Here is a 72,089-nt window from a genome sequence, read left to right on the forward strand (position 1 = left end):
GACATTTTTTTCTTCCACTAAAAGCGAGATCTTTGTTTAAAACCACACATTTATGGTTGTCTTTAGGTAAAATGTGACAAATCAGAATAAAACGTGTTGAAATAGTTCGATCTGTAATGTTATTATATTTGTATTGGTGAAGTAACTTCAGAAAGGATGGGTCATTTATTACAACTTGACTAAATCTTAGTTATAACAGCAATAATAACCATAGTCACCATAATGTTCACATAAACACATCTGGTATCGGCAAATATTGGTATCGGCAGATATTTAAGTTTCAGATATCGGTATCGGATCAGAACTCGCAAAAAGTGGATCGGTGCATCCATTGTCCTGTGTTGAACATGGACGGCTTTAACTTTTATTGGCAGGACAGAAATTTCCACGGAGGAGTAGCAGCTTCATCAGAACAAAATTCCAGTTAAAGTTAGAAGAGATCTTGCTACACTCTGGGTTGAAGTAATATGGCTACAGCTACAATGACGTACTTACAGCCTGTCCTTGCTGGATGCTGTTACAGACCACCAAACGCTACTGTAATGTCTTTGGACTAAATATGTGAAATGTTGGATAAAGCAGGTGAAATGGGAGATGAGATTTACTTCCTAGGAGATTTTAATAAAAGTTGGAGATCCACTGATTGTATATTGAAGAGTAAGTTAATTTCTTTTGCTAATATTTGTAATTTGTCCCAAATAGTTCAGGATTATACAAGAGTAAATTTAAAAGCAGATGGAACATATTCAGAAACTCTTATTGGTTTAATTTTTTACCAATGCAACAGACTTATTCTCAGAGGAAGTCTTTATTCCAGTCGGCTGCAGTGATCATAAGTTAGTAGCAGCTAAAAGAATAACTACAGCACCCAAACTGGGTCAGGAATGTATTTATAAAAGGATACTTAAAATATATATATATATATATATATATATATATATATATATATATATATATATGTATATGTAAAATATATTTTAAGTATCCTTTTACCCCTCCCTGAGCCGTCACCTTATCGTGGTGGAGGGGTTTGTGAGTCCCGAAGATCCTAGCAGCTATGTTGTCGGGGGCTTTATGCCCCTGGTAGGATCACTCATGGCAAACAGGTGTCTAGGGGAGGGACCAGACCAAGTACGGCTCACAGACCCCTATGATGAACACAAACCCGGGCATAAATGTTCCCTTGCCCTGACGCGGGTTACCGGGACCCCCCCCCCCTCTGGAGCCAGGCCTGGAGGTGGGGTACATGAGAGAGCGTCTGGTGGCCGGGCCTTCGCCCATGGGGCCTGGTCGGGCTCAGCCCGAAAGGGTTACATGGGCCCCACCTCCCGTGGGCTCACCATCTGCGGGAGGAGCCGTAGGGGTCGGGTGCAGTGTGAGCTGGGCGGCAGCAAGGGGCGGGGACCCTGGCGGTCCGATCCCCGGCTGCAGAAGCTGGCTCTGGGGACGTGGAACGTCACCTCTCTGGTGGGGAAGGAGCCTGAGCTTGTGCGCGAGGTTGAGCGGTTCCGGCTAGATATAGTTGGACTCACCTCGACGCATGGCTTGGGCTCTGGAACCAGTACCCTCGAGAGGGGCTGGACCTTCTTCCACTCTGGAGTTGCTCATGGTGGGAGGCGCCGAGCAGGTGTGGGCATTCTCATCAGCCCCCAGCTTGGTGCCTGCACGTTGGGGTTTACCCCAGTGGATGAAAGGGTAGTTTCCCTCCGCCTTCGGGTGGGGGGACGGGTCCTGACTGTTGTCTGTGCTTATGCACCGAACAGCAGTTCAGAGTACCCACCCTTTCTGGAGTCCTTGGAGGGAGTGTTGGAGGGTGCTCCTTCTGGGGACTCCATTGTTCTGCTGGGGGACTTCAATGATCACGTGGGCAACGACAGTGAGACCTGGAGGGGAGTGATTGGGAGGCATGGTCCCCTCCATCTGAACCCAAATGGTGTTTTGTTATTGGACTTCTGTGCTCGTCATGGATTGTCCATAACGAACACCATGTTCCAACATAAGAGTGTCCATATGTACACCTGGCATCAGGATTCCCTGGGCCGCAGTTCCATGATCGATTTTGTAGTCGTATCGTCGGACCTGCGGCCACATGCCTTGGACACTCGGGTGAAGAGGGGGGCGGAGCTGTCAACTGATCACCACCTGGTGGTGAGTTGGCTCAGATGGCGGGGCAGGAAGCCTCGGGGGTCGGTGAAAGGAATACTTCGAAGACCTCCTCAATCCTACCAACACGTCTTCCCATGAGGGAGCAGAGCTGGTGGACTCAGGGGTGGACTCTCCTATCTCTGGGGCTGAAGTCGCTGAGGTGGTCAAAAAGCTCCTTGGCGGCAAGGCCCCGGGGGTGGATGAGATCCGCCCGGAGTTCCTTAAGGCTCTGGATGCTATGGGGCTGTCCTGGCTGACACGCCTCTGCAGCATCGCGTGGACATCGGGGGCAGTACCGCTGGATTGGCAGACTGGGGTGGTGGTCCCCCTTTTTAAGAAGGGGGACCGGAGGGTGTGTTCCAATTACAGGGGAATCACACTCCTCAGCCTCCCTGGTAAGGTCTATTCAGGGGTCCTGGAGAGGAGGGTCCGATAGTCGAATCTCGGATTGAGGAGGAGCAGTGTGGTTTTCGTCCTGGTCGTGGAACAGTGGACCAGCTCTATACCCTCTTTGGGGTCCTGGAGGGGGCATGGGAGTTTGCCCAACCAGTCTACATGTGCTTTGTGGACCTGGAGAAGGCGTTCGATCATGTCCCCTAGGGGTTCCTGTGGGGGGTACTCCGGGAGTATGGGGTACCGGACCCCCTTGTGCGAGCTGTCCGGTCCCTGTATGACAGGTGTCAGAGCTTGGTTCGCATTGCCGGTAGTAAGTCGGATTCGTTTCCGGTGAGGGTTGGACTCCACCAAGGCTGCCCTTTATCACCGATTCTGTTCATAACTTATATGGACAGAATTTCTAGGTGCAGCCGAGGTGTTGAGGGGATCCGGCTCGGTGGCCTCAGGATTGGGTCCCTGCTTTTTGCAGATGATGTGGTCCTGTTGGCTTCATCTGGTCATGATCTCCAGCTCTCACTTGAGCGATTCGCTGCCGAGTGTGAAGCGGCTGGGATGAGAATCAGCACCTCCAAATCTGAGACCATGGTCCTCAGCCGGAATAGGGTGGATTGCCCTCTCCGGGTCGGGAGTCAGGTCCTGCCTCAAGTGGAGGAGTTTAAATATCTCGGGGTCTTGTTCACGAGTGAGGGAAGGATGGAGCGTGAGATTGACAGACGGATCGGTGCGGCGTCTGCAGTAATGCGGACTCTGCACCGGTCTGTCGTTGTGAAGAAGGAACTGAGCCAGAAGGCGAAGCTCTCGATTTACCAGTCGATCTACGTTCCTACCCTCACCTATGGTCATGAGCTGTGGGTCGTGACCGAAAGAACCAGATCTCGTATACAAGCGGCTGAAATGGGTTTCCTCCGCAGGGTGGCCGGGCTCTCCCTTAGAGATAGGGTGAGAAGCTTGGTCATCCGGGAGGAGATCAGAGTAGAGCCGCTGCTCCTCCGCATCGAGAGGAACCAGTTGAGGTGGCTCGGGCATCTGGTCAGGATGCCTCCTGGACCTCCCTGGTGAGGTGTTCCAGGCACGTCCCTCTGAGAGGAGACCCCGGGGAAGACCCAGGACACGCTGGAGGGATTATATCTCTCGGCTGGCCTGGGAACGCCTCGGGATCCCCCCCGCAGAGTTGGCAAATGTGGCTGGGGAGAGGGAAGTCTGGGCTTCCCTGCTTAGGCTGCTGCCCCCGCGACCCGACCCGACCGCGGCATGAAGACAAGACAAGACGAGACGAGACGATATATATTTTATAGAAGAGATAGGAAACGTTGACTGGTCGGAGGTTATGCAGCAACAGAATCTGGTGCTGTGGCCATTTTCAATAAATTGATCAGTAAGGCAATAGATAAATATGCTCCTATAAGAAAACAAACTGTTAGAAGTGGCTCTACTCCATGGCTGACCAAGAGCTCAAAGGCAAAAAAACGAGGCAAAAAAATCAAAACTATGTGACAAAAATGATTACACGTAAAAAAAACAAATGCACTATCAAAATTAAATGAAAGATGCTGGAATGAAAAGTGTAACGATATGGAGAATATTAAAATGAAGTCATGGGAAGAAGAAGAAAAGGAAATTTAACATCATTAGAAGCTGATGGAAATGACTTCACTACATCTGTAACTACAGATGAAAATAGCCTTCTGGCTAATTCTGGCATATTCACACTAATGTTTATTAATATGCATTGTCCCGTATTAAATAAATAAAAAATAAATAAATAAACCTAAAGAGATGTCCGACTATCTGAGCAAATGTTTTAAAAATAAAATATTAAAAATCAGACCAGTTATGGAGTTGGACCAAGATAAACATATTTCATATGAATTGAAAAATAGAATGATGACATCAAAAGAAAGTACATTCAAAGTTAAAACTGTAACTAAGAACAGTGTGAGAAAAATAATACAAGAGAGTAAAAAATAAAACCTGTGGAAAAGATAATATTGAAGTTAAACTTTTAAAGATGGTGGCCAGTTTTATTTCTTTCCCCATTTCTCATATAATCAACTTAAGTTTAACAGCAGGTGTTTTTCCTTTGCAATGGAAAACATCAGAAATTATGCCTTTAATTAAGAATAACAAGGAAAAGTTTTTAGGCTGCAGTATAAGACCAATAAGCTTTTTTACCAGCAGTGAGTGAAACTATTGTAAAAGTTGTTTACAATCAGGTACAAGTACTTGGAAAATAATGGGTTAAACACAAAATATTAACATGCTTATTAGTTGGGTCACTCCACTACGACAGCACTCACTCAGATTACTGATCATTGGCTCCAGGAGATTGATGAGAAGAATCTGGTGGGAGCAGTTTTATTGGATTTAAGTGATCTAGAATTTAAGTTCTAGATCATCATATTCTATAGAAGTTACTGAGTTGAACCATCTGCTGGTAAATTGATTGAAAGCTATGTGAATAATTGTGACTACACAGTTTATTTTAATGGTAGCTATTTTGAGGTGGAAAAGATGTGGGGTGCCCCAGGGCAGCGGATTGGGACCACTTTTATTTTCTGTCTACACAAATGACTTTCCACTTGTACTGTAACATGCGACCACAGCAACGTACGCAGATCACACAACATTAGATTTATCAGCAAAACGTGTAAGTCAACTTAATACCACGTTAACAAGGAGTTGAAATTAGTAACACAATCGATTACTGAGAATAAATTCGTTATCAATGTAGGTAAAACAAAATGTATTGTCCAAATATTTTCTTAAGGATTTACCAACGTTGTGTTTAGCGAATATGATCCAGCAAGTAGAAGAAGTTCATTTATTGGGTGTAATGGTGGATAATACAATGTCTTGGAGCCCTGTGATGGACTGGCGAGCTGTCCAGGGTGTACCCTGCCATTACCCAAAGACTGCTGGGATAGGCTCCAGCTCCCCCGCCACCCTTCATCGGACTGAGTGGTTAGGATGATAAATGAATGAATGAAAATGTCTTGGAACAGCCAGATTAATAATTTACTAAAAAAAAAACGTTTGGTCACATACTGATGAAAATAATTCACATAAACTGCAAGTTGCACAGAATAAAGCAGCATGGATGGTTTTGGGTTCTACATATAGAACTAATATAATTAATATGCAGAAGAATTTGGCATGGTTAACTGTACAGAACAGATTGAAGTATTTTTTTTATTATCATTTAGACATATTAGTTACAAAAAGTCCTGAGGTGATTTACAGGAAATTGCCTTGAACACATTACATAGTTATTGTAGGAGACAGATGAGTGGGACCAATCCGTTTCAGCGAGCAGTATTTTATCGGCCGTGGTTCCATAAGATGGACTGCCAGGATTCTGTTACTGAAAATAATAGAAAATATGTTAAAAAAAACTTTTTTTGTCTACTATACAGACATGATAATTAAAAGAGTGTAGATGATCTTGATTAAATATTGTTTAGTCGGCTTAAAAGAGCTATGGCATTGTAAACTATGTTTTTTTTTCTTTTTTTCATTGAGCTGTTGTATTTTATGTATTTTATGTTCTGTTTGTGTGTTTATGTGCGATTGTGGGTGTGCATGGTGAATAAAATGGTTTACATTTGTAATGCAATATAGATGAAAGAAAGCAAGCAGAACAAACCTCATTTTGCCTTTATGTTTGTCAGGCATTTATTTTATTGTAAATATATTTCATCAGACCAGAACAGAACAGACCAAGCCAGCAGCTGCAGAGCTTCACGCTTTGGTTTCAACAGTTACCAGCAAGAAACGGACAAGTCTGGCTTCTGAAGGAAGAGCAGGCGGTTCCTGGTTGCTGGAACCTCCCGGAAACCACAAGCCGGATCCCAGAACAGGAGAATCCCACAGCAAGCCAGACGTCCATCGTCCTCCCACACTGAAGGACTTGAGATGACATGCAGCGGCAGCACGGGTTTGGGAGGAGGTATGCTTGCAAATCAGCTGGTGACGAATAAAAAAGACCCGGTGGCACAAAGTCCTCATGATTCCAGCCGCAGGTTTACAATCAAAGCTTTGATCAGGACACAAAATCACATGAAAATACATCATTTACAGACGGGAAGATCAATAAATCCTCTCAGATCATGTGTGGGGAAGCACAGCTCCCTCTCAGCACCTCTGGCAGGAAGTAAGGATGAAGCTGCAGAGGCTCCCGACACGGACCAGAAGGCCATCAGGATGGACCTCCATCAGCAAAGTGGAATGTTAAAGAGTCAAACCCAGACCCTGTTAGTGTCCTGAGGCCTGCAGAACCGCAGCAACAGATCACAAAACTCATTCATCTTCACTATTTTACATCTGATGAAGACAATAATGTCATTTGTTTTTAGTTTACATGGAAGAGGCATCATGGTGGGAGGAGCTGCATGGTGCAGATCTGGGATGGATCAGCTCTCTTTACTTCTTATTTACTTCTAATGACGTTAGCAGCTTCAGGCATTACATTTTTATTCCTCAGTAATGTGAGAACCTGTTGCTACAGACCTGCAGGCAGCAGAAGCAAAGCTGCTAATAAAGCTTGGAGTCAGTCAAACATCATCATCAGGCAGTTAAGAAGCTTTTCAGCGTTATCTGATCTGTTAAAGTGCACCTTTACTGCAGATAAAACACACACACACACACACACAGCATGTGGATATGCTGGACATGTAACAGGAAGTGGTGGTCAACCAGCTGATTGTGGACCAGTGTGGGGTGAGCTGGTTCTTAATGCTTGGTTTGGGTGTGAATGGATCATACCCTGAAACCGATGGAGGTTCCTTCAGGGTTCCTCATGAGGTCATAAAAATGGATTTAATGAAAAGATGGAGAGAAACGTGTCTCATGAAGATCTGGTTGGATTAAAGGGATCTGAGCGAACGTTTCATCTTCATCCGCCAGGATGTCCTAGTTATCCTGATGAAGACCACCGGGCTCCTACGGAGATCTAGTTGCCATAGCAACACCAAAATGGTTGTTATGGGAGCAGGATGAGTCACGAGGGTCCCAATCCAGACTGGTTCCACTGTCGATGCATCAAAGGAGATTCAATCTGCTGGTTTTCCTAAAGTTTTTATTTATTACAAACTGGTGTGAACCAGCAGAGGGTTCCAGATGCCAGGAACCAGTCCAGATACTGGTCTGAGACAGCAGATGGTTCCAGATGCCAGGAACCAGTCCAGATACTGGTCTGAGACAGCAGATGGTCCTCAATGCCAGGAACCAGTCCAGATACTGGTCTGAGACAGCAGATGGTCCTCGATGCCAGGAACCAGTCCAGATACTGGTCTGAGACAGCAGATGGTTCCACATGCCAGGAACCAGTCCAGATACTGGTCTGAGACAGCAGATGGTTCCACATGCCAGGAACCAGTCCAGATACTGGTCTGAGACAGCAGATGGTCCTCAATGCCAGGAACCAGTCCAGATACTGGTCTGAGACAGCAGATGGTCCTCGATGCCAGGAACCAGTCCAGATACTGGTCTGAGACAGCAGATGGTCCTCAATGCCAGGAACCAGTCCAGATACTGGTCTGAGACAGCAGATGGTCCTCGATGCCAGGAACCAGTCCAGATACTGGTCTGAGACAGCAGATGGTCCTCGATGCCAGGAACCAGTCCAGATACTGGTCTGAGACAGCAGATGGTTCCACATGCCAGGAACCAGTCCAGATACTGGTCTGAGACAGCAGATGGTTCCACATGCCAGGAACCAGTCCAGATACTGGTCTGAGACGGCAGATGGTCCTCGATGCCAGGAACCAGTCCAGATACTGGTCTGAGACAGCAGATGGTCCTCGATGCCAGGAACCAGTCCAGATACTGGTCTGAGACAGCAGATGGTTCCAGATAAACATGAACCAGTCCAGATACTGGTCTGAGACAGCAGATGGTTCTCGATGCCAGGAACCAGTCCAGATACTGGTCTGAGACAGCAGATGGTTCCAGATGCCAGGAACCAGTCCAGATGGTTCCAACTGCCAGGAACCAGTCCAGATACTGGTCTGAGACAGCAGATGGTTCCAGATAAACATGAACCAGTCCAGATACTGGTCTGAGACAGCAGATGGTTCTCGATGCCAGGAACCAGTCCAGATACTGGTCTGAGACAGCAGATGGTTCTCGATGCCAGGAACCAGTCCAGATACTGGTCTGAGACAGCAGATGGTTCCAGATGCCAGGAACCAGTCCAGATGGTTCCAGATGCCAGGAACCAGTCCAGATACTGGTCTGAGACAGCAGATGGTTCCAGATGCCAGGAACCAGGCCAGATGGTTTTGGACACCTGGACCTGATAACTTTAAAGGATCTATGATGTCATGGAGATGAACTTTTTATGACTTCTTCAGCTGAACAAACATCTTAACTATGGAAACACTGACACTGGTATTCTGGTTGACCACCACTTTGTCAAGTGGATGCATATGAACCTGCAGAGGTCATGTGACCCAACCTCTGAACCCAAGGTGCTTTTTACAATCTGTCAGTAGAACCTTTTTTATGTCGGTTCTGTTAAAGAATAGGAGTGAATCTGTTAGTTCCACTGTATTAATCCCTCAGAGGAAGCGGTACCACACAAACACATAACACACATGTAAAATGTCACACACAAACATAACTATAACTACAATTAAAAAAAAACTCATGCAGGAGATGTCACGAGGACCAAAAATCACCAAAAAGAGTAAAATATAAGAAAATGTAGAAAAGTTCTGGTTCTGGAGGAATTCAGTAATAAATACGTCCCCAGATGGGTCCTAGGGTGGGTCCTCATGGCAGAGTTCAGCAGAGTGAAGAGTCAGAGCTGGAAACCAGCCTCACCGACCACAGCACCACCCTGCTGAGGGTTTACAAGTGGGTGTCGGTGTGTGTAGGTGTGTGTCGCCGGTTACATCCCGTAGTTAACGGAGCTCAGTGCAGGTCTCTTCTTGCCTTTAATCTTCAGAGATCCATAACGGGCCTGAACACAGAACCAGGAAAAGAAACCGGGTCATAAACGGGTTGTAGAAGTCTTCAACAGATCTTCACCGATTACTTCATGCCTGACGTTTGGGCTAGTTCTTCCTATTTAACGTTCTAGTTACTTTCGTTGTGGATGTTCTTCTTATTTAACGTTCTAGTTACTTTCGTTGTGGATGTTCTTCTTATTTAACGTTCTAGTTACTTTCGTTGTGGATGTTCTTCTTATTTAACGTTCTAGTTACTTTCGTTGTGGATGTTCTTCTTATTTAACGTTCTAGTTACTTTCGTTGTGGATGTTCTTCTTATTTAACGTTTTAGTTACTTTCGTTGTGGATGTTCTTCTTATTTAACGTTCTAGTTACTTTCGTTGTGGATGTTCTTCTTATTTAACGTTCTAGTTACTTTCGTTGTGGATGTTCTTCTTATTTAACGTTCTAGTTACTTTCGTTGTGGATGTTCTTCTTATTTAACGTTCTAGTTACTTTCGTTGTGGATGTTCTTCTTATTTAACGTTCTACTTACTCTCGTATGGAGATGTTCTTCCTATTTAACGTTTTAGTTACTTTCGTTGTGGATGTTCTTCTTATTTAACGTTCTAGTTACTTTCGTTGTGGATGTTCTTCTTATTTAACGTTCTAGTTACTTTCGTTGTGGATGTTCTTCTTATTTAACGTTCTAGTTACTTTCGTTGTGGATGTTCTTCTTATTTAACGTTCTAGTTACTTTCGTTGTGGATGTTCTTCTTATTTAACGTTCTACTTACTCTCGTATGGAGATGTTCTTCCTATTTAACGTTTTAGTTACTTTCGTTGTGGATGTTCTTCTTATTTAACGTTCTAGTTACTTTCGTTGTGGATGTTCTTCTTATTTAACGTTCTAGTTACTTTCGTTGTGGATGTTCTTCTTATTTAACGTTCTAGTTACTTTCGTTGTGGATGTTCTTCTTATTTAACGTTCTAGTTACTTTCGTTGTGGATGTTCTTCTTATTTAACGTTCTACTTACTCTCGTATGGAGATGTTCTTCCTATTTAACGTTTTAGTTACTTTCGTTGTGGATGTTCTTCCTATTTAACGTTTTAGTTACTTTCGTTGTGGATGTTCTTATTTAACGTTCTAGTTACTTTCGTTGTGGATGTTCTTATTTAACGTTCTAGTTACTTTCGTTGTGGATGTTCTTCCTATTTAACGTTCTAGTTACTTTCGTTGTGGATGTTCTTCTTATTTAACGTTCTAGTTACTTTCGTTGTGGATATTCTTCTTATTTAACGTTCTAGTTACTTTCGTTGTGGATGTTTTTCCTATTTGACGTTCTAGTTACTCTCGTTGTGGATGTTCTTCCTATTTAATGTTCTAGTTACTCTCGTTGTGGATGTTTTTCCTATTTGACGTTCTAGTTACTCTCGTTGTGGATGTTCTTCCTATTTAATGTTCTAGTTACTCTCGTTGTGGATGTTCTTCCTATTTAACATTCTAGTTACTCTCGTTGTGGATGTTCTTCCTATTTAACATTCTGGTTACTCTCGTTGTGGATGTTCTTCCTATTTAACGTTCTAGTTACTCTCGTATGGAGATGTTCTTCCTATTTAATGTTCTAGTTACTCTCGTTGTGGATGTTCTTCCTATTTAACATTCTAGTTACTCTCGTTGTGGATGTTCTTCCTATTTAATATTCTGGTTACTCTCGTTGTGGATGTTCTTCCTATTTAACGTTCTAGTTACTCTCATGGATGTTCTTCCTATTTAACATTCTAGTTACTCTCGTTGTGGATGTTCTTCCTATTTAACATTCTAGTTACTCTCGTTGTGGATGTTCTTCCTATTTAACGTTCTAGTTACTTTCGTTGTGGATGTTCTTCTTATTTAACGTTCTAGTTACTTTCGTTGTGGATGTTCTTCTTATTTAACGTTTTAGTTACTTTCGTTGTGGATGTTCTTCTTATTTAACGTTCTAGTTACTTTCGTTGTGGATGTTCTTCTTATTTAACGTTCTAGTTACTTTCGTTGTGGATGTTCTTCTTATTTAACGTTCTAGTTACTTTCGTTGTGGATATTCTTCTTATTTAACGTTCTAGTTACTTTCGTTGTGGATGTTTTTCCTATTTGACGTTCTAGTTACTCTCGTTGTGGATGTTCTTCCTATTTAACATTCTAGTTACTCTCGTTGTGGATGTTTTTCCTATTTGACGTTCTAGTTACTCTCGTTGTGGATGTTCTTCCTATTTAATGTTCTAGTTACTCTCGTTGTGGATGTTCTTCCTATTTAACATTCTAGTTACTCTCGTTGTGGATGTTCTTCCTATTTAACATTCTGGTTACTCTCGTTGTGGATGTTCTTCCTATTTAACGTTCTAGTTACTCTCGTATGGAGATGTTCTTCCTATTTAATGTTCTAGTTACTCTCGTTGTGGATGTTCTTCCTATTTAACATTCTAGTTACTCTCGTTGTGGATGTTCTTCCTATTTAACGTTCTAGTTACTTTCGTTGTGGATGTTCTTCTTATTTAACGTTCTAGTTACTCTCGTTGTGGATGTTCTTCTTATTTAACGTTCTAGTTACTTTCGTTGTGGATGTTCTTCTTATTTAACGTTCTAGTTACTTTCGTTGTGGATGTTCTTCCTATTTAACATTCTGGTTACTCTCGTTGTGGATGTTCTTCCTATTTAACGTTCTAGTTACTTTCGTTGTGGATGTTCTTCTTATTTAACGTTCTAGTTACTTTCGTTGTGGATGTTCTTCTTATTTAACGTTCTAGTTACTTTCGTTGTGGATGTTCTTCTTATTTAACGTTCTAGTTACTTTCGTTGTGGATGTTCTTCTTTAACGTTCTAGTTACTTTCGTTGTGGATGTTCTTCTTATTTAACGTTCTACTTACTCTCGTATGGAGATGTTCTTCCTATTTAACGTTTTAGTTACTTTCGTTGTGGATGTTCTTCTTATTTAACGTTCTAGTTACTTTCGTTGTGGATGTTCTTCTTATTTAACGTTCTAGTTACTTTCGTTGTGGATGTTCTTCTTATTTAACGTTCTAGTTACTTTCGTTGTGGATGTTCTTCTTATTTAACGTTCTAGTTACTTTCGTTGTGGATGTTCTTCTTATTTAACGTTCTACTTACTCTCGTATGGAGATGTTCTTCCTATTTAACGTTTTAGTTACTTTCGTTGTGGATGTTCTTCCTATTTAACGTTTTAGTTACTTTCGTTGTGGATGTTCTTATTTAACGTTCTAGTTACTTTCGTTGTGGATGTTCTTCTTATTTAACGTTCTAGTTACTTTCGTTGTGGATGTTCTTCTTATTTAACGTTCTAGTTACTTTCGTTGTGGATGTTCTTCTTATTTAACGTTCTAGTTACTTTCGTTGTGGATATTCTTCTTATTTAACGTTCTAGTTACTTTCGTTGTGGATGTTTTTCCTATTTGACGTTCTAGTTACTCTCGTTGTGGATGTTTTTCCTATTTGACGTTCTAGTTACTCTCGTTGTGGATGTTCTTCCTATTTAATGTTCTAGTTACTCTCGTTGTGGATGTTCTTCCTATTTAACATTCTAGTTACTCTCGTTGTGGATGTTCTTCCTATTTAACATTCTGGTTACTGTCGTTGTGGATGTTCTTCCTATTTAACGTTCTAGTTACTCTCGTATGGAGATGTTCTTCCTATTTAATGTTCTAGTTACTCTCGTTGTGGATGTTCTTCCTATTTAATATTCTGGTTACTCTCGTTGTGGATGTTCTTCCTATTTAACGTTCTAGTTACTCTCATGGATGTTCTTCCTATTTAACATTCTAGTTACTCTCGTTGTGGATGTTCTTCCTATTTAACATTCTAGTTACTCTCGTTGTGGATGTTCTTCCTATTTAACGTTCTAGTTACTTTCGTTGTGGATGTTCTTCTTATTTAACGTTCTAGTTACTTTCGTTGTGGATGTTCTTCTTATTTAACGTTCTAGTTACTTTCGTTGTGGATGTTCTTCTTATTTAACGTTCTAGTTACTTTCGTTGTGGATGTTCTTCTTATTTAACGTTTTAGTTACTTTCGTTGTGGATGTTCTTCTTATTTAACGTTCTAGTTACTTTCGTTGTGGATGTTCTTATTTAACGTTCTAGTTACTTTCGTTGTGGATGTTCTTCTTATTTAACGTTCTAGTTACTTTCGTTGTGGATGTTCTTCTTATTTAACGTTCTAGTTACTTTCGTTGTGGATGTTCTTCTTATTTAACGTTCTAGTTACTTTCGTTGTGGATGTTCTTCTTATTTAACGTTCTAGTTACTTTCGTTGTGGATGTTCTTCTTATTTAACGTTCTACTTACTCTCGTATGGAGATGTTCTTCCTATTTAACGTTTTAGTTACTTTCGTTGTGGATGTTCTTCTTATTTAACGTTCTAGTTACTTAAGTTGTGGATGTTCTGCTTATTTAACGTTCTAGTTACTTTCGTTGTGGATGTTCTTCTTATTTAACGTTCTAGTTACTTTCGTTGTGGATGTTCTTCTTATTTAACGTTCTAGTTACTTTCGTTGTGGATGTTCTTCTTATTTAACGTTCTACTTACTCTCGTATGGAGATGTTCTTCCTATTTAACGTTTTAGTTACTTTCGTTGTGGATGTTCTTCCTATTTAACGTTTTAGTTACTTTCGTTGTGGATGTTCTTATTTAACGTTCTAGTTACTTTCGTTGTGGATGTTCTTCTTATTTAACGTTCTAGTTACTTTCGTTGTGGATGTTCTTCTTATTTAACGTTCTAGTTACTTTCGTTGTGGATGTTCTTCTTATTTAACGTTCTAGTTACTTTCGTTGTGGATGTTCTTCTTATTTAACGTTCTAGTTACTTTCGTTGTGGATATTCTTCTTATTTAACGTTCTAGTTACTTTCGTTGTGGATGTTTTTCTATTTGACGTTCTAGTTACTCTCGTTGTGGATGTTCTTCCTATTTAATGTTCTAGTTACTCTCGTTGTGGATGTTTTTCCTATTTGACGTTCTAGTTACTCTCGTTGTGGATGTTCTTCCTATTTAATGTTCTAGTTACTCTCGTTGTGGATGTTCTTCCTATTTAACATTCTAGTTACTCTCGTTGTGGATGTTCTTCCTATTTAACATTCTGGTTACTCTCGTTGTGGATGTTCTTCCTATTTAACGTTCTAGTTACTCTCGTATGGAGATGTTCTTCCTATTTAATGTTCTAGTTACTCTCGTTGTGGATGTTCTTCCTATTTAACATTCTAGTTACTCTCGTTGTGGATGTTCTTCCTATTTAATATTCTGGTTACTCTCGTTGTGGATGTTCTTCCTATTTAACGTTCTAGTTACTCTCATGGATGTTCTTCCTATTTAACATTCTAGTTACTCTCGTGGATGTTCCGATTGAAGGTTCTAGTCATTCTTGTGGCTGTTCTGCTCTGCGTATGGAGGCCACTTACATCTTTACGGACTCTGGATCTGGTGATCTTGACGCTCTGTGACCGTCTCAGTCCTTTCTGACTGACGGCCTCGTCTTCAGAGAAGGTCGGCTCCGCCTCTTCGTCGCTCCTCTCCTCCTGATCGTAGAAATATTCTGAAAACACAAACACAAACATTTGGAACCCAGCAGAACCAGAGAACTCCACTGAGAACCAGAAGTTTTATCTAGCTCACTGAGAGAAATATCCATTTCACACCCGAGTTCTGTTTCTTCTCTTTCACATAAAAATACATTTATTCCTACATCACATCCATCCATCCATCCATCCATCCATCCATCTTCTCAGTGAGTCAGAGTCCTAGATTAGTCCAGTCAGCCATGGGCCAGGTCCGGTCCGTCCTGGATCAGAACCCATGCTGGCTGCAGACCGCCTCAGAACCTGCAGGAGTTCTTCTATCTCGCTAACCGAGAGAGGTAAAGATCCGGTTCTGAGCCGATAAATCAGAAAGCTGCAGTTCTCCAAGTGAGTCAGGGTCCTTCAAAGTCCCACCTGCTGCTTAATGTGATCTCATCTTTCAGTCCAGATGGGACCAGATAGCTAGAAATCCTGAAGCCTCCCCACAAGCATGAAGACCTGCTCCAATCCGCAAAGACCAGCAAAGAAACTGGATCACTTATCCTGAATCTGGGGTCCAACGACTTGTCCAAACTGGTTTCAGCCATCTGAACCGGCCCGCCATGATCTCCACACCTTGGACCACCACCCAATCCAGTCCAGACCGGACCCTGAGGTTTCTGGATCATTTCTGTTTTTTTGGGGTTTTTTTTTTAAACTTTGAGGAAAAACTAAATTCTTTGCTCTGATTGGCTGACTGTCCTAAAAGTTGTTTACTGTTTACAGACATTTATATTCCAGAAGGAAGCGGCTGTTTTTAGTAAACATTCCGTGTTTCTGTCCAGGATTCTACATGATGTTCGGCTTATAAACACACCGGCAGTACAGTGAGAAAAAGCCTAAATAAACAACTCCTCTTCTGCACCTGCTGGTCCAGCAGAGGTCAGCAGAGACCAGCTGCTTTCTTCTTCATAGAATTACAACACCTAGAGAAGACATCTGCAAACATCGCGGGTCCACCAGTATGTGGAATTCAGACAGAAATATGAGCCCAATTCAGGATCCAGGAGAACTGATGCTGATCAGGAACTTCCTATCTGAGCCGCATCCTAACAGCTCCCAACAGTGCTGGTTCTGCTTCTCCTGGTTCTGGATCCAGCTGTTGTTACATCTGGATCATATAAGGGGCCCCTGAGTCCTGAGAGTTCTTCACCGGCCACAACCCAGTGGAAAAAGGGTGGAACCAGACCGAGTAAAACTTCACGCAAGATTTCAACATCCCACAAAAACAAAGAAACATCCTCTGCAGAGGACCAGTAAGAAAACACAGAACTGGGCCTCAGCAGAGCTCTGACAACGCTGCTGGATCCAGACTCTGATCATACACTCCAGGTCTGAACCAAAACCTGAACCGGTCTTTTCCCAGAAACTGATCCAGAGTCTGAGCTGCAGATTCCAGTCAGAGGATCCCAGTTCATTCGGTGGTATATCTCTAATTTCCCGCGATGTGGAACGCTGCTACCGTCCATCCGGCGGCGTCCAAAACCGTCCCACCGAGGACAGACACAGACCCGGAGCAGCTCGTCCAAGCAGGATCCGCGTAGTCCTGGTTCTGCTGCTGGAACCAGTTTGATGTTCTCCGTCTGAACCTTCCACTTACTGGCAGGTGAATGAAGTCAGGCTCACTGGTTTTACTGGCCTGAGATCAGGTGGTGTGTACATCTCAGGTGTGTCCACACATACACACACAGGTTGGTTAACTGATCTGGCCACCAGAGGGTGTGTGTGACATGATGATGATGATGATGATGATGAAAGAAAGCAGTCGGAGAGTGAAACCCCCCCCCCCCTCCCTCCGTCTGCCTGAGCTGAATGCAGAGTACACCCGGCACCCTCTCAGCATGCCAACGCCGTCTGCCAGGCTTCCCTCCCTCCATCCTCCTCCTCCAGCATCCACCTTCACATTCATCTTCGTCCTCTCCTCCTCCTCCTCCTCCCTCTCTCTGACTGAATGTGTGTTTTACATTCCACCAGCATCCCACTCCTCCTCATCTGGGAACTCATTTCTCCCAGCTCTCCCTGAAACCCGCCGCCGTTCTCATCCGACCCCGACCAGCAACCAGTTCACACGCAGGCATCAAGAGGAAAACCAGTATAAAAACATGTCAGCTGAGCTGCCATGGCAACGCTCGTTCAGATGGCATAGAGCAAGATGCTTCTGATGCTGGGACCGCGAGAGGGTGAGGGGGGAACAGGCCTGGACAGACTGGAGCTAGGACACACACACACGCACCTTTTACAACTTGCATTAGTAACACCACACAGGTCCAGATAAAATCTACGAGTAGGGATTCATTCATTTATTCATGCTGCCAATCTGAAAATGTGATTCTGTTCTACAGTCATTTAGCAGACGCTTTATCCAAAGCGAGCGCCGGTCAGACCCGTAAAAATGAAGCTGTGCTTGTCGATGTGATCCGTACCTGAACTGTTGTCGTTTCCAAACTGGATGATACAAGTTAAAAGGCTCGTCTTGCTCTCCTAGCTATCAGAACAGATTTAAGGATTGTTGAGCATCTCGACAGCTGAAAGGCTCAAAATGAAACCTTTCATGCAGGTATTTAATAAAAGGAAGGAAGCAACGTCTTTTCCTCTTCATTTTCATCATGTTAAATCTTTCCATCATCACACAACTGATCGATCACATCCAGCATCCATGCAGGATATTCTGGATCAACCTGAGCTGGTCTCAGGTCGCGCTGTAAGTGTTACAGGTAGGGTTTGTGGTACTGTAGGAGTTACTCTCAGTGTTTGTTGAGCTGAAACCTGAGTAAATGTTTCGTTCTATCGTTCCTTTCTGCTTTTGAGTCATGGTAAGGTGTACAGGCTCATCCACGTCTGCAGGTGCTGGATGGACAGGTGAATATTGCTTCCTACGTTGCAGGACCTGCGACGTGCCGCACACGTCATGGCAATGATGAGACTCAAACGTTGTGCAGATCTATGTCCGTGGAAACATCGGAGCCCATCTGATCAGCCTGATTTCCACTGACAGAGGAAATATTTATCCATGGAAACGTTTCTGGAGTTTCCAGCCGGTCAGAATCGTCCTGGTCTGACTGAGTGAGATGAGAAGTCTCCCAGTCTTCCTCCTCTCTCCTCCTGGAAGCAGCCTCATCCTTTCCACCGTCCATCCTGGTCTCCTCCTCCATGTTCTCTCCTCATCCAGCTGCATCACGACACGTTACTGAAATGACTGGATTCATTCATCACCCGCTGAACTGGGCAGGAGGTTTTAATGGGTTGGAACCAGTTCCTGCCAGGGTGCTGGGTGGACTTACCTCCAGCCGTCCTGTGAGGCTGTAATCCCGCTGCTACACATTAACATCACATCTTTTAGCTAAAGGCAGTGAGGTGAGGGAGTCCAGGTGAGGATTGTCCAACAGGACAAATAGGAAAGGAAGCAGCACTGCATGTGAACCGGTTCTTTTGGCTCCGACGCGAACAGAACCAAGACGATGCTGCAGATGATACACAGTCTACGTTTAATAAGCCGGCATCAGAAACGGAGATCCAATCACATGAACGGAAGCAGAGAATGTTCCAGATCAGCTGGAGAAGGAACAGGTGGAACCGTTCCCATTGCGGATCCTACAGGTGAAATGTGGAACTGGTGGAGTCAGCCGGTACCGACCCGGTCAGCAGGAAACGTGTCTGGAACCACTGATCACGTTCAACGATTAGATCGTTTTTTTATTCAAACGTCTGATTGATTGGGAAGAGAAGTCGACTTCCTGAATTAAAACGATTCAAGAGTTAAATTCCAGCTGGTATTTTCTCTCCATTCCATCCCCTGACTGGTTGCTTGTACTGGGAATAAAATCAGACATGATGGGATTCTGCTTGTAGTTTCATGTTACACAGTGGAACACATCTCTGGACTACATGCGTGTGTTTTCTGAGTGTTTCATGTGTGTACCATCTCTGTCGGTGCTCTGGGATCTCCTGACAGCAGGGTTGGCTGACTGGGAGCTGTACTGGTACAGCTGGTTTCCGCGGTCGTCCTGCTGGCCTATCTGTGTGAGGTCATGCATGCTCAGGCTCCGCAGCTTCTCCGTGATGGCCCCCTGACCCTGTGGATCACACAGCAGTCGGTATCACATGTCAGGATCAATATGACTCACACATCAGGAGCTGAACAGCTTCCATCAACATCTGCAGTCAGTCTTCCCCACAGACATCATAAGACCAGTTCCACCACTCCACGGACACCATACAACCAGTCCCACCACTCCACGGACACCATACAACCAGTCCCACCACTCCACGGACACCATACAACCAGTCCCACCACTCCACGGACACCATACAACCAGTCCCACCACTCCACGGACACCATACAACCAGTCCCACCACTCCACGGACGCCATACAACCAGTCCCACCACTCCACGGACACCATACAACCAGTCCCACCACTCCACGGACACCATACAACCAGTCCCACCACTCCACGGACACCATACAACCAGTCCCACCACTCCACGGACACCATACAACCAGTCCCACCACTCCACGGACACCATACAACCAGTCCCACCACTCCACGGACGCCATACAACCAGTCCCACCACTCCACGGACACCATACAACCAGTCCCACCACTCCACGGACACCATACAACCAGTCCCACCACTCCACGGACACCATACAACCAGTCCCACCACTCCACAGACACCATACAACCAGTCCCACCACTCCACAGACACCATACAACCAGTCCCACCACTCCACAGACACCATACAACCAGTCCCACCACTCCACAGACACCATACAACCAGTCCCATCACTCCACAGACACCATACAACCAGTCCCATCACTCCACAGACACCATACAACCAGTCCCACCACTCCACGGACACCATACAACCAGTCCCATCACTCCACAGACACCATACAACCAGTCCCACCACTCCACAGACACCATACAACCAGTCCCACCACTCCACAGACACCATACAACCAGTCCCATCACTCCACAGACACCATACAACCAGTCCCATCACTCCACAGACACCATACAACCAGTCCCACCACTCCACGGACACCATAAAACCAGTCCCACCACTCCACGGACACCATACAACCAGTCCCATCACTCCACAGACACCATACAACCAGTCCCACCACTCCACGGACACCATAAAACCAGTCCCACCACTCCACAGACACCATAAAACCAGTCCCACCACTCCACAGACACCATACAACCAGTCCCATCACTCCACAGACACCATACAACCAGTCCCATTACTCCACGGACACCATACAACCAGTCCCATCACTCCACGGACACCATACAACCAGTCCCATCACTCCACGGACACCATACAACCAGTCCCATCACTCCACAGACACCATACAACCAGTCCCACCACTCCACGGACACCATAAAACCAGTCCCACCACTCCACAGACATCATAAAACCAGCTCCACCACTCCACAGACACCATACAACCAGTCCCATTACTCCACAGACACCATACAACCAGTCCCATCACTCCACAGACACCATACAACCAGTCCCATCACTCCACGGACACCATACAACCAGTCCCACCACTCCACGGACATATACAACCAGTCCCACCACTCCACGGACACCATACAACCAGTCCCACCACTCCACGGACACCATACAACCAGTCCCACCACTCCACGGACACCATACAACCAGTCCCACCACTCCACGGACACCATACAACCAGTCCCACCACTCCACAGACACCATACAACCAGTCCCACCACTCCACAGACACCATACAACCAGTCCCACCACTCCACAGACACCATACAACCAGCTCCACCACTCCACAGACACCATACAACCAGTCCCACCACTCCACAGACACCATACAACCAGTCCCACCACTCCACAGACACCATACAACCAGTCCCATCACTCCACAGACACCATACAACCAGTCCCACCACTCCACAGACACCATACAACCAGTCCCACCACTCCACAGACACCATACAACCAGTCCCATCACTCCACAGACACCATACAACCAGTCCCATCACTCCACAGACACCATAAAACCAGTCCCACCACTCCACAGACACCATACAACCAGTCCCATCACTCCACAGACACCATACAACCAGTCCCATTACTCCACGGACACCATACAACCAGTCCCATCACTCCACGGACACCATACAACCAGTCCCACCACTCCACGGACACCATACAACCAGTCCCACCACTCCACGGACACCATACAACCAGTCCCACCACTCCACGGACACCATACAACCAGTCCCACCACTCCACGGACACCATACAACCAGTCCCACCACTCCACGGACACCATACAACCAGTCCCACCACTCCACGGACACCATACAACCAGTCCCACCACTCCACGGACACCATACAACCAGTCCCACCACTCCACAGACATCATAAAACCAGCTCCACCACTCCACAGACACCATACAACCAGTCCCACCACTCCACAGACACCATACAACCAGTCCCACCACTCCACAGACACCATACAACCAGTCCCACCACTCCACAGACACCATACAACCAGTCCCATCACTCCACAGACACCATACAACCAGTCCCACCACTCCACAGACACCATACAACCAGTCCCACCACTCCACAGACACCATACAACCAGTCCCATCACTCCACAGACACCATACAACCAGTCCCATCACTCCACGGACACCATACAACCAGTCCCACCACTCCACGGACACCATACAACCAGTCCCATCACTCCACAGACACCATACAACCAGTCCCACCACTCCACAGACACCATACAACCAGTCCCACCACTCCACAGACACCATACAACCAGTCCCATCACTCCACAGACACCATACAACCAGTCCCATCACTCCACAGACACCATACAACCAGTCCCACCACTCCACGGACACCATAAAACCAGTCCCACCACTCCACGGACACCATACAACCAGTCCCATCACTCCACAGACACCATACAACCAGTCCCACCACTCCACGGACACCATAAAACCAGTCCCACCACTCCACAGACACCATACAACCAGTCCCATCACTCCACAGACACCATACAACCAGTCCCATTACTCCACGGACACCATACAACCAGTCCCATCACTCCACGGACACCATACAACCAGTCCCATCACTCCACGGACACCATACAACCAGTCCCATCACTCCACAGACACCATACAACCAGTCCCACCACTCCACGGACACCATAAAACCAGTCCCACCACTCCACAGACATCATAAAACCAGCTCCACCACTCCACAGACACCATACAACCAGTCCCACCACTCCACAGACACCATACAACCAGTCCCACCACTCCACGGACACCATACAACCAGTCCCACCACTCCACAGACATCATAAAACCAGCTCCACCACTCCACAGACACCATACAACCAGTCCCACCACTCCACGGACACCATACAACCAGTCCCATTACTCCACAGACACCATACAACCAGTCCCACCACTCCACAGACACCATACAACCAGTCCCATCACTCCACAGACACCATACAACCAGTCCCATTACTCCACAGACACCATACAACCAGTCCCATCACTCCACAGACACCATACAACCAGTCCCATCACTCCACAGACACCATACAACCAGTCCTATCACTCCACAGACACCATACAACCAGTCCTATCACTCCACAGACACCATACAACCAGTCCCACCACTCCACAGACACCATACAACCAGTCCCACCACTCGACAGACACCATACAACCAGTCCCACCACTCGACAGACACCATACAACCAGTCCCACCACTCTACAGACACCATACAACCAGTCCCACCACTCCACAGACACCATACAACCATTCCCACCACTCCACAGACACCATACAACCAGTCCCACCACTCCACAGACACCATACAACCAGTCCCACCACTCTACAGACACACACTCCGTCATCATTAGACCATAGAGCTGGATGATAAACTGGACCACAGGGAAAGATCCAGATTAATGATAATGAAACTGCAACCAGACGAAGTGGAAGAGAACTGTGTGAACCCAGCAGCATGTTTGTCTCATCAACTTCATCTCATGGAGAAACACATGCGGTTCTGGATGTACAAGAGGAGGAGGAGATTCTCCAGTTGGTGAAAACCTTTGTCAAAAGACCGGTTCTGTGATGGTGCAGCATTGGATCAGGGTTCTGATGCCACGGGGACGGATCGGGGTTCTGATGCCACGGGGACGGATCGGGGTTCTGATGCCACGGGGACGGATCGGGGTTCTGATGGTACGGGCACGGATCGGGGTTCTGATGCCACGGGGACGGATCGGGGTTCTGATGCCACGGGGACGGATCGGGGTTCTGATGGTACGGGGACGGATCGGGGTTCTGATGGTACGAGGACGGATCGGGGTTCTGATGGTACGGGGACGGATCGGGGTTCTGATGGTACGGGGACGGATCGGGGTTCTGATGGTACGGGGACGGATCGGGGTTCTGATGGTACGGGGACGGATCGGGGTTCTGATGGTACGGGGACGGATCGGGGTTCTGATGGTACGGGGACGGATCGGGGTTCTGATGGTACGGGGACGGATCGGGGTTCTGATGGTACGGGGACGGATCGGGGTTCTGATGGTACGGGCATGGATCGGGGTTCTGATGGTACGGGCATGGATCGGGGTTCTGATGGTACGGGGACGGATCAGGGTTCTGATGGTACGGGGACGGATCAGGGTTCTGATGGTATGAGGATGGATCGGGGTTCTGATGGTACGGGGACAGATCGGGGTTCTGATGGTACGGGCATGGATCGGGGTTCTGATGGTACGGGGACAGATCGGGGTTCTGATGGTACGGGGACAGATTGGGGTTCTGATGGTACGGGGACGGATCGGGGTTCTGATGGTACGGGGACGGATCAGGGTTCTGATGGTACGGGGACGGATCGGGGTTCTGATGGTACGGGGACGGATCGGGGTTCTGATGGTACGGGGATGGATCGGGGTTCTGATGGTATGAGGATGGATCGGGGTTCTGATGGTACGGGGACGGATCGGGGTTCTGATGGTACGGGGATGGATCGGGGTTCTGATGGTATGGGGACAGATCGGGGTTCTGATGGTACGGGGACGGATCGGGGTTCTGATGGTACGGGGACGGATCGGGGTTCTGATGGTACGGGGACGGATCGGGGTTCTGATGGTACGGGGACGGATCGGGGTTCTGATGGTACGGGGATGGATCGGGGTTCTGATGGTACGGGGATGGATCAGGGTTCTGATGGTACGGGGATGGATCGGGGTTCTGATGGTACGGGGACGGATCAGGGTTCTGATGGTATGGGGACGGATCAGGGTTCTGATGGTACGGGGATGGATCGGGGTTCTGATGGTACGGGGATGGATCGGGGTTCTGATGGTATGAGGATGGATCGGGGTTCTGATGGTACGGGGACGGGTACGGGGACGGATCGGGGTTCTGATGGTACGGGGATGGATCAGGGTTCTGATGGTACGGGGACGGATCAGGGTTCTGATGGTACGGGGATGGATCAGGGTTCTGATGGTACGGGGACGGATCGGGGTTCTGATGGTACGGGGATGGATCAGGGTTCCTGTTGGCATGGTAACTGCAAAACGTTGCTGTTGGCATGGTAACGCATCATCACAGATATGCCAGTAGCACGAGAAGAAATCTGATCCTGGTCCGGTTTCACTGAGCTGGTGCTTCCCAGAACCTGTACATGCAGTAGCGGCTTGCTGCCACTAGGGGGCAGAGTGAGAAACACACGGTGCCGTGTGGGCGGTTCTCAGTTCTGTTCGGTGGAGCTTTGGCTTTGTTCTGTCATATGGAGCGGAGAACAAAGATAGTCTTGTGCTGGACGGAAACGGAGTTAAATGAAGACTGTCCGTCATGTTATATAACACCATTCCGACCCAAACTAACTTAGAACGTCTCAGTCGCCTCCAGCCTCTTCTCTGACAGGAACACACGGCCAGGTTACTGGAAAGCTGGACTGAAGTCTGCCTGCACTGATAAAACAGCCAAAAACCTTCAGTGTGAGCCGAGATGGACAGCACCGCTCAATGAAGCGGCGCAGCATCAAACCTGGATGGAAAACAGTTTCTCATTGAAGAAAGTTCAGCAAAACATCAAGAGGAAGCAACAAAATGTATTTATTAGGGGTGGAACTTTAATGCTTTAACTATGATTAATTAATTACAGAAATATTAAGGGTTGGGGTTTTTTTTTTCTTTTTAAAAAAAAACCAAACATTTAATTGCGGGTTCTTTGTCAGAGCACAATTTTCTGGTACAGCGATTACTCTGATGTACCTCTGCTAAATATGCTAACTGGCGCTACATTTAGCATATTTCAGAGCGTTCACTGAGTTTATTTACAGACAAAAGGAGTCTCAGTAAGTCTCCCGTCTGTTTCTGATGGTATCAGGGACTCTGGTGAGTAACGATAAAGGAAGGTGTGGTTTTCTCTTCTCTGTTAGCAACGCCTCCCCGTCCCATCCTGAAGAAGACACGTAGCTCGGTCCTCATGCAGCTCCGCGCGGCTGTCCGACCAGGAGGTGATCACTTCTCCTGCAACGTCAGACTGAAGGAGTTGCTGGTTAACATGTCCTGGTTTACTGTCAGATATTAATGTCTATTTATGAAGTTAAATTTCAACATTTATAAAGTTGAACTTACTGTAACATGTTGTAGACTCTTACAGAACAACTGGAGCTGTTAAAGTATTTAAAATGACACTTTAACTTTGGGTCTGTTCGGTTTTGGCCACAATGTTTTCTATTTTAATAGAGTTTGAGTTTATAGTATTAATGTTTTACTATTATATGATTTAATCATCCTTTTAAAATCATTCAAATGAAAAAATTTTGCTTTTTGGGGCAAATTTTGTTACGTGACTAACTGATATTATTTAATTACAAAGCCTGTACTTGTTATAGATAAATTAATGGAGTCTTACCCTAGTGTATATATAGTGTGTATATACAGAAGACGCTTGGAGCCGCTGCAAGAGTCTCTGATGCCTTTTCAGAAGTCAGGTTGCATGAGTTGATTCAACAAACCATCAGACTGAGCTGAGTCAGGAAATCCCCGTTTGGTGGAATATTTCTTTGTTTCCAACAGAATCATATTTATCACTGAGAAGCTTTGTTACAGTAAACATAAAATCCACCGAACACACACACACACACACACACACACACACACACACACACACACACACACACACACACACACACACACACACACACACACACACACACACACACACACACACACACACACACTGCTCTTTCCATCCAGTTTTCCACATATGGACCTGTTCAAAATGGGATTTCATCTGCTGGCTGGATGTTTCTGATTATATGAAATAAAAGACAAAAAAAAGCAAAAGCACAAATCTTCAAACAGCTGTCATGACTGGAAGATGAGGTGGGGGGGGGGGGGGGGGGGGGGGGGGGAAGACCAGTCAGTCACACTGAGGCTGACCAGTACAACAGAAGGTTCTCGGGTCAACAGAACAAGACAGTTGTTCATGCAGGTATTAGTCGCCACAATGCATGAAAACAACATGAATATAAAAAACGGTTTCATGAAACAAGAAGTGAATGAAAAGAGAAACTTTGTTAAAATGAAACTAAAATTTAACCACAAATGATAAAGGATCATCCTGAAATAGGCGCTGTGGGGTGTAAGTGGAGCGGGCTGAGAAAAGCTCTGAGGAAACACAATGAAGGTGTGATGAGTGTGGTGTCCACAGACGGGTTTTTACCTGCTGAAGAGCAGAAACCCTACAGAAGTTTGTCAGAGCAGGTAAAGAGAGAGAGAAACACAAGGTAGAGTTAAAGCTGGAAACCCAGTCAGACTCCAAAATGGTCCATTTTAACCACCAGCTGTTAAATAACTGACTTTATCCCACATCGTCCATTCATTTCTGATAATGGACACCTCGTTGGGCGTTAACCCATACTTATCCCATTCTGATTGGTTGCAGGGTTAAAAGGTCACATAAAACACCAGTTAAAAGTAGTTCCGTCAAACAGTCCAATAATTCTAAATCACTGCGCTGGCTCAAACGCCGGTTGGTAACCGTGGCAACAGAAATGTTAGCGACAAACAGGAAAGAATATCAGGAAGGAGTATGTCAAACAGCGGCCCGTGGTTACTGATGAACGTATCTGATCTGCCAGTTTCACATCGTTCTGTCGACACCTCCCTGAGCATCACTGGTGCTCCAGAACGGAGCTCAGGGTCGCATCGCGTTAATCGACTCTTTAGTCCAGCGTGCACGTTGGGAAGCTTGTGGTGGTGGGGTAAAAACTCCTGAACTACTAAACAAAGAGAAAAGGAGTGGACTGGCAGTTTTAATCCTCCACAGACAGCCGGGACTGTTTGCTCCGACTCCACAGTCCTGCAGCTGAAACGCTCTGCTGTCAGGTTTTACACAGACAGAGGAAAAGCAAAGCAAACTGGTCGTTAAATCTCCTCTGAGGTCCGACCAGGGGGGCGACGCAATCACAAACCTCTGTAAGAGCTTCATGAATCAGTCGCCTCAGACGCTTTCTGCTGCATCAGCCTGCATGGAACAAGGTCTTAACACAGACACAAGGAGCTTTTTAAGGATCTGGGACCATAAAGGGCAGAAAACACAAGCAGACTCGGATAAACCAGAGACCAGATAACGGGACATACAGAAAGCCAGACGCCATGATTAACGGTGCTTTTAATGTCAGCTGATGCTGTAAAGGACAAAGACTAACACAACTTCCACTTGGGACAGGAGCAACAAAAGGCTGGAAAAATAACAAGTGGAATATTGACAACTAACTGGTTTAACTGGGAACAAGTCAGTAACATGACTGGTTTAACTGGGAACAGGTCAGTAACATGACTGGTTTAACTGGGAACAGGTCAGTAACATGACTGGTTTAACTGGGAACAGGTCAGTAACATGACTGGTTTAACTGGGAACAGGTCAGTAACATGACTGGTTTAACTGGGAACAGGTCAGTAACATGACTGGTTTAACTGGGAACAGGTCAGTAACATGACTGGGTATAAAAGGAGCATTTCAGAGAGGCAGAGTCTCTCAGAAGGAAAGATGGACAGATCTTCACCAGTCTGAGACAAACTGGGTCTAAAAACTGTGGAACAATTTAATAAAAATGATAAAAATGTTCCTCAGACTCTGAAGATCCTCCGTCTACAGTGTAGAACATCATCAGAAGATTCAGAGAATCAGGAGGAGTCTCTGTATGCTTGGGACAGCGCTGGATGCTAGTGATCTTCTGCAGTAAAAACAGACATGATTCTGTACTGGAAACCAGTGCATGTATCAGGAAGCTTCCAGAAACCAGTGTGAACCCAGTTCATCCTGAAACCCACACATGCAGGTTAAAGCTCCATCATACGTGAAGAGTATCAGCAGAGCTTCAGGTCCACGGAGCTGAGATTACTCTGCTCCCTGAACTCCTGCGATGCAGTGGAAGACTTATTCAGCTGCGGGACTGGACCCTGGCGCTACAACTGGTACCAAGCTGGTTCCAGCTGAGAACTGGTTTGGTTTGAGGCCATCCCGTGTCTTCCGTTACCACGCCGTGCTCTGGTTCCACTCCCTAACCCTGTGGTAACTCTGTGGTTTTTCACCCTCAACCAGTCAGGTTTAGTGGTCTAAAATATCCTGGTGGGGAGGCGTAGCACCTGGGAAACATCCAGAAAGAAGAGCAGAACATTGTCCCACCTTGACAGCTGCAGTGACGGCGGCGGTGGCGGCGATGCTCAGTCCCTGCTTCCCAAAGTTCACCATGGTCTCGTAGCTCCTCTCTTTGGCCTGGACGATGTACTCGTCTATCTCCTGGATGAAGACGATCAGAAACAGACTTTAATCAGGTAAAAGAAGGGCGGGGCTGGCATCATCCTAACAGGTTAATGATGGATGGAGGCTCTCACTCTCTCTCTGGAGGACAGCAGGGGGTGCAGACACTTCCTGTAAATCAGACTGGCTCCTCTGGTGTAGGGGGACAGCAGCCAGATGACGAACGCTATCTTCAGCTCGTAGTACAGAGGAAACCTGGACACACGTGAGAGGAGACATCAGTCTGGTGCATCTCTGTACTGGAAGCACTGGCTTCTGGGGAAGGAAGTCCAGTTAGTGCTCAGTTAGAAGACGAGAGGAAAGCTGGAGGAGATGGAAGATAACGAGGTGGAAACGGGATTCGTTCATCTGAACAGTGGCTGTGGAGCATAGACTGGATATGAAAGGTGGGCGGAGCCTCCGGCGGTTAAAAGTGAAGCCGATGTGAAAGTGTATAAAACTGCAGTTCCTCCTTCATCCACTAGAGGCTGCAAAACAAAGCAAATCCCCATAGACTCCCATGTTAAAAAGACCAACTTCACAGCAGAAAAAAACATGTTTAGTGCAGAAATAAACATGTTTACAGCAGAAATAAACTTGTTTACAGCCTGGTACAAAAATCCATTTTAGGTTTAATAGGTCAGGTTTACCTTTAAGGGTGGGAAAATCTAATCGAAAAATCGAAAATCAGGATTTTTTTGCTTCATAATTTTAAAATAAATTTTTATTAAAAAATTGATTCTTTTTTTCAAACAAATAAAAATCTATTACAAAATTTTTGTCATTTTTATTGTTTTTATTGATCTTTTTACTTGTCATCTTGGGCATTATAGCAGCAGAATGAGGATCTGGCAACTGCGTTGTTTTTTTCTAATTGAAATCAAGAAAAATGACGAACAAAAAAATAAAGTTTTATACATTTTTTTTGTTTTTTATCTACAAAAATCAGGAATTTTAAAGAATTGTGAGAATTGCAATTTAAATCGAATCAGCACCCAAAAAATTGGAATCAAATCGAATCGGGACAAAAGCATATCATCACAGCCCTATATACCTTCATGACAACTGTGGGGGGAGTGAATTTTTTTCTAACTCCCCCGTTTTAAAGTAATTTAATCTCGAAGTTCGGCATATTTAGGGGCGTGTCCTTTTGATTGACAAGTACCCGATCTCCCGCTTTAAGTCAGAAGAACGTAGAACAACCGCGGTTTTTAGCCGGTTAACAACGTGACTTAGCTTTAGCCCGCTTACCTCCGTTAGCTGGTTAACTCCTGTTTTCTCCAGGTTAGCTCGGTTTGCTCTTAGCTACAGAAAGCTCGGAGTTCGCTTAATGTCAATCATCCACCATGACGCTCACAGCCCCCCTCTCAGCTCCACCTCTTTGTCCATATTTGTATTTTCCGGGTGAGACGACACGCATGCCCCTGCCAAGATGGTGATGGTAGGAACCGCCCACCGAGCTTCAATTCAGCTCTTCAGAAACCTGCGGGTGACGTCACGGAGGCTCCGCCCATCTTTTATATACAGTCTATGTTGTGGAGGCAATTTGTGGCGACGCCACAGAGAACGCTGCTGGAACCAGACATGAAGGAGGTCCAACATCGTGTTGATGCACGACAACACATCCGATTCAGCAACATGAGCAGAGCAGTCACTCACCAGGCCAGCGTCAGGTCAGTGATGGTCTCCAGGACTGTGTAGAGGGCAAAAACAATCCAGTACATCATCCAACGGACCTGCACACACACACACACACACACACACACACACACACACACACACACACACACACACACACACACACACACACACACACACACGCAGAGTTAGAGAGAAAACACCGAACATAGGTTTTAAACTCGGCTCTGCAGGGTTTCATCAGCCTGGAAACAATCAATCAGAAGCTGCATGTGGTCGTCCCGGCTGCACGGGATGTAAATCAGATCGGATGTCTGTCTGGTTGGAGACTTCCTGCTGATGTTCAGCACCACTCAGACCAGCACGGATCCACACTTCCAGACGGACACATGTCGGAGTGAAGGCAGGTGTCCGACCTGGATGCTGCTAGAAACGGACTAACTAAGTAAGCCTGCAGTCAGGGAAGGACGTAAAGACGTGTGGTTGTGCTGCTCCTGATGCCAGATTCACGCCGAGCAAACAGGATTCCACATTCAGGAGCGAAGAGGAACGACGGCCATGAGAGCTGTGATCAGAGACCAGAGTTTGAGGAGTTTCCAGGAAGGGAAACATCGTGTGGAAGAAGCAGATTACTGCAGACGTCATGTGACTTCGCTTCGCCGAGGACAAACAGGATTACGCAACACGTTAAGGGGCAAAGCCAGCAGTTAGATGGGAGAGAAAACAGAAACCAGTTAGCAGATACTTTTATCTGTCATTTAATAATGAAGTTAATTAGAGCAACATTTTATTAACTGCTGCTGATAAAACGGTAAGAAGTCGCCGCCGTCAGATTATCACCCCTTCGCCTGCTTTGTGGTTGTTCTTTCCCGCTCGCTTCCCGCTGGTGACATCATCCGTTTTACTGGAGCAAAGAGATGAAAACGCTCCTGTCTGGAAACAGGAAATATGGTGAAACTGGGATAAACTGGGATAAACTGGGACGGAAGCGGCTTCCTTTGTCCTTCCTGAACGGCGTTCCCGGCTCCGCTGGCAGCAGGCAGACGGTCACATGACCAGCAGGAGAATGAGCCGAAGCCGGCTTCTCTCACACACACACCCTGATGCTGCTGGCAGAAACACAGGTACACACCCTGCTTTCTCAGGTGTGTGAGAACATTTCCACTCGGTGTTGGGTTGATCGGTACATAACTTATTAACGAGTGTAAATGACACAGGCGAGCTGCGGGAGGCAGGAAACACGCATCAGAACACGACACTTCAACAACCCCGCGAGGACGTCTCCTCACCCCGGTCAGGAGGCTGCTCTGGTATCCATGGCAACAGAAGAGTTGTTTACCAGCAGGACGAACCCTTCAAAGCCCGTTAATGAGGAAGGAAGCCGCGGCGGCGTTCTGACTGCAACGTCAGGTCGCTCGCTAACAAACCGGTCCAACAAGGAGCCTCGCCAAATCCTGGACTGGATGCAGATGTAGGTCTGCACGAGAAAACTCGTCCAGTTCTCATCAACACACCAGTCTGACTGGTAGATACCTGCAGAGCCGACCAACCCCCCCTCACCGCAGCCCCCCCCCATAAATAAATCATTGATCAAAGACATCCCCTCCAGGCTGTAACCTACCGCCACCCCCCGCATTAACCAATCACTGCCCCCCCCATTAACCAGCCGCTGCCTCCCCCCCCATTAACCAGCCGCCGCTCCAGCTGGGCGGCTGGTTAATGGCGGCTCAGCGTCACACCACTGTGTTCTTACATTTTCCACACTGTGGTTACAAACACTGCAAGGCGGCCGGTGTGAGAAGAGCGACAGCTCCACACCACCTGGAGAGGAGCTCCCTCCCTCCACTTGTCTTCTCCTGCTCTCCAACCCCATCCTCACCTCACCCCATCCTTCCAGTGCTGGTGGCGACATCGTCCACATTTGTGAGTAACCGCCAGCCAATAACACGAAGCACTGGGTTTAACTGGTAGGAACACACACGTGTACTGGTGTCCTGAAATGTTCTGAAGATCTTCAAGTTCCCCCATCCCTCCATGTTTCTGCTTGTGTTGTATTGTGTCACCATGGTAACAATGTTCTTCGACCTCCCCTGTAGCTGCGACCGACCTGCATCAGGCAGACAGCGAGGAAGACGATGGGAAGGAGGAGGAAGGTAAAACTCATCTGTGTTACAGCCTGGGAGCTGCTGGACGATGATGTCATCCTCTCTAACATCGATGACATCATCCACCCCGACAACACCCAGCATCTGCATGCAGCGTGTGGAACCCATTCCAGCCTGGTTCACACGGAACAAACGTTCTGTTTTTCTGCCGTTCTTCTCAATAAAACCCAGCAACAGCCAGGACGCCGCCGCCGTCACCAGCTTCTGCACGCCATCGGCTTCACGTGTCAGCCAGGACGCCGCCGCCGTCACCAGCTTCTGCACGCCATCGGCTTCACGCGTCAGCCAGGACGCCGCCGCCGTCACCAGCTTCTGCACGCCATCGGCTTCACGCGTCAGCCAGGACGCCGCCGCCGTCACCAGCTTCTGCACGCCATCGGCTTCACGCGTCAGCCAGGACGCCGCCGCCGTCACCAGCTTCTGCACGCCATCGGCTTCACGCGTCAGCCAGGACGCCGCCGCCGTCACCAGCTTCTGCACGCCATCGGCTTCACGCGTCAGCCAGGGCGCCGCCGCCATCACCAGCTTCTGCACGCCATCGGCTTCACGTGTCAGCCAGGACGCCGCCGCCGTCACCAGCTTCTGCACGCCATCGGCTTCACGCGTCAGCCAGGACGCCGCCGCCGTCACCAGCTTCTGCACGCCATCGGCTTCACGCGTCAGCCAGGACGCCGCCGCCGTCACCAGCTTCTGCACGCCATCGGCTTCACGCGTCAGCCAGGACGCCGCCGCCGTCACCAGCTTCTGCACGCCATCGGCTTCACGGGTCAGCCAGGACGCCGCCACCGTCACCAGCTTCTGCACGCCATCGGCTTCACGCGTCAGCCAGGGCGCCGCCGCCGTCACCAGTGGTGGACATGGCGTTACCATGGACCTAAAGCATGATGTAAGTGATCAGTGATCAGAAACCCGTCAATCGACGTAGAGGATGATGGCGAGTCTAGTCTACAGAACGAAGGTTACTGTTCGACCACCTCGCCCACCACTACAGGGAAACTACTGGGAGGACTGGTGATGGCGGCAGGCGTCGGCTGAAATGTGTTCGACGTAGCCGAGTATAAACCCTGCAGAGAAGGGATGCAGAACCTGTGCTGGACCAGTCAGCACCAGTAAACCTCCACTCTTCATCATGACTTATAATGACTCGGTTGATGTGTGTGTGTGTGTGTGCGCGTGTGTGTGTGCGTGTGTGTAACTTACATATTCCCTGACATTTTTGGTCTTGACGGCTTTGTAGGAGTAATAAGCAGGATAGAGGGTCCCGAACAGCAGCCTGTTGGAGCAGAGAACCCACATCATGAGACGGTCCCGTTATTCCACCTCCATCCCATCCGCCCCCCCCCCCCCCTCACACCCCCTCACATCCCCCGCAACATCTGTGTCCACATCTTTCCCCACAGCGATGACACATCTTCAGCCTGTGGACCTGAACACGCTGGAAAGCTTCACAGATCTGCTGAGTCATGCTCCAGCGGAGAGCCGGGTCCTGACCCGGCGTCCCAGAACCGCAGCAACACAATGACTCAGTGTTTCCTCTGTAATGTGCTGCTCAGCAGCGGTTTGGGGCAAATGTGGGGGTTGTTTCTTCATCTGCTACACTGCAGTTTTCCACATTTACCCCAAAGTGTCTGTAAGCCCCGTTCTTCCCTTCTGCGGCACGCCGTCGGTGTTTTCACCTCCAACCGCTTCGGTTCGGCTTTGACACTGAAACACTGACGTCACCACGAGGACATCTTCAGCGTCTCGCCACACAGAAGCAGACAGAACTGCCGCTGTGTGAGTGTAAACATGTAGTTTTCACCAGCTGTTTTTGCATTACATAAACACAAAAATACATTCACATTTTACAAGTTTTAAATACATTTTTTTGGAGTCGAAAACCATTTTTTCCTATTTTAAATGTTTTTATGTTTAGATATCAGATGGAGAAGCAGTTTCCGCTTTTCTCGACATGTTTCTCTTCGACTGTCCAGTAACATGACGTTTTATCCGTTTGGAAAACACGTAAACAGAAGACGGAGAATAGCGTCCTGCTAAATGTGCAGAGATAAATCATCTACCTTCACCTTTTAAGTCAAAAGTCTGTTTTTGCATGTGGAAAAGCTGTTTGCAAACTCACAGTTGATGTTTTAATTTGGGAAATCTGGCTCGTGCTAAAGTCTGTAAACTTGGTCATTACACAACTTGTTCACGTGGTCTGATGTTTGAAAAACTAAATAAAATCTACTGAGAAATCGCAATTTAAATCAAATCGGCACAAAAACAATCATTAAAAACCGAATCGGGAGAAAAGCCCTAATAAACACCTAATAAACACTTATTGCTTATTGCCTGTGGCAATTAATCGCACGGTAAGAAACAATGCATGTAATGAGTTTGCCAGACGCAATCATTTTCCTTTGTCTTTCTTTTCTGCCGCATTTGTTTTTAAGACAATATTAACTAAACGCGGCAACACAACAAGCTTCCATCTGCACTTAAGATCTTAACAACCAGGCTAGCTCCATCTTCCCGACAGTCCTCGATCACTGAGGTGTTTAACCGACAGACCAACAGGACGGTGCAACATGGTGTGCACCCAGACAGCGCGGTTGGTAAAGCGGCGCTGCCCTTTACTGTTGGTAAAAAGGCGACATTTTGAAAGATGTTGCAAACATTTCAGCCAGCATGAATATCCTGGATGAACATTCATGTTACAATCAGCAATTCCACGACTTTACAATGACATGAAAAATGACATTTTACCATTCCACCTCTGGTCCAGTCCACACGTGTCCCCTTAGACCACCATAGACTATGTTATGTCCCTTTTCCATCAGTATCAACTGGTCTCAGCTTAACTCGCCTCGGCTCGGTTTGGAGGGTTTTCCACTCGGCTTTTGGACCCGTTTACCGGTACTGTTTAATTTAACTCCTCAACCCAGGTTCTAAGTGAGCTGAGTTGGGTTGTGTGTGACGTTGCCAGACTGCATGGGCGCGTCCAAATCGGGCCAATCAGAGGTCAGGGAGTGACATCACTGGAAGAGCGACTCCAACTCGCAAGTTGTTTACATTAAGCGATAAGCAATGGCGCAACAAAAGTCTGTTCCGTGTGGTCCAACTCTGAGGTGGAGACATTTCTTTGCTTGGTTGCTGAGGAAAGGATACAGAGGGAACAAGATGGAGCGACACGAAATGAAAAAAATCTATCAAGAGTCTTCCGACTCCATGTCTACGGGTAGCAGCAGAGTTTTCAGCAGTGTCAAGAGAAGCTGTAAAAGCTAAAAGTGATTATCAGCAGGTCAAGGACCACGATGGTCGGAGTGGATCAGACAGACGAGACTGGAAGTGGTTCCAACAGATGGAGACGATTTATGGTCGGCGACCAGCGAGCTGAGACCATGTTGCAGGTTGCCTCTAGGTCCAAACGGGCCCCGGTGCTGGGTGTCAAACTCCAGTGCTCGAGGGCCGGTATCCAGACGGTTTTTGTTGTCTCCATGCTCCAACACACCTGACCAAAATCTATAAATATATTGACAAGAAGCTGCTGGATGCATTTGATTTGAATCAGCTGTGTTTGTAGAAGGACACAACAAAAACCTGCTGGATACCGGCCCTTTAGGAATGGAGTTTGACACCTCTGTTAAGGAGCTTGTCATGCACAACACTGACATCACAGTGATTTCACACAAACCCTGCCTTATTCAGAGCTGGTGGAAGAGCTAATGGAAAAGAAACCAGACCAAGCTGAGACCAGTTGAGGCGAGTTAAGTTGAGACAAGCTGATACTGGTGGAAAAGAGGCATAACTGTGTTACATGGTGTTTAGAGACCACATGTTCCAGATAAGCACACAAAAGCCCGGGAGAAACCCTGATCTGTTTCAGCAGACTGGATGAGTCGAGTCTGAACATCCAGCTGAATGTTCTGTAGAAATTAAAGTATGTTGATCTTTGAAAGGCTGTATTTACATTTTTATGGCATTATTGTTATTTCAGTTGAAATTGGTCTCAAAATAACAACAATAATCGCTTAATATTATCGTTTATCGCAGTAATTTCTGAGACGATTAATCGCAAGGCAGAATGTGTTATCGTGACAGGCCTAACCGTGTGCTCATATGTCTCCTGACTGAAGCTGGTGAACGACCCACATGTGCCGATTCCTGCCACACAGATCCACAGTGGGTCTACACTCCACGCCTCACTGTGTTCGGGAGTTTTACAGGTTAGAACATAGCTGGCGGTTGAGCCAACAAACTGGTTTTTCCACGGAGTCCATGGCAGGACCTGAGCTGTCGTTTATTCTAGCGTCAATTCCATTCAGTTTTATTTATATAGCGTCCAATCACGGCAACGCCATCTCAAGACGTTTTACAGACAGGAAAAAAACCAGAATGAAAGCCAATTCATAACAGCCTATATAAGGAAACCAACAGATTGAGTGGGATTTATACTCCGTCGCCAGAGAAAGGAGTGAAAGTATCTGATAAAGGAAGACGAAGCCTTTCGCTGACATTCCACCACACCCTGCTACGCTGACGAGCATCATGCTGGTTTCCAGTCAGACATGCAGGCAAACCTGTAGTTTCACTGAATCAGGCCCTCACACCCTGATAACTCCTGATAATGCTGTAGTTAGACTAGATCTGGACCCGTTGCTGGTCTGATGAGTCCAGTTTCAGCTCCACAACCACATGGTGGGATCAGAACCTGCTGGAAACATCATGGATCCGTCCAACGCTTCAGCTAAAACTGGCTTTTCTTTTCAACTTTCCCAGGAGGCGAGCAGGAAGCCAGAGGCTCCCAGGTTCGTTCCAAACGGGCCCCGGTGCTGCACGGCCCGGCCGGTTCGTTCCAAACGGGCCCCGGTGCTGCACGGCCCGGCCGGTTCGTTCCAAACGGGCCCCGGTGCTGCACGGCCCGGCCGGTTCGTTCCAAACGGGCCCCGGTGCTGCACGGCCCGGCCGGTTCACGAGGAGATGGACTGCTGGGTGAGAGCGGTCCGACCCGGTGAAGAGGAGGACAGGGACATGATAGCTGTGAAACAGTCCAGTAGAGCTCCTGAGTCCTGCACTGGTTTACTGGGAGAAGGAGACAAACCATTAAGCGGCCCAGTAGCCGTGTCAATGTATCGACTGGACGAAGAAGCCGGAGAGAAACTCTGATGAAGAATCAGGTGGTCCCTCGATAAGAAGACTGACTCACACACATCATGTAAACACACACACACACACACACACACACACACACACACACACACACACACACACACACACACAGTGCTCTCAGACCATTTATTCTCCCTGACACAACTACAGAGTGAGCTGGAAAAACAACTGAATCACTCCTCCTTCGTCCAGCATTCCTCTCCTCCCCCTCCTCCCCCTCCTCCCTCTCCTCCCTCTCCTCCCCCTCCTCCCCCCTCACACTGAGCTCACCCAGTGTACAGCAGAGTGTGTTCTCTGCAGCTTTAAGCAGAACACACGTAGCGCCTGGATCTGCTGAGCACCGACACCGCGGTGAGCAGAAGCATCTCAGTCAGGTTGGATGACGAGTCCTAAAGCGCCGTTTTCAAAGTATCCCTGCTCCAACTCCCCACACCTATTTAAATGGACCCAACAACCTGAATTTCTGCAAAGTGACTCGTTTGAGTCAGGTGTGTTGGAGCAGGGACAAACCTGCAGGGCTGCGGTCCAAGTGCTTCGGAGCTGAACTGACCGATGGTGTTCTTTCACATGCATCCCTGCTACAACACACATGAATGTCTAATTTCCCTCCTCCGTGTGTCGTCCAGCTCTGCAGAGACCTGGTAACGACAGGGTCACTTCGTGCAGGTGTGTTGGAGGGGGATGCGTCTGAAAGCTGCGGGAGCGTGGGTCTCCGGGGCCGGAGCTGGACTGTCTGCAACATTCACCACTAAAAGCCGTTTTTACCGGCTGTTCTGGTGCATAAAGATGGTGCTCAGCCAGGAAACACCTCTCTGACTCTGACAGAACTCACACCAACATGTTTTATGGCTTTTTATGAGTCATGACGAAGCTGAGCCCCATCAGAGTTCATGCACCGACGCAGCAACAGTATCCGCTCAACATGTCAGCATTTTACTGACAAACATGTCCAGACACGCCTGTAAATAATCAATGCTTCTATATTATGCTGGAGCCTTCAGCGTGTCCCCGTTTGGACACAGTCCCACTTATCTCCCGAGCTGCAACGCAACCTGGACACCAGTCACTTCTCTAAAGTCTGTCAGCTTCTGAAATGTCTCTTTCTGATCAGCTTCAGCCAGGAACCTTTCAGCAAATGTTACTTTTTTTTCTTTGTTAACTTCTTTCCACCAATCAGAGAGCTTAAACTAAACTAACGTCCAATCAGGAGCAGCCAAAGATCAGGAAGTGATGAGAAAAGCAGGAAAATAATGATCCTCTATGGCTGGAATAAAGCCAAGAAGACGTTTGGGATGCAGCTGAGGTGGAGGTGCTGCAGTGAGGAGAGCAGGCAGATAGAAGCAAGAAGACGTGTGGAAACATGGAAACGGTGAGACGGGAGAGAATGACGTGCAGATGAGAAAAGGTTTGGTCGCTGCTGATCTGTGTGTTATGTCTACAAACCAGACGTCAGTTTGTGCAATAAGAGCGAACATGTTGGTGTGTTTGCTTTGACGATCCTGACAGACCAGCCGGTCTGAGTGAGGAGGTGTGTGTGCAGATGAAGAGCGGTGAAGTGGGGGGGTTAGGTTAGGGTTGCTTCTTCTTCTCTTGTATCTGCTGTATCAACAGGACGCTTACAGGTGAGAACTGCAGGGTTTTGTATACTTAAATGTGACCTTCACATGAACGGTCCGACTGTCCTGGATGCAGGGTGGCTCTGCTGGAGACCACCAGTGAGGAGGAACAGAGGTGTTTCTCCAGGACGTGGGTCAGAAGATCTTACTGGAGAGGAGGTGGATGTGATGAGCTGAAGGAAAGCTGCTCGTCCAGCCTCATGGAGAGTGGCGGAGGTGAACTGGACAGCAAACGGGTGCTGGAATGAGATCACGATGTCCCTGCATTACACTCCTGCATTTAACTGCTCTCATGACTGAAACGCTGATGCATGAGGCGGAAATCACATCAGATTTCTTTCCCAGGAAACAAAAGGACGACTGGACTTCCCTAAAATCTCTAAATAAGACACCCGACATGATTTGCTGCGTCTCGGTGAAGAATCTGCATCAGACTGGTGAAAAACCAGCGGGTTTTACAGCTTTTTACAGCAGCAGAGCTGGTACTCATCAATCCTGCATCATCAGTTCGTCTCCAACCTGCAGCCATGACTGTGTGTAAACACACACTGAGTTTCCACTGCATGCCACTGAAGAGGAGAAACAGCGACATGCTACCAGGAAAACCGGCTCAGCCGAGACCATCCAGGTCCTCCTCCCAGAGGGACGCTTCCGGAGCGTCTCAGGAGATGAATCGGACCTCTTCCGGCTCCTCTGGAAGCTAATCTGAGCTAGCGATGACATGAAGGCTCAGTTCCACAATAACCAGCATGATTAAAGACGGCGATTGATTAATCCTGCTGATCAGGTTAAATGATGACTTCCCGTGCGGGGCGAGGCGGACTTTATCTGCGACGTGTGGAGTCTGCAGAGAGGAGAGGTTGATGCTGATAAGCTGCTTCTGATTTACAGGTTGAAGAGAGATATAGACGCCGAACAGGAAACAGCTGTGTTTGGTCCCAGCCATAGACTGTATATAAGAGATGGGCGGAGCCTCTGTGACGTCACCCGTAGGTTTCTGAAGAGCTGAATTGAAGCTCGGTGGGCGGTTCCTACCATCACCATCCTGGCAGGCGCATGCGTCTCGTCTCGCCCGGGAAATACAAATATGGACAAAGAGGTGGAGCTGAGAGGGGGGCTGTGAGCGTCATGGTGGATGATTGACATCTAGCGAACTCCGAGCTTTCTGTAGCTAAGAGCTAACCGAGCTAACCCGGAGATAACAGGAGCTAACCAGCTAACGGAGGTAAGCGGGCTAAAGCTAAGTCACGTTGTTAACCGGCTAAAAACCGCGGTTGTTCTACGTTCTTCTGACTTGAAGCGGGAGATCAGGTACCTGTCAATCAAAAGGACACGCCCCTAAATATGTCGAACTTCGAGATTAAATTACTTTTAAACGGGCGAGTAAGAAAAAAATTTCACTCCCCCCACAGTTGTCATGAAGGTAAACCTGACCTATTAAACCTAAAATGGGTTTTTGTACCAGGCTGTAAACATGTTTATTCCTGCTGTAAACATGTTTATTTCTGTTGTAAACATGTTTATTTCTGCTGTAAACATGTTTAGTTTTGCTGTAATCGTGTTTATTCCTGCTGTAAACATGTTTAGTTTTGCTGTAATCGTGTTTATTCCTGCTGTAAACGTGTTTATTCCTGCTGTAAACGTGTTTATTCCTGCTGTAAACGTGTTTATTCCTGCTGTAAACATGTTTATTTCTGCTGTAAACATGTTTATTCCTGCTGTAAACATGTTTATTTCTGCTGTAAACGTGTTTATTTCTGCTGTAAACGTGTTTATTTCTGCTGTAAACATGTTTATTTCTGCTGTAAACATGTTTATTTCTGCTCTGAAGTTGTTTTTTTTAAACATGGGAGTCTATGGGGATTCGCTGTTTTGCAGCCCCTAGTGGAGGAGGTAGGAACTGCAGATTGCGGCACTTCTGCATAGGCTTCACTTTTTGTCGCCGGAGGTTGCCGCTTGGTGTACACTCAGTACGAAAACACTCCCATTACCGGAGCGATGCTGCTGCCTGAATAAATAATAAGTTAATATAATTTATTTTCAGACCAAATACGATCCGGAAGTTACTGGAAACATCTGACAAATAATCACATGACCTGGAACATGTCTGGCTCTTTGCTGAACTTTCACATGGGATTTGGGTAAAAGCTCTGCCGCCATCGGTTGCTATGGGGATCAGACCCGTGGATCTCCTGCTACTACTTGACAGGCTGCAGAGGACACATGAATGCATCCAGTCATTGTTCAACATAAAAGCCTTCCACAATGCCGGCAGCCTCCAGGTACACTCTGACTCTAAACACGCTCCCCGAGTCTCCAACCACAGCAGTTTATTTCCCTGCTGTTGCTATAGAAACTGAAAAGCTGCCAAAGCTCCTGGTCTCTTTCCTCATGTCTTCACTGTGTGTCACGCTCTGTAATTTCACATCGCTGTGCGCTGGGTGTGGAGAGAAGGAGGCGTTGAGTAAATCTGCAAGCTAACTCCATAAAGCTGCATTTCCAGAGGTTGTTTTTAACTCAAAGATTCTTTCTCACCCAGGCAGAAGAAAATAAAGGACAAATGCACCGTGAAAGCGTCATTATCATTTCTTTAAGTGTCTTTACTGGTCATTCAACCTGTAATCTACTCCCACCATCCACGTTATCAGCTCCACCTGTTCACACAACCCTCTAAGCAGCCAATCACACGGCAGCATGTAGACATGTAGACGGGGTGAAGACGACTTGCTGGAGTTCAAACTGCTCATCAGGATGAGCAAGAAAGGAGGTTTATGCAGTAGGGCTGCACGATTATGACCAAAATAATAATCACGATGATTTTAAGCAATATTGTAATCACGATTATTAATCACGATTATTCGTTGTGTCTGGAAAAACATGTATTTTTATTGCACCACTTGTAAACAACCTACCTAATCCATACAGCGCAGGAAACGCCCCTTTGGAGAAATAATTACAGGAAGGGATCTCATATTTCTTATCCAGTGTTTTAATGCAGCTGTATTTTCCATTCTCAACATGACTTCATCAGTCTAAAGCTCGTTCCATCTTCCACAAGAAGCTCCGTCTGAAGCCGGGAGGGATCAATGCGGGCGGCCATGTTTGCTACAATCAGTTTTACCTGCAACAGGAAAAATGTGGACCTGAAATGTCCAACCAATCCAACGATACTTAACTGGCTGCTGGTAAAATGTGTGCGCTTGATATTTAGGCAGCTTAATGAAGCCTTAACCACGCGTTCGCCCCCTGGTGGTCGGCAGACTGCTGGTATAGAACCTGAGGGATCAGAGACGCTGCAGCAGAGCTGCGTTCTGAATGTAAATATTGTTGACGATCAGGTTGGTTTAATTGTGGACACCAAAATCGTGATCGCAATCAAAGTCCGATTAATTGTGCAGCCCTATTATGCAGATACACAACAGTCAGGGGAGAAATAAAAAAAAATTAAAAAATTAAAAAATCTGGATTTGTTTGCTTCACAATTTTAAAATTGAACAAATTTTGAAAAATTGAACAAATTTTGAAAAATTAAAAAATCGATTTTTTTTTTCAAATAAATAAAAATAATCCATTATAAAATTTTTATTGTTCTTATTGATCTTTTTACTTGCTTTCTTGGGCATTATAGCAGCAGAATGATGGTCTGGCGACTGTGTTGAATTTCTTCATTGAAATCAATAAAAATGACGAGCAAAAGAAAAAAGTTTTATACATTTTTTTTGTCTTTAATCTACAAAAATCGGAAACGAATCCAGACAAAAGCGCATCGTCACAGCCCTAACATCCAGCCTGGAAGCAGATGGTCTCCAGCAGCAGAAGACCACAGCGGGTTCCCTCCTGTCAGTAAGAACAGGAAACTGAGGCTACAATTCACACAGACTCACCAGAACTGGACAATAGAAGATGGAGAAACTGGTCTGATGGGTCTCCAGTTCAGCTCCACATTCACATGGTAGGATCAGAATCTGCTGGAAACATCATGACAACATGGATCCATCCTGCCGTCAGGATCAAGGCTTCAGGCTGCTGCTGGTGTGATGGTGTCATGCCAGCATGGAGCAAAATCTCCCAACAACCTGTTCAATCCATCACAGCAGCCTGGAACCAGTCAGACGGGACAACGTACTGGACCGTGTGGTGTTACTGGTGTAAACAGTCACCAGAGTTACCAGTATATTAACACATGAAGCTTTCCGATCCTCATCTGAGTTTCCATTTCCGTGTCAACAACATGTCTGAAACGGACGGAAGACTGTTAGGGCCACCGAATTAAAAAAAGAATAACTTCGTGAATTCTGACTTTAATCTCAGATTTCTGACTTTTTTCTCAGATTTCTGACTTTAATCTCAGATTTCTGACTTTCTTCTCAGATTTCTGACTTTAATCTCTGATTTCTGAGTAGCCACGCACCTTGCATAAGCAGCAATTCTCACCATTCTGAACTGAGGCTTACACAGCTCAATGGAAACACCTGCAAATCACAATTGTTTTTTGTCAAACCTGACAAATGTTGCTTTCATTTTACGAAAGAATGGAATGGCAACACAGCTCCTGAAAACACAGGCGTTAAACTTGTAGTCTTAGTTTGTAGTTAAATGTCTGAGATGAAAGTCACAATTCTGACTTTTTTTCCACAGAATTAACTTTTTTCATTCAGCGGTCCTAATACTCTTCCACAGAAACAGACTCTCCGCGCTCATGCATAAAATAAGGTTGGCTGAACAGAAAATGTTCTTGAAACAACATAAAAGACAGGGCCCCTTCCTTCATAGGGGCTCCAGCACCTCTCCATCACCCCCCCCCCCTCCGCCTCCATGCAGCTGAGAAAACACTCCCGGTAGGCAGGCCTCGGCTCGGGGCTGCAGGTCAGTTCCCTGGTTTCCTGACACCCAACACCCCCGACCAGATGAAGGGGGGCGAGCCCAGAACAGGCAGAAGGAGGGGAAAGAGAGAAAAGACGGGAAAGAGAGAAAAGAGAGAAAAGACGGGAAAGCGAGAAAAGAGAGAAAAGACGGGAAAGAGAGAAAAGACGGGAAAGTGAGAAAAGAGAGAAAAGAGGAGAAAGAGGGGAAAGCGAGCAGGAGACACGCGGCGGGAGGAGAGGAAGGAGGAAAGGGGAGGATCGCTGAGGTTTTCCCAGCATCTGGTTTGAGCTTCAGGAAAAAGAATCTGATTACTCGTCTTTTCCTCTGAAAACACGGCGGCCGGATTGTTGGAGCTGCTGGGGGAAGTTTCTACACGAGGAAACGCTGCTGATGGTTTATACTGGGAACACTGGTCTGCAACGCTCCCTGAAAAACACCTGCAACGTCCTGCAGAGGTGCAGGATGAGCATGGAGCGTTCCCAGCAGATATGACCTGGTGTCAGAACCAGACACAAACTGGTTTCTGACCAGTAGCCGTCAGCAGGAACCAGACACAAACTGGTTTCTGACCAGTAGCCGTCAGCAGGAACCAGACACAAACTGGTTTCTGACCAGTAGCCGTCAGCAGGAACCAGACACAAACTGGTTTCTGACCAGTAGCCGTCAGCAGGAACCAGACACAAACTGGTTTCTGACCAGTAGCCGTCAGCAGGAACCAGACACAAACTGGTTTCTGACCAGTAGCCGTCAGCAGGAACCAGACACAAACTGGTTTCTGACCAGTAGCCGTCAGCAGGAACCAGACACAAACTGGTTTCTGACCAGTAGCCGTCAGCAGGAACCAGACACAAACTGGTTTCTGACCAGTGGCCGTCAGCAGGAACCAGACACAAACTGGTTTCTGACCAGTAGCCGTCAGCAGGAACCAGACACAAACTGGTTTCTGACCAGTAGCCGTCAGCAGGAACCAGACACAAACTGGTTTCTGACCAGTAGCCGTCAGCAGGAACCAGACACAAACTGGTTTCTGACCAGTAGCCGTCAGCAGGAACCAGACACAAACTGGTTTCTGACCAGTAGCCGTCAGCAGGAACCAGACACAAACTGGTTTCTGACCAGTAGCCGTCAGCAGGAACCAGACACAAACTGGTTTCTGACCAGTGGCCGTCAGCAGGAACCAGACACAAACTGGTTTCTGACCAGTGGCCGTCAGCAGGAACCAGACACAAACTGGTTTCTGACCAGTGGCCGTCAGCAGGAACCAGACACAAACTGGTTTCTGACCAGTGGCCGTCAGCAGGAACCAGACACAAACTGGTTTCTGACCAGTAGCCGTCAGCAGGAACCAGACACAAACTGGTTTCTGACCAGTAGCCGTCAGCAGGAACCAGACACAAACTGGTTTCTGACCAGTAGCCGTCAGCAGGAACCAGACACAAACTGGTTTCTGACCAGTAGCCGTCAGCAGGAACCAGACACAAACTGGTTTCTGACCAGTAGCCGTCAGCAGGAACCAGACACAAACTGGTTTCTGACCAGTAGCCGTCAGCAGGAACCAGACACAAACTGGTTTCTGACCAGTGGCCGTCAGCAGGAACCAGACACAAACTGGTTTCTGACCAGTAGCCGTCAGCAGGAACCAGACACAAACTGGTTTCTGACCAGTAGCCGTCAGCAGGAACCAGACACAAACTGGTTTCTGACCAGTAGCCGTCAGCAGGAACCAGACACAAACTGGTTTCTGACCAGTAGCCGTCAGCAGGAACCAGACACAAACTGGTTTCTGACCAGTAGCCGTCAGCAGGAACCAGACACAAACTGGTTTCTGACCAGTGGCCGTCAGCAGGAACCAGACACAAACTGGTTTCTGACCAGTAGCCGTCAGCAGGAACCAGACACAAACTGGTTTCTGACCAGTAGCCGTCAGCAGGAACCAGACACAAACTGGTTTCTGACCAGTAGCCGTCAGCAGGAACCAGACACAAACTGGTTTCTGACCAGTAGCCGTCAGCAGGAACCAGACACAAACTGGTTTCTGACCAGTAGCCGTCAGCAGGAACCAGACACAAACTGGTTTCTGACCAGTAGCCGTCAGCAGGAACCAGACACAAACTGGTTTCTGACCAGTAGCCGTCAGCAGGAACCAGACACAAACTGGTTTCTGACCAGTAGCCGTCAGCAGGAACCAGACACAAACTGGTTTCTGACCAGTAGCCGTCAGCAGGAACCAGACACAAACTGGTTTCTGACCAGTAGCCGTCAGCAGGAACCAGACACAAACTGGTTTCTGACCAGTAGCCGTCAGCAGGAACCAGACACAAACTGGTTTCTGACCAGTAGCCGTCAGCAGGAACCAGACACAAACTGGTTTCTGACCAGTAGCCATCAGCAGGAACCAGACACAAACTGGTTTCTGACCAGTAGCCGTCAGCAGGAACCAGACACAAACTGGTTTCTGACCAGTAGCCGTCAGCAGGAACCAGACACAAACTGGTTTCTGACCAGTGGCCGTCAGCAGGAACCAGACACAAACTGGTTTCTGACCAGTGGCCGTCAGCAGGAACCAGACACAAACTGGTTTCTGACCAGTAGCCGTCAGCAGGAACCAGACACAAACTGGTTTCTGACCAGTAGCCGTCAGCAGGAACCAGACACAAACTGGTTTCTGACCAGTAGCCGTCAGCAGGAACCAGACACAAACTGGTTTCTGACCAGTAGCCGTCAGCAGGAACCAGACACAAACTGGTTTCTGACCAGTAGCCGTCAGCAGGAACCAGACACAAACTGGTTTCTGACCAGTAGCCGTCAGCAGGAACCAGACACAAACTGGTTTCTGACCAGTAGCCGTCAGCAGGAACCAGACACAAACTGGTTTCTGACCAGTAGCCGTCAGCAGGAACCAGACACAAACTGGTTTCTGACCAGTAGCCGTCAGCAGGAACCAGACACAAACTGGTTTCTGACCAGTGGCCGTCAGCAGGAACCAGACACAAACTGGTTTCTGACCAGTAGCCGTCAGCAGGAACCAGACACAAACTGGTTTCTGACCAGTAGCCGTCAGCAGGAACCAGACACAAACTGGTTTCTGACCAGTAGCCGTCAGCAGGAACCAGACACAAACTGGTTTCTGACCAGTAGCCGTCAGCAGGAACCAGACACAAACTGGTTTCTGACCAGTAGCCGTCAGCAGGAACCAGACACAAACTGGTTTCTGACCAGTAGCCATCAGCAGGAACCAGACACAAACTGGTTTCTGACCAGTAGCCGTCAGCAGGAACCAGACACAAACTGGTTTCTGACCAGTAGCCGTCAGCAGGAACCAGACACAAACTGGTTTCTGACCAGTAGCCGTCAGCAGGAACCAGACACAAACTGGTTTCTGACCAGTGGCCGTCAGCAGGAACCAGACACAAACTGGTTTCTGACCAGTAGCCGTCAGCAGGAACCAGACACAAACTGGTTTCTGACCAGTAGCCGTCAGCAGGAACCAGACACAAACTGGTTTCTGACCAGTAGCCGTCAGCAGGAACCAGACATAAACTGGTTTCTGACCAGTGGCCGTCAGCAGGAACCAGACACAAACTGGTTTCTGACCAGTAGCTGTCAGCAGGAACCAGACACAAACTGGTTTCTGACCAGTAGCCGTCAGCAGGAACCAGACACAAACTGGTTTCTGACCAGTAGCTGTCAGCAGGAACCAGACACAAACTGGTTTCTGACCAGTGGCCGTCAGCAGGAACCAGACACAAACTGGTTTCTGACCAGTAGCCATCAGCAGGAACCAGACACAAACTGGTTTCTGACCAGTAGCCGTCAGCAGGAACCAGACACAAACTGGTTTCTGACCAGTAGCCGTCAGCAGGAACCAGACACAAACTGGTTTCTGACCAGTAGCCGTCAGCAGGAACCAGACACAAACTGGTTTCTGACCAGTAGCCGTCAGCAGGAACCAGACACAAACTGGTTTCTGACCAGTAGCCGTCAGCAGGAACCAGACACAAACTGGTTTCTGACCAGTAGCCGTCAGCAGGAACCAGACACAAACTGGTTTCTGACCAGTAGCCGTCAGCAGGAACCAGACACAAACTGGTTTCTGACCAGTAGCCGTCAGCAGGAACCAGACACAAACTGGTTTCTGACCAGTAGCCGTCAGCAGGAACCAGACACAAACTGGTTTCTGACCAGTAGCCGTCAGCAGGAACCAGACACAAACTGGTTTCTGACCAGTAGCCATCAGCAGGAACCAGACACAAACTGGTTTCTGACCAGTAGCCGTCAGCAGGAACCAGACACAAACTGGTTTCTGACCAGTAGCCGTCAGCAGGAACCAGACACAAACTGGTTTCTGACCAGTAGCCGTCAGCAGGAACCAGACACAAACTGGTTTCTGACCAGTGGCCGTCAGCAGGAACCAGACACAAACTGGTTTCTGACCAGTAGCCGTCAGCAGGAACCAGACACAAACTGGTTTCTGACCAGTAGCCGTCAGCAGGAACCAGACACAAACTGGTTTCTGACCAGTAGCCGTCAGCAGGAACCAGACACAAACTGGTTTCTGACCAGTAGCCATCAGCAGGAACCAGACACAAACTGGTTTCTGACCAGTAGCCGTCAGCAGGAACCAGACACAAACTGGTTTCTGACCAGTAGCCGTCAGCAGGAACCAGACACAAACTGGTTTCTGACCAGTAGCCGTCAGCAGGAACCAGACACAAACTGGTTTCTGACCAGTAGCCGTCAGCAGGAACCAGACACAAACTGGTTTCTGACCAGTAGCCGTCAGCAGGAACCAGACACAAACTGGTTTCTGACCAGTGGCCGTCAGCAGGAACCAGACACAAACTGGTTTCTGACCAGTGGCCGTCAGCAGGAACCAGACACAAACTGGTTTCTGACCAGTAGCCGTCAGCAGGAACCAGACACAAACTGGTTTCTGACCAGTAGCCGTCAGCAGGAACCAGACACAAACTGGTTTCTGACCAGTAGCCGTCAGCAGGAACCAGACACAAACTGGTTTCTGACCAGTAGCCGTCAGCAGGAACCAGACACAAACTGGTTTCTGACCAGTAGCCGTCAGCAGGAACCAGACACAAACTGGTTTCTGACCAGTAGCCATCAGCAGGAACCAGACACAAACTGGTTTCTGACCAGTAGCCGTCAGCAGGAACCAGACACAAACTGGTTTCTGACCAGTAGCCGTCAGCAGGAACCAGACACAAACTGGTTTCTGACCAGTAGCCGTCAGCAGGAACCAGACACAAACTGGTTTCTGACCAGTGGCCGTCAGCAGGAACCAGACACAAACTGGTTTCTGACCAGTAGCCGTCAGCAGGAACCAGACACAAACTGGTTTCTGACCAGTAGCCGTCAGCAGGAACCAGACACAAACTGGTTTCTGACCAGTAGCCGTCAGCAGGAACCAGACACAAACTGGTTTCTGACCAGTGGCCGTCAGCAGGAACCAGACACAAACTGGTTTCTGACCAGTAGCCGTCAGCAGGAACCAGACACAAACTGGTTTCTGACCAGTAGCCGTCAGCAGGAACCAGACACAAACTGGTTTCTGACCAGTAGCCGTCAGCAGGAACCAGACACAAACTGGTTTCTGACCAGTGGCCGTCAGCAGGAACCAGACACAAACTGGTTTCTGACCAGTAGCCATCAGCAGGAACCAGACACAAACTGGTTTCTGACCAGTAGCCGTCAGCAGGAACCAGACACAAACTGGTTTCTGACCAGTAGCCGTCAGCAGGAACCAGACACAAACTGGTTTCTGACCAGTAGCCGTCAGCAGGAACCAGACACAAACTGGTTTCTGACCAGTAGCCGTCAGCAGGAACCAGACACAAACTGGTTTCTGACCAGTAGCCGTCAGCAGGAACCAGACACAAACTGGTTTCTGACCAGTAGCCGTCAGCAGGAACCAGACACAAACTGGTTTCTGACCAGTGGCCGTCAGCAGGAACCAGACACAAACTGGTTTCTGACCAGTAGCCGTCAGCAGGAACCAGACACAAACTGGTTTCTGACCAGTAGCCGTCAGCAGGAACCAGACACAAACTGGTTTCTGACCAGTAGCCGTCAGCAGGAACCAGACACAAACTGGTTTCTGACCAGTAGCCGTCAGCAGGAACCAGACACAAACTGGTTTCTGACCAGTAGCCGTCAGCAGGAACCAGACACAAACTGGTTTCTGACCAGTAGCCGTCAGCAGGAACCAGACACAAACTGGTTTCTGACCAGTAGCCGTCAGCAGGAACCAGACACAAACTGGTTTCTGACCAGTAGCCGTCAGCAGGAACCAGACACAAACTGGTTTCTGACCAGTAGCCGTCAGCAGGAACCAGACACAAACTGGTTTCTGACCAGTAGCCGTCAGCAGGAACCAGACACAAACTGGTTTCTGACCAGTAGCCGTCAGCAGGAACCAGACACAAACTGGTTTCTGACCAGTAGCCATCAGCAGGAACCAGACACAAACTGGTTTCTGACCAGTAGCCGTCAGCAGGAACCAGACACAAACTGGTTTCTGACCAGTAGCCGTCAGCAGGAACCAGACACAAACTGGTTTCTGACCAGTAGCCGTCAGCAGGAACCAGACACAAACTGGTTTCTGACCAGTGGCCGTCAGCAGGAACCAGACACAAACTGGTTTCTGACCAGTAGCCGTCAGCAGGAACCAGACACAAACTGGTTTCTGACCAGTGGCCGTCAGCAGGAACCAGACACAAACTGGTTTCTGACCAGTAGCCGTCAGCAGGAACCAGACACAAACTGGTTTCTGACCAGTAGCCGTCAGCAGGAACCAGACACAAACTGGTTTCTGACCAGTAGCCGTCAGCAGGAACCAGACACAAACTGGTTTCTGACCAGTAGCCGTCAGCAGGAACCAGACACAAACTGGTTTCTGACCAGTAGCCGTCAGCAGGAACCAGACACAAACTGGTTTCTGACCAGTAGCCATCAGCAGGAACCAGACACAAACTGGTTTCTGACCAGTAGCCGTCAGCAGGAACCAGACACAAACTGGTTTCTGACCAGTAGCCGTCAGCAGGAACCAGACACAAACTGGTTTCTGACCAGTAGCCGTCAGCAGGAACCAGACACAAACTGGTTTCTGACCAGTGGCCGTCAGCAGGAACCAGACACAAACTGGTTTCTGACCAGTAGCCGTCAGCAGGAACCAGACACAAACTGGTTTCTGACCAGTAGCCGTCAGCAGGAACCAGACACAAACTGGTTTCTGACCAGTAGCCGTCAGCAGGAACCAGACACAAACTGGTTTCTGACCAGTGGCCGTCAGCAGGAACCAGACACAAACTGGTTTCTGACCAGTAGCCGTCAGCAGGAACCAGACACAAACTGGTTTCTGACCAGTGGCCGTCAGCAGGAACCAGACACAAACTGGTTTCTGACCAGTAGCCGTCAGCAGGAACCAGACACAAACTGGTTTCTGACCAGTAGCCGTCAGCAGGAACCAGACACAAACTGGTTTCTGACCAGTAGCCGTCAGCAGGAACCAGACACAAACTGGTTTCTGACCAGTAGCCGTCAGCAGGAACCAGACACAAACTGGTTTCTGACCAGTGGCCGTCAGCAGGAACCAGACACAAACTGGTTTCTGACCAGTAGCCATCAGCAGGAACCAGACACAAACTGGTTTCTGACCAGTAGCCGTCAGCAGGAACCAGACACAAACTGGTTTCTGACCAGTGGCCGTCAGCAGGAACCAGACACAAACTGGTTTCTGACCAGTAGCCGTCAGCAGGAACCAGACACAAACTGGTTTCTGACCAGTAGCCGTCAGCAGGAACCAGACACAAACTGGTTTCTGACCAGTAGCCGTCAGCAGGAACCAGACACAAACTGGTTTCTGACCAGTGGCCGTCAGCAGGAACCAGACACAAACTGGTTTCTGACCAGTAGCCGTCAGCAGGAACCAGACACAAACTGGTTTCTGACCAGTAGCCGTCAGCAGGAACCAGACACAAACTGGTTTCTGACCAGTAGCCGTCAGCAGGAACCAGACACAAACTGGTTTCTGACCAGTGGCCGTCAGCAGGAACCAGACACAAACTGGTTTCTGACCAGTAGCTGTCAGCAGGAACCAGACACAAACTGGTTTCTGACCAGTAGCCGTCAGCAGGAACCAGACACAAACTGGTTTCTGACCAGTAGCCGTCAGCAGGAACCAGACACAAACTGGTTTCTGACCAGTAGCCGTCAGCAGGAACCAGACACAAACTGGTTTCTGACCAGTAGCAACTTAATGCCACGGCTTTTCAGACAGTATAAGAACTAAAAACATCCAGTAAATGACTCAAAGCCCTACAGGAAGTGCAGGGGGCAGTATCGTCACATTGTGCAGCGTCTTCTTAACCAACGAAGAACAACTCTAGACCGATGGCGGCGCAACCTGAACAGTCCAGTCAAAACAGCTTTAGACCTCGTGCTTCAAAAGTTTGGGAGTTTTGTCCAAAAAGGTGAAATGTGTCGTCTGCCACGCAGAGTGGCCGTACCACGGCAGCACGACAGTTATGCATGTGAAGAGAAAGCATCCTGGAGTCATGGTTTCTGCCAGCATTACCGAGTAGTTACGTAGTTTTGTCATACGTGTCAAGTATCCCGTTTTGACCCAGAAACTCCCGTTTTTTTAGGCGTCTTTGCCGCTCCTTCTCAGTTTGTTATTTTCCCGGAAATTTCCAGGATTATGAAACGGGGAGAAAATAAACCGACATGATTGTACAATTAAAATATTTTGTTTATTTTGTTTTCTTTTTAAGGCAAATTCTGTAGTTTGGATGTGACATTACAAATATTTGTTTAAAAATAAATTAGTCGTAAGCTGTTAAGCTTATATTTGATATTCTGCTGGTTCAGGAGTCATTTTACTTTACCAAAGGACATTATGTTGTGATTGACTGGAAATCTGGGTGACATTCATATGATGCAATGAAGAGAGAGGGGTAAAACATACTGGGAAAAAACGTCCGCAGGCCGACCGGGAAGGTCCGCAGGCCGACCGGGAAGGTCCGCAGGCTGACTGGGAAGGTCCGCAGGCTGACTGGGAAGGTCCGCAGGCTGACTGGGAAGGTCCGCAGGCCGACCGGGATGGTCCGCAGGCTGACCGGGAAGGTCCGCAGGCCGACCGGGATGGTCCGCAGGCTGACCGGGAAGGTCCGCAGGCCGACCGGGATGGTCCGCAGGCCGACCGGGAAGGTCCGCAGGCTGACTGGGAAGGTCCGCAGGCTGACTGGGATGGTCCGCAGGCTGACTGGGAAGGTCCGCAGGCCGACCGGGATGGTCCGCAGGCTGACCGGGAAGGTCCGCAGGCCGACCGGGATGGTCCGCAGGCTGACCGGGAAGGTCCGCAGGCTGACCGGGAAGGTCCGCAGGCTGACCGGGAAGGTCCGCAGGCTGACCGGGATGGTCCGCAGGCTGACCGGGATGGTCCGCAGGCTGACCGGGATGGTCCGCAGGCTGACCGGGAAGGTCCGCAGGCTGACCGGGAAGGTCCGCAGGCTGACCGGGAAGGTCCGCAGGCTGACTGGGAAGGTCCGCAGGCTGACCGGGAAGGTCCGCAGGCTGACCGGGAAGGTCCGCAGGCTGACTGGGAAGGTCTGCAGGCTGACTGGGAAGGTCCGCAGGCTGACTGGGAGGAGAGGCTTCAGCCTCTCCAGACTGGTTTATGTCAGAAAAACAAAGGAACAAAGTAAACATGGGAATGATGAATCCCAACGGAGACATCGGCGGCTTCGGTGTGGAAAAGATGCTGCACGTCATCAGGAAGTGTAAACCCTGCTGCGACGACTCCTGCGTCATGTCAGGAAGAGTGACCACGATGGAAAAAACACCGTCTGACAGGGAATCAGACGTGTGAGCCCCTCCTGGTTTCACGGCTTCCACACTGGGAAGCGGAACGTCTCAGCCAGGTGCTCACACCTGGATAAGCAGGAAAAGAGTAGCAGCGGGGAAAACCGTGCGCATCTGACGGGAAAGTCGCCGTCTGCAAACGCTGCAGCTCACGGCGGAAGCATCAACCTGTCACACAGACGGCGTTTTATCTGATCTAATTTCATTCATGAAGCGCCGCGCCAACAAGAAGCACACGAGCAAAACAAAACAATCACACACCTGATCACAATCTTCTGAAACACACACACACACACACACACACACAACATGCACTGCTGTGTGGAAATGATCTAACTGATCCGCTCTCACCAGGAGCCGGCAACCAGACCCCCCCACAGAGGGCAAAACCCCTGGAAACCCCCCAGATCAGGGCAGGAGTCCACCCCACAGCTAAAAGGCTGCAGTGCACAACTCTAGCCCCCCAGATAAGGATGGTTACCATGGCAACAACCCTGCAGGCCAAGCAGGCAACGCCCCTGGTGGGGCCGACCCCCCCAACCTCTACTTCTATCCACCGGTGATGACAGATAACCGTCCCACACGTGTCATGGAGGCGCTGCGGAGAAAGGAAGCGAAGACTAACGTGAAGAAGAGGACGGCATCAAACCTGCGGCCTGTTTCTCAACACACACGGCTCACATGTCAGCAACACCCCAGAACACACACATCCACCACTGCAACTTGCAGCTGGAGCTTCCAGCAGGGAGGAGGACAGGGAGGACGAGTGGAACGTCCCGTCCTCCTGTAGAGCTGCGTTCAGAGCTTCCAGCCACTCTGTTGTTACACCTCTGAGACATTACACCCCCCCCCCAGAGAGGAAAACTGGCTGCTTGGTTCCTGCTGCAGGCAGAGGGAAGGGCTACATACGCCCACAGCACATTTCACCAAACCCAGGAGCAGCCGCCCTGCACCTGAGTGAGACGGGAAGTCACCGGCTGAAGACTTAAACACCCTGCATTCCACACCAGTCTGTTCCACAGTAACAGCAGCACCTCGAGGTCCTGATTTCACCCAAATGGCTCCGCATCAACATGAACGTGTTAACCAAGCATCACCGTAACACCAGACAAAAGAATATTTCTTCATCCGTCTGGCAGAGACAATCTGTTGCTCAGTGACGGTATAAAACATGCCTTCTGACTGACAACAGGCTTCCACAGCCACGTCTTCATTCCCACATATCAGAGGACGTGTGCTGGAAGGCGAAGTTTAGTCAACAGGGAGCAGTTTTCCCTTCTCACCACTCCCTTGTGGTCTTTCCACCACATTCCTATCCCCATTACTCTGGATTATATAATTACTGCTCCTGCATGTATACACACAGACAATCACAGGCTGAGGAGGAGGAATGTTGGGTCTGATTCTGCTTCTTTATCCCAAGAGAAATACTTGTCTTGTGTCTCCGGTGCACTGAATTTAGAGCTTTAACTTCCCTTTCATCACGAGACGTTTAAAGGGCATGTCAGGAGGAAACTATTAGCAAATCACAAACCAAACAAATTCATGCAAAGGACGTCTTCCCGTGACCAGGGTCAGGCCTGTTGAATAACACCTGAACTGACTGAACAGGTAGGTAGAGGACAAAAGTAAAGATTTCTCACAGATGACTCAACATCACTTCAAACAAGTCACACACACCCATTATATATGTCACAATCACAATAAAATGTATTAAACGCACTCAAGTCAGGTTTATGTTATAGCACAGAAAGAGAAAACACACAAATACACATAAAATAAAAAAGATATATATACAGTTGTGCTCATATGTCTTCATCTCCTTTCATTAAAGAAAAGGCTGAATTTACAACAGTCACTCCAATAACTGGAGACTTAAAAAAGGAACAATAACTAAAAATTTGCAAAAATATTATTTAGTAATATTAGACACTGTTTTTTCATTTAATTGAGTTGAAGAAAGAAAAACAAACAAACAAATGTGTCCTGGACGAATTAGAGACTTTTCTGTTGAACAGTGGGACAAAATACCTGTCAACAGATGCAGAAGTCTGACTGAGAGGAACAGAAAACACCTGACTGGAGCGGAAACATTAAAGGATTGTTCAACTAAATATTACTTTATGAGTTTTATATTTTTGCAAATTTTTAGTTATTGTTATTATTTACAACTTCAGGAAAAAGGAGTTCTTGTTCCTTTTTACTATATATATATATATATATATATGTGTGTGTGTGTCTGTGTATGTATGTATGTATGTATGTATGTATGTATGTATGTATGTATGTGTGTGTGTGTGTGTGTGTGCATGTTTATATATGTATGTATGGTGGATTTTTGCAGCTTGTTGCCATGTTTATGCTGTAATGTCAGATCATGTATGATCATGTTAGATCACGTATGATGATCTCATATCATGTATGATAATCTCAGATCATGTATGATGATGTCAGATCATGTATAATGACGTCAGATCATGTATAATGACGTCAGATCATGTATGATGACGTCAGATCATGTATGATCTGGGGGACTAAGGTCAACACTTAGCTAAACCACGAGCCCAGGTTAGCTAAGCTAACAAAGCCCAGCCCGTTAGCTGCTCCTCCTAAAGTTAAAATAACTCATCCAGCAGACAAAAAAAGCTCTGTTTTTACTTACACGACGCTTCTGGAGATGATCCAGGACACCATGTCTGGAGGCTTTGTTGCGTGGAGTGCGTGGAGCGCGTGTCAGAGGAAGCTAGCCCCGCTGGTTACCGTCTCCAGCCCCGCAGCTGTAAACTTCTTCCAGCCAAACTTCGATGCGCTAATCCAGGAAACGGAGACTTATCTCATCCTTCACGGACCAGCCGGAACGTCGGTGGGGCCTTGGGTGTCACTGCGCGCTCGCTGGGCTCATATCTCCGCAGTAAAACGCGTATTTTTCCAGGAGGATCCTGTTTTCTCTGCGTGTTTTCTCCGCTTTGCTGCTCGGTTCCTGTCACAGACGCCTCGGAGACGCGATGACGTTAGCAGAAAGAACGGCCTTCCGGACCTGCCATTGGCCAGCCGAGTCTGTTTACAAAGAAAACGCGTCTCTGATTGGTGGACCGCTTGCTCGAAGAGGAATTTTAAATCTAGCTACTTGTGTTCTGATTGGTCTGCTGCCACTTTAAGTTGAATGGCAACCATCCAGCAAGAACAGTGAATATGTTGGATTTTCACGCTGTTACGTTTATAAGCACATAAAAAAAGAGCTGGTTTTGCTTTTCAGAGTGCAGTATGACAGGTTCAGTACGATCTGCTGATAGAGGTCCATGATCGGTGTCTTCTGATGTCATGCACGAGGCAAGGCAGGATTATCCATTTGGCATTATGGGCATGGGCCCAGGGGCCAACATCCATTGGGCGCCCATGTGGGGCCCATGTAGGGCAAACACCGGCAGTTGGGACATGAGATAAAATGTAAATCAAAGCCAGATAGTTGCACCACAGTAACTAGTGGTAAACTCTACTAGTGAGGTAGAACGGGAGATCAGTGCTATTGGTACCACTTGTTAGAAATCTAGTTTCACAGTTTATCATTAACAATTTTTACAAGGTTTTGTTGTGGAACAGGGCCCCTTGAACACTCTGGACCCAGGGGCCGGTGCACTTTTAATCCGGCCCTGGCATGAGGTCACAAAAGTGAAGCGTGTTAAGATGATCCAAGAGACGGTGCATCGTTATCCAGCAGAATGAAGTTAGACGTCCTGCATAAAGAGTCCATGTTTGCTGTTGCTAGGCAGGAAAAAACATGCTCTGTTTAGGTAATGTCATCTTTTCAAGGCCAAACAGCATGACAAAAAGCTCTGTGTTCATATAAAGGTAGGTATGAGTGATACCAACATTTTACTAGCGGTCAAGTGGTCCCTCATGAAGTGGGTATACTCTCAGGTTTTTGCCTTTTTTTTTTTTTTTTTTTTTAAAAAGAGAGAGAAAGTAGCCTATAAAAACTGTTTCAGTAAAAGTAACATGTAAGACTAGTTTTTCTTTTTTTTTTTTTATTTTTTGTTTATATTTGCTTATTGTCACATAATTTCTGCTCTTTGGTCTCAGGAAGGAAAACTTAGAAAATTATTAAACCAAAACTGGCTAAAAGACAACTATGCATTTTCAGTAAACTATTCATGATTCCATCCCCAGGTGGAATCCTTTCATGTTTATGAGGACACAAAAAGGCACATTTTTGACATCTTCATCCTAAATTGTACCAGTGTTGTATCAATGCAAATTTCCCAAAACATTTTACCTGTAAAAACAGCATCACAGGTTGTTTAGAAGTGGGTAAATGTTGAATGTTGAAATGATAAAATATGTCAGTGACTAAATAAAAAATAAAAAACATTTTTTTGATATGATAATAAAACTGATAACCGTCTGATGCAGACATGGGAACAAACAGGCTTCTTGACGCACCATCTTTATCTGCAACCAGCTGTACTCTTGGTATGACACTGCTGCCTTCTGCAGTGAATAAAATAAATCTTTATTTATTTTCCCCAGACAACAGATTTGCTCAAATCCAGGCTAGTTTATATAGCATGTTTTATGTAATGTTTGTTGATATTCACTGACCCTTAAAAATAAAATGAACTAAACTTATGAATGAATTCATTTAAGATGCATCAGAATCAACCAGTAGATACCTGAAATACAGCTGCTGTGGCATCAGAACATAAAGCACATTGATCTAACAGACTTCTGAGTCTCTGCATGCCTGTCTCTGTGTGTACTGTACATGCATCAGTTCATGTGTATAATAGCACGTAATGCATGTGTGTTTGAGCGTTGACACACGTGTAGCTGTGTGTACTTTGCCTATCCATGCATGGCCATGTGTGTATGGATTAGGTCAAGGAGGCGGCGTGGATCCATAGCTTGTTGTTATTCATGAGGGCAGCTGCTGCAGCGTGAAGGAGATTCCCAGCGGAGCTTCTGCTGTCACACAGTCAGTCCGGGACAGGATCCGACAGACGTAGCTGAACAGAACACCGAACCTTCAGCTGTCAAACTGACTTCCTCCAAATACAGCACAATGTTTAGCAAAGCAGGGATCCCCAAACAGAAACAAACGTCCAGGAAAGATTGTTTAATAAAGTTACATTATACAGATCCAGTTCCAGCTAATATGAGCTGATTGTGAATCTGATGCAGCGACACATCTGTAAACAGCTGGAACAGGAGCAACAAAAGGCTGGAGGAGCATTTCAGAGAGGCAGAGTCTCTCAGATGGAAAGATGGACAGAGCTTCACCAGTCTGAGATGAACTGTATCTGAAAGTTGTGGAAGAATTTCAGCAAAATGTTTCTGAGACTCTGAAGATCCACCGTCTACAGTGTAGAATATCATCAAAAGATTCAGAGAATCAGGAGGAATCTCTGTACGCACAGGACAAGGCTGGATGCTGGTGATCTTCTGCAGTAAAAGCAGAGAAACCAGTGGATGGATATATATATATATATATATATATATATATATAAATATATTGGTGAGAAACAGGAGAAGTACCAAGGCCTAAAGGAAGAACTGGAGAAGGCCTGGAGGGTGAAAGCAACAGTCGTACCCATAGTGATCGGAGCATTGGGGGTCGTGTCCCCCACACTGGAGAAGTGGCTCCAACAGATACCTGGTGAAACATCAGACATCTCCGTCCAGAAAAGTGCAGTCCTAGGAACAGCTAAGATACTGCGTAGGACCCTCAAGCTCCCAGGACTCTGGTAGAGAACCCAAACTTGAGAGATGAACAGCCACCCCCATCCCTTATGGGGGTCTTTCAGTATCAGGACTGTTTGGCCCTTGATCAGCCGTTCAGGTGGAGTCCCATCCCTCAGGAGTTGGTTTATTTGTGCTGTCTGGTGTTCATGGAGTGAAGTCAGCCTCTTTAGCCAGTAGGCATGGATCATATCAGGCATGGCACTGACCAGTTCTTCATACCTTAGAGTCTATGCTGGATATCTGCCACTGTGATGGTAACTCCAGTATTGTTCCGTCTCCAGCCTTGGTGGGTCAGTTCCTGTAGTATTACCCAGCCTCTGGGAGTACACTTTAGCTGGGTTAGTTCAGAACAGCCAGTTTATTCTTCTGGCCTCGACTTCTCTTGTGTATCTCTTCAGTTGCACAGGCGATGCTTGGAGTCTTTGTTTGGCAGTTTCCAGGACCTCAGGTATGGATATCTGGCTGTACCTCCCTGATACCCTTTTCATTGTTGTGTCCTTCTGGAGTCCTGACAGTTGACTAACTTCCCTTCGAGTTGCCTTGGTCTTGGTTTCTAACCTCTTCATTGGTGTCTCCTTCTTGCCCTTGATGTTATGTCGGCCAAGCTTCTCCAGGATCACTGTTGCTGTGCTGTATATCAGCTCCATAGACTGTAAATAAAAGATGGGCGGAGCCTCCGTGACGTCACCCGTAGGTTTCTGAAGAGCTAAACTGAAGCTCGGTGGGCGGTTCCTACCATCCCCATCTTGGCAGGGGCATGCGTGTCGTCTCGCCCGGAAAATACAAATATGGGCAAAGAGGTGGAGCTTGGCTGTGAGCGTCATGGTGGATGATTGACATCGAACGTACTCTGAGCTTTCTGTAGCTAAAAGCTAACCGAGCTAACCCGGAGACAACAGGAGCTAACCAGCTAACGGAGGTAAGCAGGCTAAAGCTATGTGACGTTGGTAACTGGCGAAAAACCGCGGTTGTTCTACGTTCTTGAAGCGGGAGATCGGGTACCTGTCAATAAAAATGACACGCCCTTAAATATACCAAATTTCGAGATTAATTTACTTTTCACTCCCCCACAAGGTAAACCTGACCTATTAAACCTAAAATGGATTTTTGTACCAGGCGGTAAACATGTTTATTCCTGCTCCAAACATGTTTATTCCTGCTGTAAACATGTTTATTCCTGCTCTAAACATGTTTATATCTGCTGTAAACATGTTTATTCCTGCTGTAAACATGTTTATTTCTGCTCTAAACATGTTTATTCCTGCTGTAAACATGTTTATTTCTGCTCTAAACATGTTTATTCCTGCTGTAAACATGTTTATTCCTGCTGTGAAGTTGGTCTTTTTAACATGGGAGTCTATGGGGATTTGTTCTGTTTTGCAGCCCCTAGTGGATGAAGGGGGAACTGCAGTTTTATGCACTTCTGCATAGGCTTCACTTTTAACTGCCGGAGGCTCCGTCCATCTTTCAGATACGGTCTTTGATCAGCTCATTGGTTTTCTTGCTGGTTGCTGTAGGGATTGTACTCATTGCTGAATTCACCTCAGTTAGAAGGCTTTCTGTGGCTGTAATCTGTCCAGTTAAAGAAGACTCCAGTACTCCCAGTATATCAGTAAATGTAGCATCAGGGTGGTGTAACTCATCTTGTTGGGGTTAAGATGAAATGCACCTCGTCCTTTCCTTCAGCCTCGTTCCTCTTCCATCCCTGCTGCTCCAGTAAAACATTACATCTTTCACTGCTTCTCTCTACAGAGTTGTAGCTGTCGCTCCATCTCAGCCTTTATGTCTCTTCCTCTCCCAGCATCTCAGCCAAGGAACTCTCCAACTTGATTTACCACCAGCCAGTAAACACAGAACAAGCACAGTTCTGGACTGAGCGTCACACAGACAGAAAACACAGAGATCTTCCTCCTGTGTGTTGTGAAGCGGCTCTGACTGGTTTCTGTGTGTCAGGGACGTCTGAGAGGAAGACGATGCTGTGGAATCTGAGAGGAAGAAAACAAACAGGTCTCTCTGGCACAGCTGGATGCCAGCTGAATGGTTCTAGTCACAGGTTCTGGTTCTGGTTCTGTCCACTTTCCTGTCTCCGTCCAGAAAGACGGGGCAGGAATGATGTGATGGTAAATAATAGTTTAAGAAATGAAAGTAACTTTTTCCACATTTTTCATTTTTATTTTTTTTCCAACGTTTAAAGTCCAAACCAGCAGAAAGCTAAGTGAAACATTTCACTCCTTTAATCTGAAGTATTTATTTGTCCCTTTAACTAAATGCAAAACATAATTAAGGCAGTGTTTTTGCCGTTTCTTACTGTGTGAAATGACAGAAGAGCTGCGCTGCCTTCTGGCTCCAGCAGGGGGCAGAAGACAAGCAGCAGACGGTTCTCAGCAGAGATGAGAGCAAAGCTTTCACCGACCGGAAAGTCATGCAGAAGGTCTCTGAAAGCGTATGAAACACCCAGTATAACACCAGCTTCAGCTCTTTAGAGACGTGTTTGTCACAAGGTTGCAGCAGGAGTTTCCAGGATGAGAGAGTTGTTCATGACCTGCTGCTCTCTTCAAACTTCCAAACATCAGCTCTGCTGTCGGATGCAAAGCGGCCTGTTCAGTTATCAGACCGCCGGACATGGGAAGGGGTCCTCCAGTGTCTGAAGCCAGGATTTCTGGGTCCTGTGGGCTGTTTCATGGGGTTTCTGTGGACCATACTGGATCCTGCAGACCCCGTAGCTTGAAAGTCCAGAAGGACCTCAGAGTCCAGCTTCTTCTTTTAGTCGGTTTTAATTTCGGTGGAATTGACTTGTCCACTGACAGGGAAGCCCATTTCTAAAGGTAAACTAAATGTGAACACCTGAGTATCACCTGAATGGTTGAGAGCAGAGTTGTGACCTGCAGGAAACGTTTGACAGGGCTCAGATCACAGACGGTCGTTCTTCCTCCGTCTGCTCTGCATGGATGAGTCAAAACATTTGCAGCCGTTTAAAATATCGCAGATGTGACTGAATATAGTGAACCAGAAGTGAATTTCACTTTTAATCTGAGAAATGATAAAAGAACAAACAAGCAAAACCGCTTTGAGCTTCATGTTATCTTAGACAGGCCGCGTTTTTACTTCATTTACATATGACAGTAAATTCCCACAGCAAACTCCAAACGTTCTCAGTCCTTCATGCAAGAATGCAAATCCCATATGTCCTGATTTCTGCTCTGACATGACTAACCTACCGTCAACTCTACACAAAGTGGAAAACAATGGACGTGTGGAGGACAACAAGTGGTTTGTGGTGTCTAACTGAGGTCATTCAAATGCACTTTCATGCACTTATGCAAACTATGTTGGACAAAAAAACAGCTAACCGATGGTGATGTGGACTGGTGTACCTGCCTCTCACCCAATGGCTGCTGGAATAGACTCCAGCTTCCCGGGACCATTAACTAGACTAAACGGTAAATAAAGTGAATGTATGATTGAAATTGACAAATGGTGTAGAAAAGTTAAGTGTAAAAGATAGTCAAAACTCAAATGAGAGAATCTATCACACCAAAAGTTACAATGTTTTTGAAATTGGTAAATGTGGAAACTAAAACCCAGAATGCTTTATATAAATCATGGAGGGAAAACGTTGCCTGGTCGGCTCCAAGTCTGGTGGAAATATCATGAAAACACGAATCCATTTTGTCTTGGATCAACATGACATGGTTTAACCAGCACAGCCTACCTGAGTCCTGCTGCTGACCATGTCCATCCCTTTCTGAGCACAGTGTAGCATCTTCTGATGGAAACTTCCAGCAGGATGATGCACCATGTCACAAAGCTCACATCATCTCCACCATGACGATGAGTTCACTGTCCTCCAACGGCCTCCACAGTCACCAGATCTACATCCAGCAGAGCAGCTTTGGGACGTGGTGGAACGGGAGATTCTCATGGTGATGAGGTGGAACGGGAGATTCTCATGGTGATGAGGTGGAACGGGAGATTCTCATGGTGATGAGGTGGAACGGGAGATTCTCATGGTGATGAGGTGGAACGGGAGATTCTCATGGTGATGAGGTGGAACGGGAGATTCTCATGGTGATGAGGTGGAACGGGAGATTCTCATGGTGATGAGGTGGAACGGGAGATTCTCATGGTGATGTGGTGGAACGGGAGATTCTCATGGTGATGAGGTGGAACGGGAGATTCTCATGGTGATGTGGTGGAACGGGAGATTCTCATGGTGATGAGGTGGAACGGGAGATTCTCATGGTGATGAGGTGGAACGGGAGATTCTCATGGTGATGTGGTGGAACGGGAGATTCTCATCATGATGAGGTGGAACGGGAGATTCTCATGGTGATGAGGTGGAACGGGAGATTCTCATCATGATGAGGTGGAACGGGAGATTCTCATGGTGATGTGGTGGAACGGGAGATTCTCATCATGATGAGGTGGAACGGGAGATTCTCATGGTGATGAGGTGGAACGGGAGATTCTCATGGTGATGAGGTGGAACGGGAGATTCTCATGGTGATGAGGTGGAACGGGAGATTCTCATCATGATGAGGTGGAACGGGAGATTCTCATGGTGATGAGGTGGAACGGGAGATTCTCATGGTGATGAGGTGGAACGGGAGATTCTCATCATGATGAGGTGGAACGGGAGATTCTCATGGTGATGAGGTGGAACGGGAGATTCTCATGGTGATGAGGTGGAACGGGAGATTCTCATGGTGATGTGGTGGAACGGGAGATTCTCATCATGATGAGGTGGAACGGGAGATTCTCATGGTGATGAGGTGGAACGGGAGATTCTCATGGTGATGAGGTGGAACGGGAGATTCTCATGGTGATGAGGTGGAACGGGAGATTCTGATCGTGATGAGGTGGAACGGGAGATTCTCATGGTGATGAGTTGGAACGGGAGATTCTCATGGTGATGAGGTGGAACGGGAGATTCTCATGGTGATGAGGTGGAACGGGAGATTCTCATCATGATGAGGTGGAACGGGAGATTCTCATGGTGATGAGGTGGAACGGGAGATTCTCATCATGATGAGGTGGAACGGGAGATTCTCATGGTGATGAGGTGGAACGGGAGATTCTCATGGTGATGAGGTGGAACGGGAGATTCTCATGGTGATGAGGTGGAACGGGAGATTCTCATCATGATGAGGTGGAACGGGAGATTCTCATGGTGATGAGGTGGAACGGGAGATTCTCATGGTGATGAGGTGGAACGGGAGATTCTCATGGTGATGAGGTGGAACGGGAGATTCTCATGGTGATGAGGTGGAACGGGAGATTCTCATGGTGATGAGGTGGAACGGGAGATTCTCATGGTGATGTGGTGGAACGGGAGATTCTCATGGTGATGAGGTGGAACGGGAGATTCTCATGGTGATGAGGTGGAACGGGAGATTCTCATGGTGATGTGGTGGAACGGGAGATTCTCATCATGATGAGGTGGAACGGGAGATTCTCATGGTGATGAGGTGGAACGGGAGATTCTCATGGTGATGAGGTGGAACGGGAGATTCTCATGGTGATGAGGTGGAACGGGAGATTCTCATCATGATGAGGTGGAACGGGAGATTCTCATGGTGATGAGGTGGAACGGGAGATTCTCATGGTGATGAGGTGGAACGGGAGATTCTCATCATGATGAGGTGGAACGGGAGATTCTCATGGTGATGTGGTGGAACGGGAGATTCTCATGGTGATGAGGTGGAACGGGAGATTCTCATGGTGATGTGGTGGAACGGGAGATTCTCATCATGATGAGGTGGAACGGGAGATTCTCATGGTGATGAGGTGGAACGGGAGATTCTCATGGTGATGAGGTGGAACGGGAGATTCTCATGGTGATGAGCTGGAACGGGAGATTCTGATCGTGATGAGGTGGAACGGGAGATTCTCATGGTGATGAGTTGGAACGGGAGATTCTCATCGTGATGAGGTGGAACGGGAGATTCTCATGGTGATGAGGTGGAACGGGAGATTCTCATCATGATGAGGTGGAACGGGAGATTCTCATGGTGATGAGGTGGAACGGGAGATTCTCATCATGATGAGGTGGAACGGGAGATTCTCATGGTGATGAGGTGGAACGGGAGATTCTCATGGTGATGAGGTGGAACGGGAGATTCTCATGGTGATGAGGTGGAACGGGAGATTCTCATCATGATGAGGTGGAACGGGAGATTCTCATGGTGATGAGGTGGAACGGGAGATTCTCATGGTGATGAGGTGGAACGGGAGATTCTCATGGTGATGAGGTGGAACGGGAGATTCTCATGGTGATGAGGTGGAACGAGAGATTCTCATGATGATGAGTTGGAACGGGAGATTCTCATCATGATGAGGTGGAACGGGAGATTCTCATGGTGATGAGGTGGAACGGGAGATTCTCATCATGATGAGGTGGAACGGGAGATTCTCATGGTGATGAGGTGGAACGGGAGATTCTCATGGTGATGAGGTGGAACGGGAGATTCTCATGGTGATGAGGTGGAACGGGAGATTCTCATCGTGATGTGCAGCAACTGTGTGATGCTTCATGTAAATATGTATCAAAATCTCAGAGGAATGTTTCCACCTTGTTGAATCTGAGATGGAGAAATAAAGGGAGGAGTGCATTTGCCTTAAAGTGGATCATGAGTAAACTTTACGATTGCTGGTTTTACAGGATCATACGTAAAATGTATTCATGCATTAACTGCAGCATGTGAATTATTTTGTTCTTTTCACGCTATTCTTTTAGCCTTGTAGCAGGAATGTCTGGTTCTTCTTTAAAAAGAAGAGGTAGTACCTCCGGCAGCAGACAGCAGTCGTGCTGAGGGAACAATGGATTCAGAGCAGAGCTTTCTCTCCTGTCACAGCGGGGACATTCAACTCGTGGCAGTTGTACAAGAACAAACAGTTGTAGCTGTGTCCTGGCAAAAAAAAAAAAAAAAGAAAGAAAAACAGAGAAAGAAAAAATAGCCCCGCTCCGATGGCTCCGGCTGGGCGGAGGGATACAGCCATCCCGCTGTCTGTGAAAGCTCCGGGATTCCGCGGAGCAACACACGCATGGATGTCAGCAGTGATGCGGCTCAGTGTTCCACGGTTTTTTCTGGCTCGTAGGAACTAGACTGACGCTCGAGCGGGTGGAGACTGCTCACATTTAACCCCCCCGGCCCACTTTTTCCACGGTTTACCCACCAACAACTTCAGCTTTTTTATTTTATTCATGCCGCTGGATTCTCTACCGCAACTTTAATGCCGTAAATGACGGGTCTGTAAGGGCGTCGTTGTCGGGAAGTTTTTCTAGGGGGGGTGGGGGGGTCTGACCAGGGCCATGGCAGGCGAGGCTCGGCCGGAGCTGGTCGGGAAGCGGTTCCTCTGTGTCAGCGGGGACGAGCCACCGGAGATCGGCGACATCGGTCGCTGGCCGTGGAGGTCCGGGGTCATCCGAGCCGTGAACAGCCGCAGCGACGCCGCGGAGCTGACGGTAGGAGCGACGCCGACTTTGTCCTCCCTGTTGCGGTGTGTTCCCGCAGCGCCAGCGGGGAAATCTGCGCTGCAGATTCAGCGGCTCGTTGCGGAGCCTGGAAGCGGGGAAGTCTGTGTCTGTTGTGGTTTATTAAAAGTCTGTTTCATGCATTTAGATAAGCAGATGAGAGGGAGGCAGGCTACCGGGAGGGGGGTCATGGAAAGCACCAGTCCTTTCCAGCAGACCCACCGTGCAGCCAGTCAGACCCAGTTATTTCCACCATGCAACATGGACGGAGATGTTCCAGCCTCATGTTTAGTTCATGCTGGCATCAAACCGACCTGAAACGTCCACATGATGACGGACACCTGGCAGGTGGTGTTGTCATCATGGCATGTGCAGGAATGTGAGCGTGGAAAATGTGGGGAATCAGCTGACAGGTTAGCTTTCCACACTTATTCCCCTTCCTTGCAGACTTAACGTTCAACTAATCCTGATTAGCTGGCTGTTATTGTTCCCAGTGCTGTCTGGGGCCTAATCAGACATCTAGCTCCATGTGCATGGAGATGAAGCCGTCCACTTGGATGCTGGGGGTTGCAGGAATGCTGGGACTTGTAAAAACATCAAGCTGCAGGCTGAACAATGGCCCGTGTGTCTTCATGGAAAAGTATTGTCTCTGTGTGTGTTTCATGGAGAACATGCCTGCAGTCCTCCCAGTACAGATCTCCCCTGGTCCATGTGTCGTCATCATCAGATTACACTTTGGATTTATTGTGGTCTTTGACACCCCTCTCTGTAAAAAAAAAAAACCCAAAAAAACAAAAAAAAAAGGTATTTTTCATTTATTAGTAATTCTAATCCTAACAGGCGAACCAAAAGCAGCGAAATGTGAAAAGTGTGTGTTGACAAGCCCTCGGCTGGTTCGTACTCAGTGTCAGGCAGTACTCGGTGTACAGAGGAGTGTGTGTCCTCGCTTTTCTTTTGTTCCCAGACTCCTTCTATCTGCCTGTGCAGATAACTGAGCAAACGCCAGCACAGTTCCCATTTGATCATTGAGCACAGCTCCGTGTGCATGTGTGGCATTTGCTGCAGACAAACATTCATCAGATATTTAATCTCACCGGAAATATCACCATCTAACGCTGACAAAGCTGTGTGTTGGGCTCATTCTTTGTGTCTGATGTGTTGTGGTTTGGTTCTTACATGTTGATCAGCCGATGTTACGGCGGGAAACTTGGCCAACGCACACGGCACATATTCTAACCTTCTGATTTCTCAGTATTCCTGCTTTCTGTTCCTCTGGATTGAAGTTGTTTGTGTTTTTGACAGCGGTGAGGTGACACAACTCCATAAATCGATAAGTGTGCCGTGGCTAAACGCTCCTATCGGCCATAATTGTATTGACTGCAATGTTTGTATGGCAACACATTCCCGGCTTCCCAAATCCCCGTAGAACTGGTCCTCGTGTGCGACGTGATTTAGGCAAATAGTAGTGTTGTGGTTTAATCCATACCATGGGGTACAGTCTCATTAGTGGGGGGTTTAACTGGCTGACTGAACGCAGCGCTGAAGGATTCAAGATTAGATTAGAAGTGTGTCAAGCCAAGCTGTCAGGGCTTTGTCAGGGTTGGATAGACGAGTGTGACACGGCCCGCTAAGCCTCTGTAAAACTCTTCTTTTCTTTCTTTTAAACTATCAGAGGACATTTTCAGAGACAGACTGTTCTTTTAACCCAATCAGAAAGTGGAACTGTGGCTGAGGTTACAGGTCTCTTCTGCTCCAGGTAGAGTTTGACCCGTTTAGTCCTCTGGAGGAGTCCAGTCTCAGCGTGTTGGTGGTTGACTAACCAGAACCACTCCGGATCACGTAGCGGGGGTCCGATTGGAACCACATGGAGCGGGACGGTTTGCACATCTGTGTGTTTGGATGAGATTTTGTCCTGTTCTTCTTCCTCTTGTTTACCACGGTTTTCTGGCGGGATCCTTGGATGGAGGGAACGTGCACGGTGCACGGACACCGGCGTAATGAGCACGTTCACACGGTATGAAAACAAAACAAAGGAACGTGTCGGTGAGTCTGAGACAGTTGAAATCATGGTAAACATGTCTGTCGGGCTAAGTTCACATGGAACCAGGCGAACGCGCCACGTGGTCGAGTCCCAACTCTTCATCGCTTCCTTTCCAGACTGTCCAATAAAAGCCGGACTCCTCCGACCGCAGCAAATCTCCTCTCAGGAAACTGCAGGACGTCTGAGGCGTGTCCCGCCAGTCCACGGCGTCCTGCAGTCAGACTGGACCAGTTCTGTTAAAAACCAACCCAGTCGTCTTTTTTCTGCCTGAATCTTTTAACTTGCAGCTTCGGTTTTAGTCTGAAGAGCCGGAAACATCAAACGTCTCCGTGCTCCACGTGAAGCTGAGACCTGCATGGTGAGCCAAACGCTGAGGCGTCTTCTGGTTTCTACCTGCTCCTCGTTTCCTTCCTCAGCTCCTCGTTTCCTTCCCACCTCAGCTCCTCGTTTCCTTCCCACCTCAGCTCCTCGTTTCCTTCCCACCTCAGCTCCTCGTTTCCCACCTCAGCTCCTCGTTTCCTTCCCACCTCAGCTCCTCGTTTCCTACCTCAGCTCCTCGTTTCCTTCCTCAGCTCCTCGTTTCCCACCTCAGCTCCTCGTTTCCTACCTCAGCTCCTCGTTTCCTTCCCACCTCAGCTCCTCGTTTCCTTCCCACCTCAGCTCCTCGTTTCCTTCCCACCTCAGCTCCTCGTTTCCTACCTCAGCTCCTCGTTTCCTTCCTCAGCTCCTCGTTTCCCACCTCAGCTCCTCGTTTCCCACCTCAGCTCCTCGTTTCCTACCTCAGCTCCTCGTTTCCCACCTCAGCTCCTCGTTTCCCACCTCAGCTCCTCGTTTCCCACCTCAGCTCCTCGTTTCCCACCTCAGCTCCTCGTTTCCTACCTCAGCTCCTCGTTTCCTTCCTACCTCAGCTCCTCGTTTCCTTCCTCAGCTCCTCGTTTCCCACCTCAGCTCCTCGTTTCCCTCCTCAGCTCCTCGTTTCCTTCCCACCTCAGCTCCTCGTTTCCTTCCCACCTCAGCTCCTCGTTTCCTTCCCACCTCAGCTCCTCGTTTCCTTCCCACCTCAGCTCCTCGTTTCCCTCCTCAGCTCCTCGTTTCCCTCCTCAGCTCCTCGTTTCCTTCCCACCTCAGCTCCTCGTTTCCTTCCCACCTCAGCTCCTCGTTTCCTTCCCACCTCAGCTCCTCGTTTCCTTCCCACCTCAGCTCCTCGTTTCCTTCCCACCTCAGCTCCTCGTTTCCTACCTCAGCTCCTCGTTTCCTACCTCAGCTCCTCGTTTCCCACCTCAGCTCCTCGTTTCCTTCCCACCTCAGCTCCTCGTTTCCCACCTCAGCTCCTCGTTTCCCACCTCAGCTCCTCGTTTCCTTCCTACCTCAGCTCCTCGTTTCCCACCTCAGCTCCTCGTTTCCCACCTCAGCTCCTCGTTTCCCACCTCAGCTCCTCGTTTCCCACCTCAGCTCCTCGTTTCCTACCTCAGCTCCTCGTTTCCTTCCCACCTCAGCTCCTCGTTTCCTTCCTCAGCTCCTCGTTTCCCACCTCAGCTCCTCGTTTCCCACCTCAGCTCCTCGTTTCCTACCTCAGCTCCTCGTTTCCTTCCCACCTCAGCTCCTCGTTTCCTTCCTCAGCTCCTCGTTTCCTTCCCACCTCAGCTCCTCGTTTCCTTCCCACCTCAGCTCCTCGTTTCCTTCCCACCTCAGCTCCTCGTTTCCTTCCCACCTCAGCTCCTCGTTTCCCACCTCAGCTCCTCGTTTCCCACCTCAGCTCCTCGTTTCCTACCTCAGCTCCTCGTTTCCTACCTCAGCTCCTCGTTTCCCACCTCAGCTCCTCGTTTCCCACCTCAGCTCCTCGTTTCCCACCTCAGCTCCTCGTTTCCTACCTCAGCTCCTCGTTTCCTTCCTACCTCAGCTCCTCGTTTCCTACCTCAGCTCCTCGTTTCCCACCTCAGCTCCTCGTTTCCTTCCCACCTCAGCTCCTCGTTTCCTTCCCACCTCAGCTCCTCGTTTCCTTCCCACCTCAGCTCCTCGTTTCCTTCCCACCTCAGCTCCTCGTTTCCTTCCCACCTCAGCTCCTCGTTTCCTTCCCACCTCAGCTCCTCGTTTCCTTCCCACCTCAGCTCCTCGTTTCCTTCCCACCTCAGCTCCTCGTTTCCTACCTCAGCTCCTCGTTTCCTACCTCAGCTCCTCGTTTCCCACCTCAGCTCCTCGTTTCCCACCTCAGCTCCTCGTTTCCTACCTCAGCTCCTCGTTTCCTTCCTACCTCAGCTCCTCGTTTCCTTCCCACCTCAGCTCCTCGTTTCCCACCTCAGCTCCTCGTTTCCTTCCCACCTCAGCTCCTCGTTTCCTTCCTACCTCAGCTCCTCGTTTCCTTCCTACCTCAGCTCCTCGTTTCCCACCTCAGCTCCTCGTTTCCCACCTCAGCTCCTCGTTTCCCACCTCAGCTCCTCGTTTCCCACCTCAGCTCCTCGTTTCCTACCTCAGCTCCTCGTTTCCTTCCTACCTCAGCTCCTCGTTTCCTTCCTCAGCTCCTCGTTTCCCACCTCAGCTCCTCGTTTCCCTCCTCAGCTCCTCGTTTCCTTCCCACCTCAGCT

At 47.8% G+C, this 72,089-nt stretch overlaps 2 protein-coding genes across 2 annotated transcripts in view; one reads left to right on the forward strand and one right to left on the reverse strand.

The window, feature by feature from the left end:
• Positions 1-8,046: 8,046 nt before the first annotated feature.
• On the reverse strand, positions 8,047-57,215 carry reep3b (receptor accessory protein 3b). The gene is made up of 8 exons (XM_079260316.1): positions 56,916-57,215; positions 33,951-34,023; positions 30,607-30,683; positions 29,043-29,163; positions 28,834-28,947; positions 18,998-19,151; positions 14,923-15,056; positions 8,047-9,502 (listed from the first exon to the last, which is right to left on the reverse strand). The coding sequence occupies exons 1-8, from the start codon at positions 56,945-56,947 to the stop codon at positions 9,431-9,433; spliced, it is 777 nt and encodes a 258-aa protein (XP_079116442.1). The 5' UTR covers positions 56,948-57,215; the 3' UTR covers positions 8,047-9,430.
• A 10,089-nt stretch (positions 57,216-67,304) lies between these two features.
• jmjd1cb (jumonji domain containing 1Cb) overlaps positions 67,305-72,089 on the forward strand; it is a gene marked incomplete at its 5' end in the record, with an annotated part of 139,834 nt that continues 135,049 nt past the window's right edge. The window contains one exon of the mRNA XM_079260522.1: positions 67,305-67,457. Coding sequence (XP_079116648.1) covers positions 67,305-67,457 — 153 coding nt within the window. The remainder of the gene's footprint in view (positions 67,458-72,089) is intronic.

The sequence above is a fragment of the Telmatherina bonti genome (genome assembly GCF_933228915.1).
Source record: "Telmatherina bonti genome assembly, chromosome: 21".
Lineage (NCBI taxonomy): Eukaryota > Metazoa > Chordata > Actinopteri > Atheriniformes > Telmatherinidae > Telmatherina > Telmatherina bonti.

Bases quoted from the DNA above. Each gene is read 5' to 3' on its own strand.
- reep3b (XM_079260316.1), bottom strand. From the start codon at position 56,947: ATGGTGTCCTGGATCATCTCCAGAAGCGTCGT. The intron at 29,164-30,606 runs GTGAGTGACTGC...ACGTGTGTCCAG, and splicing joins ACTGACCTGACGCTGGCCTG to GTTTCCTCTGTACTACGAGC. The intron at 9,503-14,922 runs GTAAGTGGCCTC...TTCTGTGTTCAG, and splicing joins GATCCAGAGTCCGTAAAGAT to GCCCGTTATGGATCTCTGAA.